Source organism: Punica granatum, chromosome 2 (genome assembly GCF_007655135.1).
Source record: "Punica granatum isolate Tunisia-2019 chromosome 2, ASM765513v2, whole genome shotgun sequence".
NCBI classification, from domain to species: domain Eukaryota; kingdom Viridiplantae; phylum Streptophyta; class Magnoliopsida; order Myrtales; family Lythraceae; genus Punica; species Punica granatum.
The window spans coordinates 16,004,846-16,058,127 of record NC_045128.1 but is presented as its reverse complement, the minus strand read 5'-3'; the positions used below and the strand labels follow the sequence as shown (position 1 = coordinate 16,058,127).

The window sequence follows — 53,282 nt, the reverse complement described above, 5'->3', positions numbered from 1 at the left end:
CAATGTGAATTAGTTCAAGCGGCTCGGCACTTATTTTCTTTAAGTAAGATCTCAAATTAGTGGACCGACCCGACTTGATTGGAATAGTTGGGCTTCATTGGACTTCCAAATATTAGGGTGTACGCCCAACAAACAGATTTCATTTTACCTTTTTTATGACGTTTCTCTTAAGTTATTTAAATATCAAATTTAACTAATTTTAAAAAATATTACCAACTATGGATACTCTAGGGAACTTTCCAAAAATTAGCGGGGTCAATTGACCCCAGTAATCTTAAATTTGATTCGCCCCTGCCAGTATCGGAATTTTTTGCTGCCCAGACTCGTCTAGTAAAAAAAGATCATATATACATCATGATCAGGTGAAATCCCCGTAGCTCAAGGCTGGTTTAAACTTAGCACTGATGGATTGGCACTAGGTAATCCTAGTAAGGCGGGAGAACATGGCCTCATCCGAGATGAGAATGGCCTTTGGCAGGTAGGGTTTGCACGTAGGATCGGTATTACTGTTAAGGATTCTAGATCCCACGTGAAAAATAAAAATAAAAACTAAGGAGTTTATAAGGGGTTTGGGTCTCGCATTCTATTAGCTTGAGCTTTTAGGATGTATAATGGCCTAATCCATTCTCAATGGATATTTAACATGGTCTCAGAATTAAGCCTAAGTCCCATGCTGCTGTGCTAATTATGCGACACTTCGCATCTGTGCGCTCATACTATGCATCTTTCTAAGCGCCACGCGTCTCGTCCAATTCCATCCGGCACTTGCTAGCGTGCTGACTTCGCCTCCCATCTAGTAACATCCCGGCTTTATATCCACACTACACGTGAGGGCGGGTGTTAGGATCCGAAATCCCATAGGAAAAATATAAAGAAAAATAAAGGAGTTTATAAGATATTTTGGTCTCGCATTCTGTCAGTTTTAACTTTTAGGATACATATAGACCCAATCTCTTGTAAGCTCATTGGATATTTAACATTTGCATCCAGCGTCATCGCAGATTTGTGGGCTTTTCGTGATGGCCTTCAGCTTGCACTTAACCTTGGCATTACCCACCTCGAGGTGGAATTACTAATTTACTATTTTATAATCTTGCGACGGATTGCAGGACCCTTAGCAGCACATTCCAAGCTATTCATGCTACGTCGGTGTTTCATGAAGGGAACATCTGCGCCGACGAACCCGCTAAGAAGGGAGCCACTTTTGCGGGAGCATTTTGTTGTTTTCACTAACCGCTTGATTTAATTTTATGTTTTTTGCGACCCGGTATTTTTGTACTAGATGGTGGCCCTTGATGCGGACCCGAAACCTTGATGTACTGACGAATGCTTATTTTCGGTTAATGATATGCCTTTTTACAAGGAAAAAAAAGAAAAGAAAAGGAAATTCACTTGAGTTATTTAAAAAAAAGAAGATGCAGCGTCATGGCAATTCAGGTTATATATATATAATGTTAATTGAAGAAATAGAAATATAATAGAAAATGAGCATCTGCGAGGAACGATGCGATTTCCTTGTGACACCAAAATTTCTTTGTTTGATCACGTGATTGTATTTCATTATAATTAACATATGGATTTTTATACTGTCCACCAGTGTAAACCAACTATCAACTGTCGGCTTCTCTAATTGTGCCACGTGTCCCATCTATTCTCCTCATGCTAACGGTATTAGTCCTTTAATTTTTTTATTTTTTAATTATAATTTTATGACAATTACCTTACTTATAAAGATTAATTTCCTAATTCAACCACAATTCATAAGATAACATCCCATACAATATCCTACTAATATAACAAAGTCTATGTATATCTTCTTCTTTTACAACGTCCGTCTTCTTTTTACGTTCATCGATTTCAGGGTTTTTTTTAATGGTTTTTAGGATTTTAGGAAAATTTTAAAAAATAAAAAATAAAAAATTAAAGGACTAACGCCGTTAGCATGAGGAGTTAAATGGGACACGTGGCGCGATTAGAGAAGTCGATGGCGGAGAGTTGGTTTACACCGGTAGTGGACGGTGTAAAAATCCTTAACATATACTGTTGTAGTCGAAGGGCATATTGAGAAATCGGTTTTTCCATAAGGGATGGTCTTTCTGTGAATCTTATGGGAAATTTAAGAAAGATGGAGCTCAGGACGTGATTGGAATAAGCGGTTGTGTGGCCCATTTTCACAGAAGTTGATGTATATTAATCTTTTTCACAAGCTTAAGCGTAACTCGTCCAAAAACAGTTCATCCACGCTTTATTACTGTCGGAGCAATCTTCAACTCAGCTCGATTTTTTTCGATGACTTCGACATGAGGCCTAGCTCATCAAAGTGAAGATCAAGATTTGTTTGCCGAAACCCATGTATGCTCAAACTTGACCAAAGCTGAAAGCTTACGAGTTACGAGGAGCTGTCGAGTTGAGATCAAGTATACAACGAATTGAATGGCTCGTTCACTTGAATCGCCAATGACGTAATGGGCGTGGCTTTTCATTTATTTTAGCACCTTCTTCCATCCAAAATCAATACATTATAAAAATTTATTTCATCTATAAGATACGATACGATAAAATAAAAGGAATTCAAATCCAGGCATGGAAGAGCAAAGATGAACCGTAGAATGTGTGGCTATAGTTACTTTTTCTTTTTGTATTCTGCTTCCCTTTCTTCCTTGTAGTCCTGACTAGTATAAGGGCTAAAAGCCTCCAACACCCAATTCTTCTTCCTCCAAGAGGTCCAACCCATCTCCTCGCATATCTCGTCATCATGGTTGATGCTGAAAGTCGAGATGCAGTGCTTCTTGTAGAACCTTGTTGTCCTCTTCATGATTTGGATCTCATTAGTCGTCTGCTCGAGCATCTTCTCCACACTTGGGAGCTTGAACTTCTCACCCAGCAGCCGAGCTAGCCACTTGCTTCGGAGCTCAGAGGAGTGGAGGGCCGAGACGCTCTCCACGTAGCCCAAAAAGGCCATGTTCGGGATCAACGGATGGATCGTTCCCCTGCTCAAACGGATCCTCTTGGCTTAGTACGAAAGAATGAAATATAACTGACGGGCTTTCTTCATTTGATGAGCCGTAAATGTATGTACCTGTATAAGGGCATGATACCGGAAGGAAACTCCATCAAGCTCCTAAAAGGGTCCGGCAGTATCATCCTGAGCTTCTTCTTCCCGTCATAGCCAGTGGCAAAGATCACGACATCTGCCTTCAACCTCGTGCCGTCTTCAAACTCCACCCCATTTTTCCAAAACCACCATCTTGAAGGCCTCTTGAACACTATCTTTCCCTGGTCCGCTTGTGGGAAGAACTCCTCCGGCATTATCGCCATTTGACAGGACGCATAGTCCTCCTCGAATGGGTGTTCTGGTCTCAACCCATACTTCTCCAGTGGAAGCTTCCAAAGCAAGTAGGACTCGATGAACTTTGATATCGCCCGCCTCTACCAAATCATTAGAAACTTATAAATCAATTAAGGATCACCTCGTGAAACATGCTTGAAGAATCACTTTATCAGTGTCTTCTAAATATGTTCAAACATTTAAAGATGGTGACTATAGGGAAACGACTGACTCACCATCGGAAACAGGAGGAAGCAGAGGAAGGCCCTAAGGAGGCTCTGGTTGGGCCTTTCATGGAGGAACTGAGAAGACCTTGTGGAATAGAACAAGAAGAAGGGTAACCCCCAAATCCAATAGTGTGGAACAGTCCAGTGCAGTGTCCTAACTATCATAGTACACGGTTGACCCTTTGGTCCTACAATGTCACAAATTCAGTTACACAAAATTAGCATCTGTCAATCCTCTGAAGTAGAGAAGAAATATTGACATAAGGGGCAAATAATTCAGGGGTTAGCTGTCTTCGCTGTGAATTGTGGAAAAGAAGGCAAGCATACAAGTCAAAATCCTGATCAAGGCAAATACTACTCGAAGTGACCTGGGGCGAAGCCAGGATTTCTATCCAGGGGAGCAAAAATATTATAATAAATATAATTTTGGGATAAAATTTTAAAAATTCAAAGTTCAGGGGAGGCAAGGGGGCAAAAATGCTAAAATAAACATACTTTTAGGATAAAATTTTTAAAAATTTAAAGTTCAGGGAGGGCAATTGCCCCCTGCTAATATGCCGGCTCCGCCCCCGGAAGTGACCAACCTGTTCTGTTGGACTATGACAAGTCAATTTTGTTCATTGAATGGTTTGTAACTTCTCAGTTAACTTATCACAATAGATTTTGATTCTCTCTCTATATATATGTCACAAATAGGGCATGCACTATAAGAATTATAAATAAATCTAAATAAAGGACCACTTAAATCTAAATGGTAAAGATTGAAATGTCATCTTTATTACGCTTTGTGTCATTACAATAAGACAATTTCCTATCTTATTTTTCTTTTTATACGGTTATTAACAGGGTTTATGAGTGTAAAAAATATATGAAAAGAAAAAATAAAAGGGTCAAAGAGTCCAATAATATAAATCAACCTGAAAACTCTTAGTGCGAGGGGGAGAGTGATCCCACTCACCGAACCCCTTTTTTTTTGTTAATAACAGAATAAATATGCCAACTCTACGTGCTGAAGAATCATAGAAAATACTCGTGTTAATATTTACTTTTGAGTGGAGTTCACAGTAATTACGTTATTGAGGAAAACAAGTTTTTTATTGCTCTTCCAATGTCCGAAAAGATCAGTTTGTCCTTTGTAGTTTGTAACCTCATAAAAAATGAAATTCAATTTCGAATAACACTCCCTTATAACAACATAATAAATAAAGCCAATAAGATTCTTGCAATTACAGAATACTTTTCTGATGATCTATATAATGCAATGTAATTAGCAATCCATTCCTTTGTTTGGTGTAACAAATAAATAATTGGTGTTTGGTCTAATCATTCAATAAGAAAGGATCACCAAAGAGTTGCTCTTCTTATAAGCCTTTTAATAAAGCAAGATCCTATCCACATAACGTTATTGTTCGCATGCATGTACTTTTTTTTTTTGCCGGAATACGCATGCATGTACTTTAGGACTAAGAAGAAGAGCCATGGCATGTTATGTATTTTTAATTATAATATAGCACAAAATAATTTAAGAAACCTTTATCAGAACTATTACCATATATAGCATGGTTACGATCGAGGAAAGTAACGATAGCTTTAGCTAATTAATTAACCTTTGTCTGTGCTTTGCATGGAGGACTTTAGCCTTTTAGCTTGCTAGACAAGGATAGATAGCACCTTTTCGTGAAGTAAGGCAAAGGGTTTGGTTAGGTTAATGGTTTTCTTCCTTTTTCTGTGGATGCTTGTGCATGCGTGTGAATATGAGCTCTTTCTTTTCCATTTCCTGAGAGGAAAGTCAAAGCTGACTTGTTTGAAAAACCATTCTAATTCTATTTCATGCCTGTCTGTATAATGGTTGAAACTTTTCGGGGAAATGAAGAAGCCAAAACATCACCCTTTTGCAATGGCTGTTTTCTATAATATTAATAAGTCAAGAAAATATTGGACTACCGGACCCGAAAATTCAAAAATTCATGTAGACATCTACAAATTAGGTTAATTAATGTCGTCTATTAATCTATATATATTACCAACTATCAATTCGTTACTAGCATTGCCCGTGCGATGCACAGGAGTTTAGTGTCAAAATAAAAGTCAAAGTTATAATTGAAGGGTATTCTTATTTGGCATAGTCGTATTTCAGTGACTCTAACAGCAAATGACAAAATGCAATTGTGATAAAAGTATGATTAATTTTTTATCAAGTGATTATTATTATGAATATGTTGAATTTAATTTGAAATGAAATACATTTCATAATTAAACCAATTACCATTTAATTAAATATTCTATTTTAATCTTTGATGTATATCATAATAAATGATTTTCATGTTGTGCAAAAATATAGATAAAAATATGAAAATATATTTGTTCATTTTGAGTAAATAATAAAAACAAAAATATATAGTACACAATAATCCTTAATTATATATTAATGATTTTAAATATATATACATATACTGATGCAATTATAAAATAAGAGAGCAATAAGCCTAGTTACAAAACTTATTCAAAATACTTTTGAGTTATTGTCAGGATAGAAAACTTCAAATAGATTTTTTTTATTTAAAGCATTTTAAAGAAAGTAAAAAAGAATTTCCAAGAAAGTAAAATGTAAATTGAATAACTTTTTGTAAAAAGTAAAAATAATTACTAAAAATAAAATATTTAAGCATAATTAATGCACCAATTCTCTTTTACCATATATGTATATTCTAGATTATAGATTGGATATTGAGAAGTAGTAGCCTTTGCTATTTTGTACTTATTTTAAACAGATGAAATCATCATCATCATTATTATTTATATATAAAACCACATATTAGCTTTTGAGGGTAACGAAAATCATGGAGGTTCAATCACCAAAAAGGAAAAACAAATTATGCAGATTCCCTACGTGAAAAGTCGTTGCCAGTTACACTCAGCTTTCTTTCCCTCCACTTAAGGGAATATTCCCTTTTTGTGATTTGGAGAGGCCCGTCCCGAAAGTTCTAACAAATTACTTGGTTGGTTTTTGAAATGCCCATAATTGGCTGGCCTTTGAAAGGAACAATGGGTCAAAGCTAGATTGGCGGTTTTGTTTTCCCTTTTTATATAAAGAAAATCAATGAGTTTATATGAATGGTATGAAAAGTTAAAGAAAGGAACTTAAGAAGTGTATAATTAATATGAAATCTCTTAATTTCTAGATGATGAAGTTTACTATTATATTCTTAGACTGGAGAAAATTTTAAATGATTTTACCTCACACTAACATGATTAGGAAGAATCAATAAGAATTATTTAATGAAAAAATTATGGCAATTATTTGAGTGATTAACACCAATTTCTCTATTTCATGTAATTTAATTGGTTTTCTTACGCCATGTGGTGAGGCAAGATCACTCAATAACTTTTCTCTAGATTGGAATCTTAATTAACTCCTACGGTAGAAATTCGAATTTCCAAGTATATCTTTTTTTTTGGGGTGTTCTTGTCAAAGGTTAATTAGGAAAAAGGTATCGGTAGAAACCCGAATATGTTGCGCTGAAAAATAGACTTCTTTTCGTTGATAACAATCATAAGATTGATAACCATGCAAATAATTGGTGAAGTAGTAGGAACGGGATCATAGAGAAGAAGAAGAAAAAAAAATATGATCATTGGTTTGAATTACCTTTATTAGCCTCAGCACATTCCAATGCCAAATCAATGGCTGATTTTTTGAAGCCAATCACCACAACCTTTTTTTCCTTGAGCAGCTCAGTAGTAGCCTCCTTGTCAAGTTTCGAGTAATCAGTGGTGTGCAAGACTTTTCCCTCGAATACCTCTGGTCCCTTGTTGCATGGAAATGCTGGGATTTTCGGTATATCACCGTACTTCCCGATACAGGTTACGACGAATTCGAAAGAGTACCACTGAAAAGGATAAATTGGACACGTAAAATGCTGTAAGACAATGTAAAGTTTCAAAATGACTATCATAGAAGTACTGATGGATAGTAAAATATTTTATTTGTCCTCGAGTGATAAGCAAGAACAACAACAAAAAGGATGTATGAAGTGGAACAAGCCCTTGCCTGGAACCAAAACATTCGGGATTCGATTTTTGCCAGTAAGGATTCCCTTACCCTTTCATTTTCATTCTTCTATCCGTTTACTAGATCCATAAGCATTTTTATGAATTAAAAGGAGACCATAACATTAACACAAACGTAACAAATAAATAACACGACATTAATAACAATAACAATATAGTAGAAGTGAATCTTTATGTAATTTTCTTGACTGGTATAGAATTAAAATTGGATTTGCTCCTTCACCGTCAGTACTGTAGCAGTGATGCATGCTATTGGTTGCTTTATATCATAGAAGTTGAAATTTCATTGAATACTCAGGAAAAGTCCGTTGAATTTCAGGGAAGAAGCATGACAGATTATATGAGAGTTTTCTACAATAATTTAAAGATAAATCAATGGAGTAAGAAGAATCTTATCATGTTTTACATGAGAATAATGACTTTTGACAACATTAATCTTCATGTTTTCAAGGATAGTACTTGTAGAAATGTTTGATTCATTATGTTCAATTGTTTTGACGTCCCTTCGTATCTACTTTGAACATATGCGGACTATCATAAAATCAACATAAAATCCTAGCTTTTGAAAGTTCTTAAGGTGAAAAGTTTATGCCATATTTTTGGGCTGATATATCATGTAGCAACCGTATATGCGGACTATCATACAATCAATGTAAAATGCTAGCTTTTGAAAGTTCTTAAGGTGCAAGGTTTATGCAATATTGTTGGGCTGATATCTCATGCAGTAACCGTATATGGTTTGTGAAGTTCCTTGCAAATACTAGGAAAATGCTGATAAATTTAACTTTATTTGAGGAATAAGAGTATGAAAGAGGCGTTGATATGTTTTAAGACCTGGATGGTCCCTGAGCTGTCAGTTTGCACGGCAATCTCCCAAACTGGCTTCCCCGGCAACAGGTTCCCGAACTCTGCCAAGTTATCGGTCGGCTTCCCGTCGCCGACAAACCGAATCTCCATCACCTTGGAATTAAACTTGATGTTCTTCAACAAATTGAAATTCTTAGCATAAGCAGTCAAGTAATCAATAATCTCGGTGTGGGAAGGGAAGCTCGAGTTATCCCTGTCAAGCCAGGGGAAATCCGAGAACTCATAGTCACATCGGAGGGACTGGAGTCTGGTGGATTCGTAGGAATAGTGTCGCCAGACACCTCCAATTGAGTCCGTAGCCTCAAAAACTATCGGGTTGAGGTGGGAAAGCTGCTTGGCAGCAGCTAAACCGCTCACTCCTGCCCCGATAATGGCAACCCGAGAGCTGATCACACCGTACCGACTTTGCTCTCTAGCCATTTCACAGTATCTGGGGTTTGAAGGGAAAATCTATAGGTTGGTCTTGGAGAGAGCAAGAGATGACTGAAAGAGAGGGCAAAGATGATGAATAAGGGTGCTGTGAGAATTGCATGGAGGAAGGCAAGTATTTATAGAGTTTGCATGGGAAGATGGCGTCAAAAGCACGTGAAATAGACTTAAAGAGAGAAGGATGCATGCCTAGACTTGTATATAGCTAGGGCTGGAAAATCGAAAAAGTAATTTTTGAGCTAGACATTGGTGTTCTCCTCTACATGTATATGCTCAAATTTGTGCCCGCTAAACGATAAATTGAACTATTAGTGAACGACCTTAGGATTTTGAGATCCACTGCAAGCTTTTTGCAGCTAAGGCGAACTCAACATATGAATGGAATTAATTTATATCAATAGGCTGAGGATACTTGTACTTTTATCGAAAAAGTATTACTGAGTTGACGCCTTACGTGTTTTATTTCAAGTTTAGATGCATATATTCTTAATTTGATTGTGTATCACAATATATCACAGTTAGAATCAAAGTGAGTGCGACTGGAAATACTTATATAATTTTTTTCGGTAGAAAAGTTACTAATATTTTTAATCAGCTACATCATTGTGAAAGTACCGTTAGCAGTTATAGATTACAGTCATAAAAATCAAATGATGGCAGATCCACGGGATGTGTACCGGTTTTCTAAATTGAACATGGAGGTCGATCGAAATAGTGGTCATTCAATAGAAACCATATCTTCGAGGCTTTTGGTCGTCTCAATTCTTATAGGAACTTTTGTTTGGACATTTTTATGGCCCCCTCATTCTTCCCGAGTAGTGCTTATGGAGCCTGTCTTATGAAAAAAAGAAATAATACATTATATAGAAATATAAAAAGGAAACCCTAAACATTCGCATAACATGCAGCATGACTACATTAAAAGACTTCAATTTTGAGAAAGTGGACATATCTCGTTTAAGAATTAAGAAATTTCAAATTTGTTTCACGTTTCTAAGACTATATGTGATTTCTTAATTTGATTTTTATGTTCTCGTATTAGGTCTGTGGGTCTCTTTTGTAATCGACCGCAAGAGACTTCAATTTTTAAATGGGTTCTTCTTTGATAATAATATTCAAATCACTAGAGGAATAAGCCATAGGACTAATGTGAATGACAGAGAAATTTCCTACGATCACTTTCCCTCGTGGTTTCCCTTAACTTGCACAGCAATAGGTAGTTGATGACCAACTTTTTCGTTCTTTCATATACCCTTTTTTATTATACACAGTCTTCCCTCACATAGTTGAACTATATATTATATTAGATCAAGAATAAAAGAAAATTAAGACAATCCTCGCTAGGACAACTCGTTACAAGGAAGGGATCATCGGAGGCTAAACGATAATTGTGGGTTCCAAATTTTCTATTTCTGAGGGGTCTGCAAATTTCTCTGAACCGCCATTGAAATAGTTTAAAAGAAAAATTAAGTATAAAAGCATAGAATCAAAACCCTCAGCTGGTAATTAACAAGATTATTATTTCCCCCATTCTTCAGTCCAAATTCGCAAGACCTTGAAGACAGAATTTGGACTTTAACAAAATAGGACTGAAGAATTGAATTGAATTATGGGTTCCAGCAAAAGAAGCTTGAATTGAATTGACCGCTGCATAATTATGTTAGCTTTTATTTGACAGCAGTATGGTTCAATGCTTACTAATGATATTTGAATCAAGTTATAGCTATCCCTAGATTCGTATTTATAAGTCCAAGATTTCTCTTATGCCAAAAATTCCACTTTCAAAGCGCAAGAAAGAAAAAGTTTTATATATAATTAACTGCAAAGCAGGGCGCGTAAAGGGTGGACTCGTATTCATGATGATACTACCAGTAACATGTGCATTGTATATGAAGAAAATGTAATTTACTACACCGTTTTTCCCATTTTCAAAATTAAATAAATACTATAGTTATTGTAAAAATAGAGAAATCAAATATATATTTTTTATTTTTTCAAATGATGTATACTACTCAAACCTTTTGATTTTTGTTCGAATTTTAAAGAATTTCATTTATCAATTTAATATTTACAATCAACAGAATGAAAAAGAAAATAAGAACATATATATAATAAATTACCAATTTTTAATATTTTCAAATATATTTTAATTCTTGTAAAAATATATAAACTTCTCTAGATTTTTTTATTTCTATAGATGAGCATATTTATATGAAATACCACTTAATTTGTGAATGACTAATAAAGATTTTAAACGAGAATTTAAATAACATGGTGAGAGTTATTGATTAAATTTTGACTAATAAATCCAAAGGATAGAATTAAAAAATAAAATTTAGGCTACATGTATGGAATGGTAAAAATAATCTAGATACATAAGTAATCAAGATTTACCTATATATATATATATATATATATACTTTTTAAGTGTTTAGATACATCGGAGTTGTGGAGGGCAAATTTCTGAATAGAAAAAGTGACACATTGAAAATTTTGTGGAATTATCTGTTATTTCTATTTTCCAATATTATAATAAAGCAAGCGGCTCTCCTATATGTTAATTGATAAGAAAACCCTTCAAATATTTTCAAGAAGTTAAATATATGGTAAAAGAATCAAAGTTTAGAATAATAATAAAAAATCAGCGACCAAAAAAAAAAAACGACCACAACTAACTTTGAGAAGCTGCGCCCAAATGGCCAAGAAAATCGTCCCCAACTCCTGGGGAGAAATTGCCGATTTACAAACACTGAAGTCTCATTTTGCATTTGCATTGTTAAAGCGAAAAACTTTTTTTAGGGAACAAAAAAAGCACTTTCGCTGGTAGTTTTTAAAAATTACTTTTGCTTGTAGTTTCAAAAATTTTATAATTTAGGTTTTAGATTTTTGGGATTTCACAATTCTGTTATCTTTTTTCTTACTTTCAAGTGCTTGACAAGAGAGTAATAGAAACCAGCGCTTGTTACATGTCATTGTCAATATTTTTCAAAATTTCAATCATCTTCTCTTTTGTTTTGTTGCCATGCGTAGCACGAGTGTGTTTGTCTAGTGTTATGAAAGACTAAATGATCCTCTGGGTCTAGATAGTCAGACCATCACGTATTAATATGAAAAAGTCAAATATATGTCTAGATGCATAACTGGTGAGATTGAATTATAAAAAGTCGAGAAATACTTTGTTAGGTTCAGTAGCTTTTATAACTATATTTGATGTGTGCACGTAGATTATAATTCTGGATGCATGAAAAAGATAAAAGTCTCATCTGGAAGGACAAATACAAAGGACCAATAACGTTTAAATATCTCATTCTTGGTTCTTGAACTTCGATTCGCTTTTCTTGTTCCTTTCCTTGGTCAGTGAGCGTGCCAATCCGATAGACTGATTATAGCACCAACACCCAGGAAGAGGCCGGCACTGCAACCGACTTTTGAATTTGGTAGTTTCATTGTTATGTAAATTTTCAAGATAAAGTTTTTCAATAATCATAACTTCTTCATTTCAAAATCAAGAAGTCGCAATTTCATTCTCACTAGTGTAATCTTTCATACTTCTTTTCGTTTTCCCCTATACGCTACAAGAACCACATGGGCTCGCTTTTGACCGAAACGTCCTTGAGAAACAAAAAGTATAAGGTTGGTTTTGTTTGCTTTTCAAATCAAAATTTTACTCCACTAAACTCTATTATATTTTTCGCTTAATTCAATAAAATAATCATTACTTTTATATTTTATTTTTAATTTAATAATAAATTATTTTTCATACTTTTTCTTAAACATTACTACAACTAAGTTTTTAATACTAAATTGAAAAACTATCACTGTCATCCATTTACTTTCACATTGCTACCACTTAAGTCCCTCATCAATTTGGCTTAAACGTTAGGATTCCGTCGATCAATTTGGTCCCTGTTGTCAATGCTACTAACAAATGTCTAACGTGGCTGCCTTTTTGACAAAATGGTGTCAAAAAAATAATTTTTTAATCTGACTTTTCAAAACTATCACTGTCATCGTTTTACTTTCCTCGAGCCATCACTTTAGCCCCTCTTCAATTTTTGCCACCAATTTGGCCTAAACGTTGGGGTTCAGTCTATTAATTTCGTCATCGCTATCAATGTCGCTAACGGATGTTTGATGTAGCTGCCTTGTTGGAGAAAACGACGTCAGAAAATTATTTTAATCAGAATTTTCAAAACGAAGTCGCTTTTGGTAATTTTTTTGAAAAAATATTTATTTATTTTAACGGATGCAGGGGTAGACCCGCTGGGACCTCCCCAGACCAAGGGGCAACGGTCGACCCGGGAGGCCCCGATCGGTCTCCCCTCTTTCCCAAATGTGAGGCTAGTGTCTACCAAACATGCATATATGCACATATACATATACATAGGCAAATGCATGGTTACATAACATACATGTATATAATATATATCATGATTTGTGGCTGGATTTTTAAATGTTTATAATATGCCACCACTTGTGGCTGGATCTTCATCTATAAAAAAAAAAACGAAAAGTGACATTTTTAGATAGAGATGAGTGTGGAATGGGCCAAGTGGCCTCCTTTTCAGCAGCCAATTTATTTCCACCGCCTTTGACCATCTTTGACCACTTTCTTTTTCTGCTTTTCTTCCTTATTTAAACCACACTTCTCCTTGCTCTATCCCTAGCTCAAGAAAAACGAAAATGAACCAGAAGAGAGAGAGAAAGAGAGAGAGAGGAGTTAGCTGAGTTAAGAAAAATCCTTGGAGAAGAAGACTAAGTTTGGAGTATTGATTAGTAAGTTGATTATCTATGATTTAAACATCCATATTCACTATGTTGTGTATAGTTGTGGCTCTTTTTGCATCCATTTCAGTTAGGATGGATTGAGAATTTTAGTTGTTGAGATTGGTAGCTTCTCCTAAATGATATAAGTTGAGTTGGATATATGTTTGGAGTTAGTCTTATGTTGTTTTGGGATGAGTTTGGTCACTTATATGGGTTGAAAAATTCGGTTGTGGGCAGGGGGCAAAACCCTTGGTTAAATTGGTGGGTTTCTAAGGCACATAGCTATGCCCTTCTGAAAGTATATATACACATATATAGATGTAGACAAGTGTGTGTGCATAAGTATATATATGCATACATTTTATTCTATGAGCTGACCATGGATTAGAGAAGGGAACTGAATTGAAAATTTATCGTGCATTATAATGATATCATGTGATGGATTGATTGAATAAGCTCTTATTTAGTTGTATTTCGGAACCAAAGAAGTACTTAGAATTCCTTGCACTCTTCTTGAATTTGGCTGATCAAATTGGTCATCCATTTGATGTATATTGTGATGAATCCTAAGTTGATATAATTTGAGAAATACATGTGTATAGCATTTTGCATTGTTCTCTATTTAAAGAGTTAGGTAGAAATTAAAAGAGATAGGGAAGAAGCATTTGTTAATTATAAATATCTTATATTATAGCTACATTCAGGAAATAGCACGAGAGGTGAATTGATGCATATTTTCACCCTTATCTAGTATATTATCTAACCTTTGTGCTTGAACTGGATAGGGGCTGGGGAGACTGAGACTATACCTCCGGAAGGCTCGATTCATTAAGTGGTCATTTCAGGGGTGTTTGTGAGTACTTTCTTCCATCGTAAAATGATAATATATATATGTATGGTTATAGTGGTTATCGTGGCTGTATGATTGTGGAACATAGCTGATGTGCATGTTTTGTATGATTGCGGAACATAGCTGATGTGCATGTTTTGTATGATTGCAGAACATAGCTGATGTGCATGCGTTGTATGATTGTGATTGTTGGACTATAGCCATGGGACCGCTGGACCCGGCGGATTATAAAAAGGGGCATGATCGGCCGCCGAACCCGGCGGAATATAAATAGGGACCTGATCGGCCGCTGGACCCGGCGGAATACAAATAGGGGCATGATCGGCCGCTGGACCCGGCGGAATACAAATAGGGGCCTGATCGGCCGTTGGACCCGGCGGAATATAAGTAAGGGCATGATCGGCCGCTGGACCGGCGGAATATAAATGAAGGTTAACTCTTACCGCCAGAGGTTAATGGGCGGCCCCCGCTGATGAGATGTGAGTAGTGGACGTTGAGAATTGTGTGAGTGAGATGTGCGGGGTCACGGTACCGTCATAACTCTGTTGCGAGGAAATGCAACCCTATGACTATATTACTGTTGTTTGAATTTGGTTGCCCTATGAGTTGTGTGAAAGGATGATCTTAGTATTGGATGCTATATCACGGTGAAATATGTATATATATATATATGTATGATTGATTGTCGTCAGTTGTGATGTAACATATTAGCTCATTTTACCTTGGAATATAGTACTCACTGAGTGGCAGCTCACCCCCTGCATACATTTTTCCAGATGAGCTAGGAGCTAGACTAGCCGCACAGGGGGACTGTGGATAACGGGGATCAGCGCAAAGGATTTTGGCAAGTAGGCCCACCCATAGTATAGGTAGTAAGTGTTCGTAAATGTTACAATCCCGTTACGACCTGAACTTTTGTTAGTTGGTTTAGTGGTATGGTTGTAGCTGAACACACTATGGAGAGCATATATTCAGGTAGAGCATGCCGAGTTAGTTTAAAGGTTGGATGTGTTGTAGAAGTATGCTATATATATCTATGAAAGCTTTTCGTTCAGTCTGTGTTACAAGATGGTTGCAACTGAGTAATCTTTGAGAGTTTTGTGCTTATATTTGAATTAGTTAGGTGGTTATATGTTTATATAGAGCTTGCTGGGTTGGTTCAATGTGTTGGGAGTTAGGAAAACGGATTATACATATATGAGTTGCGTATATGATAATGGATATTAAGGAATAGAGGGGAAACTCTGCTATAAGTTTCGGGTCGTGACACCAAAGTCCTCTGTTAAACTCTTTCAATGAAAGTGATGCTGCGGATCGAGAGAAGAGATGCATCAGCTCATTGGAGAAAATGAAGTTGCTCGGAGGCCTGTAGCTAAGCTGCTACGATGGAGAAACACTGGAAAGGGACTGAAGAGGTGACATGAAGCTCGCTATAGCTCTCAGGAAAGGGAAATTGAGGCTAGTCGTTAGAACTGGATACGAGGCTGAACTAAGAATGACTCTGGAGCTCCTGATACTACTAATTCGTCTCCTTATCCGATTAGTAGTATCAGCCTATCAAGAGCTCTGAAGTCACTCATAGTTCAGCCTCGAGTCCAGCTCTAACGACTAGCTTCAATTTCCCTTTCTTGAGAGCTATAGAGAGCTTCAGGTCGTCTCTTCAGTCCCTTTCCAGTGTTCCTCCATCGTAGCAGCTCAGCCATATGCCCTTCCAAGCAGCCTCCCTCCTTTCCAATGAGCTGATGCATCTCTTCCTTCGATCAGTAGCATCACCCTCACCGAAAGAGTCAAACAAAGGGATTCAGAAAAGGGGGGGGAGTGATCGACTGGGGCCTCCTTGGCCAGCCGCTACCCCCTTGGCCTGGGGAGATCTCGCTAGTCTACCCCTTCAAAAGCGACTTCGTTTTGGAAATTCTGATTAAAAATAATTTTTTGACGTCGTATTCTCCAACAAGGCATCTACGTTAGACATTCATTAGCGACATTGACAGCGAGGACAAAATTGATAGAAGGAACCCCAACATTTGGGCCAAATTGGTGGCAAAAATTGAGGAGGGACTAAAGTGGTGGCTCGAGAAAAGTAAAAAGATGACAGTGATAGTTTTGGAAAGTTAGATTAAAAAATTATTTTTTTGACACCGTTTTGTCCAACAAAGCAGCCATGTCAGACATCTGTTAGTGGTATTGATGGCAGGGACCAAATTGATCGGCGGAACCCCAACGTTTAAGCCAAATTGATGGTAAAAATTGATGAGGGACTTAAGTGGTGGCAAGGTGAAAGTAAATGGATGACAGTGATAGTTTTCTCTACTACATTCTCTCAATTATTTATTACTTTTTTTAATCTTTCTCTCCAATTTTATAATAAATTCTTTCACATATTTTTTTTAACCGCTATTATAACTAACTCTTTAATAATAAATTTATCCACTTATTTTGTCTTCTTTAATAATAAATTTATCCACCTATTTTGTATTCATTTTCTTAAAGTGTAGTAGAGTTAAGTAGAGTAATAACTCTACTCCAAAACCAAACACAAACTAAGGGACTAAGGTGCACAAGAATTGTAGCACCTGGGCCCCTTCTATCGAAGACAAAAAAGATTATGCACTCCCATAGAAGAATTAGTAAGAAAACCTTAAGCTTAGAAAACTGTTAATCCTTTATCTAGCATGGGATGAAAGATAGGTTTTATGCACCCTATAGGCTTAAAAATCATCAAGCCTAAGCATGCAACGAAAAGCTCACCTTATAGTTAGTTAAGTCCACGTACAAAAGTGGAAGCTAGTGTCGTAGTAGTTTTTTCACATACCGAGTGTGGAAAAGAAGTTATCCTCGGCGTAAGTGAACTCAAGCACTGAAGAGATTAGGTTACCTCCACATTAAAATAAAGAGAGAGAGAGAGACAGAAAGGTTACCTCGTAGTCAATATGTTATACTAGAGGATGTTAAAGAGCACGTGGCACATAGGCAACGGTGCAAAAGTCACACACTTTCCCATAATAATGATTGTTGAGATCTAAAAGAATATGATCTCAAGTCTAAGAGTTAGTAAAAGATCATAGATTTTGCATAAGTTAATTAAGTATTGTTGCCTATCAGTTTAAACTTTGAAATATATTATAAGTTCAAGTGAAAATTTTGAATTAATTACCAACTATTGTAAGACAAATTGGTCTTTACATTTGGCTTGACTCTGTAACTTCACTTTTTTCTTTTTTATTATGGTGCAATAATATATATTCGTTTCGGACATCAATCAAGAGGTTTTGGATGTTGTTCTCATTAACATTAACATGACTTTCTTATTTCCTTTATTTCCCGTTCTCTTATCTCCTACTAAAATCATGCTCCGTTTGGATTCAAAGTGAGATATTAAAATATGACTTTAACTTAATTCTACCCACAATAAGACAAAATAACTCATACAAAGTCAAAGGGTGGGCTCCATTTATACCACTTTTTTTCAAAATTAAAATCACATAACTCATACAAAATCAAAGGGTGGGCCCCATACATAACCGTTTATACCACTCTTTTTCAAAATCAAAATCTGATTTTAAAATGTTACATACAAACTAAACGCAATATAAACTACCGACTGTGCCATCTATATTTATAAAACAATTAAAACCCTTGTCCATAGGTGGACAGGTGTCAACATTACATGAATGAGTTTTATATATTCTTTAACAAGTGAAAAAGGGGGGTTGGTTGTGTACTAATAGATGATCTTGCGTTTAAATTCCACAATTAGCTTTCTCATTTTATTATGCTTTTCTTCTTTTATATATTTCTCTGAAAGTTTTTTTATTTTTCTATTTATTTGTCTTTCTCATATTTTCTTCCCTTTCTTTCTCCTTTTATTATCATCAATACCTGCTTTTTTTTCTTTCATATTCTCACATGCACTTTTTCATAGAGAAAACTATTAAATTTAATATTACCATTAGATAATCCAGTGAATCATAGATAAGGATGCGTAGAGTTGTAGAAAAATAGATAAATATTTATTTTCTTATTAAATTTAGCACGTGAATATTTTTTTTAATATAATTTTTAATTTAAGTATAACATGAATAGTACAACTTTTCACTTTTCCCTATACAAGAGGTACGTTAATTTCGTATATCTATATAGATGAATAACTTTATATACAATTTTTTATTTTTTAAGTAAAATAATTTTATTGATATAGCAAAACTGGTCTCAAGTAATTCATAAGAGTACCACGGGCAACCAAGATTTTTTTTATTCTTTATTGTTTTGTTATTCAAAAAAATTATAGGAAATATGACCATAATTAGTTTTTCTACCACAATTTTAACCTTTTAATGATTGGTAATCTATTTAAGTCACTCCAGATTAATCTTCACTCACCTCATTGATACTTATCATATTTTTTCTTTACAGAGTTGCCTCAAAAGGTTTTAGTAAAAAAATGAGAAAGATCTTCAACTCTAAAAGAATATTTATTTACATCCTTGACCAAATTAAATCTATGATCAAATAAAATTCATAAAATTTACATCCATAAGATAAAAACAGAAAAATAGGTATTGCCCCAGCGAAGCAGGCTCTTGTCTACTAGTGAGAACTCTAGCTTCTATTTGGTAAGATGAACTGCTGACCTCCATGGTACCTTTCTGCTTGTCAAGTGTTCTCCACTTGCGAACGTATATTTTGTAGACTGATCAGTCCGATTTGAATTCATGACTACATACTACGTGTATATATATATATATATGGGTAAATTACACCGGTGGTCCAAAATGTTTTACAAATGTTTCATGATGGTCCAAAAAGTTTTTTTCGTTACATGATGGTACAAAATGTTTCAAAGTTGTTTCATGATGGTACAAACCGTCAACTCGAGCTGACGCCGTTAATATTTTGCTAACGTGGCGCGTCCTATGTGTCACTTTTGTTACGTGGAACCAATCATAGTGCGCCACGTCATTTAAGACAAAATAAAATTTTAAAAAGTCCAACAAAATACAAAAAATAATTAAAAAATACAAAAAATAATTAAAAAAATACAAAAAAAGATTAAAAATTTGAAAAAAATTAAAAAATTTTAAAATTTTGAAAATTTGAAAATTATTTTTAAAAATTTAAATTTTTTTTAATTTTTTTTTAAAATATAAAAATATACAAAAAAGAGTAAAAATTTAGAAAAAATAAAAATTATTTTAAAATTTTTATTTTTTTTTTTTTTTCTCTTTTTTTTTTTAAAAAGGGTAAATTTTCCTCTTTTTTCCTTTTCCTCTTCCCTTTTCCCTCTTTCTCCCTTCTTTCCCCTTCTTTTTATTTCTTTCCCCCTTTTCCCCTCCTTTTTCGAATTTTTCCCCTTTTTTTTCTAAATTTTTTCTCTTTTTTATTTTTTTGTCTTTTTTAAAAAATTTTAAAATTTTTTTTTTTTTTTTCAAAATTTTTTTTTTTTTTTTTTTTTCAAATTTTTACTCTTTTTTTCAAAATTTTTACTCTTTTTTTTGTATTTTTTTAATTATTTTTTGTATTTTTTTGGGCTTTTTAAAATTTTATTTTGTCTTAAATGACGTGGCGCACTATGATTGGTTCCACGTAACAAAAGTGACACATAGGACGCGCCACGTCAGCAAAATGTTAACGGCGTCAACTCGAGTTAACGGTTTGTACCATCATGAAACAACTTTGAAACATTTTGTACCAGCATGTAGCGAAAAAAACTTTTTGGACCATCATGAAACATTTGTAAAACATTTTGGACCGTCGGTGCAATTTACCCATATATATATATATATATATATATTTTATGACAGAAGGTTACAAACATGAGCTTAGCAAAAAGATAAGTAGCGTAATGATGTACAATTTCGTTTAATAATCAAGAGGTTTTAGGTTCGATACTCGTGAGAATAGCCACATCATTTTATTTATTTTTTCTGGTTGGAAGAGAGGTATACAATGAAATAATAATCTTAATAGCTAATAAAAGGGTAAGGATATGTAACCAAAAACGAGTATCTAAACTAAAACCTTTTAGTTACTGGCGAAGGCATGTAACACTGCACTACACTTTGTATATGTGTCCCTTTATTACTTATTAGAGTATCTATTTCATTATATTAAGTTTATTGACATCCCTTCTAAAAAAATAGTGTCACAAAAAATTCGACTGTCCAAAATTCAATCTTTTAATTTCTTCATTCCAAGCAAGAGCATGCATTATTATACTACACCTCCTTTTTTATTATTTTTTTTTTCGGGTTGGAGGTCCATGAGTCTAATATAGATGATGAAAGGGAATAATAGACCACAAAAGGTCTTAACAGCAAGAAGAATTAATCTCATAATCTCTTAATTCCGGATTGTTGACAACTATTACTGCATTGATGCGCATTGCTTGCAAAAATCTTTTAGTTGGCAATTTCATTTCGAGTTTTCACATTTATTTTCAGATCAACATAATTGGAATAGCTCAAAATTGAAAGAGAAACTTTTAAAAGAATCTGTGTTTTTTGTCTTTATAAAAACTACCGTTTTAATCTTTTCCATTGAAAAAAGATCTTTTTTTTTTCTCATCTATAATCTTTATTCTTTTTTTATTATTATCTTCTTTGTATGTATTGGTTTACTAACTCTTTGATCTCCATGTGATTATTGTTTGTATTCTATTAATAGAAATCACTTGAATTATAGAAAAGAAAAGGAGAAAAAAAAAACCTCAGAAACCAGCCGATCTACAAAGTCTTTTTCCCTCTAAAATCGTTCTCGTACATATTTTTCTTCTTTACGTAACAGGGGGACATGATGCTGACTAGTACTGAAGTTTGCTCCCACTTGAGGAGACCACTGGTTTTTTGCAAGTGGGTCGTTTCTACATCGAAACAATAATATGTTTGAGAGAAAGACCACTTCATTCATTTACATAACTTATTAATTTGAAATTAATAGATTCTATATTCATTTTCGCCAGTGAAATTTTTATGCCTCTTTATTTAAAATTTACTATTCTTAAACTACATTATAGGCCTCTCTTACCGAAAGAAAATAATATGTGAAATAAACGTAAGTGTTAGTTTATGTAATTCGGTGCTTGTAATGTTCTTCTTAAATAAGGTTTCATATTCGAGTTTTGTATATAGAGAAATTTACTATTAAGGAAGTTTTAATCCTTAATATGACGATGTTGATCGAATCTAAATTAGTTGGTGCCATTGAGCTTCCGAATTGCTCACTGATGCACATAAAAATACTATTATGTGATCGGCTCATACGGTAAAACAGTTTGCTTATTATCTCTTTGAGAATTCAAATCCGATGCCGAAAAACTATGGAAAGTAATAACCATCCATACCGTTGAAATATATAAATGACATACTTGATTACATGTATATGTAGGATATGTAGGAACCATATTCGGCCACAACCCAGCAAAGTTGGTGCAAAAACTTCCAAAACTGCTTCAATTTTATGCATTCCGTCAAAAGTTCATTAATTGCTAACGTGATGTGTCGTATGAGTCGCTTTTGTCAGGTGCAATCAATCATATCTCGCCAAAAAAAATCAAATAAAAGTAGAAAAAATGATAAAATTGCGGAATATTTTTTAAAAAATTTAAATAAAATAAGAAAATTTAAATTAAATAATAAAAAAGAAAGAGAGAGATATTGAGAAGAGGTAATCGGAGAACAGGATTGGGGTAGCACCGTTGGCCACCAAACCCTGAACGAAGGTGGGCTAAGATCTCGTCGAAGATGGGGGTGGGGACGCCCCTTTCGGCCACCACCTCTCCACTAGAGGTGTGCGGGTCCACATATCCTTTTCTTTTTATGTATTCGAGCCCTATCCTATTAAGGACAGATTCCAAGATTTTGGGACCAGACTGATGAGGATTGTGGGCATGACAATGAGGCTGATGCACACGAGCTTGGAAGTCGGACTCGTGAAAAGGGAGCTGAAGCACAAGATCTTGGAGGCTTGCATCTTTTGAGTGGGCCAATCACACATGCGAAGGCCAAACAAATCCAACAAGCTATGGAGAGCTTGCTGATGGGCTTTTTGGGCCAAGAGGAGTCTAATTCAATTGGGTCTCCAAAGGCCTTTATTCAACTGACTTGCCATGAGATGTTGAAGATGGAATAAAAGACTGCGAACTATTCTAAATAGCCTTTATTTAGTTTCCTTTGTTATTTCTTACTTTAGGAAACTAAAGTTATTCCAATTGCCTAGTTTATTAGTTTCCAGTTTCTCCTAGGCTTATATAAAAGGAGGCTGAGTAGCTAATCATAGGTAGACTATTCTAGTATTTTGGTGAGATTTTCTCCTTTGTTCTTCATTGAACTCCTTCGAACAAACAAGTGTGACAGCTTGTGATTGTTCGGTACTGTACGGACCCGAATGTGGACTCTCGTCAGGGCCCGCATTGCGCGCTTTTGGATCGCGCGGCTTGGGGGTGTCCACCTTCCCGTGGGGACGCGTGACGGACACGTGTGAGAGAAGGAGTCGCCACTTATCATTTTACGACCCGAAGGTCGAGGGCGGATAAGTTACCCGGGTCTAGGGGTATGGAGCACCTAGTTGTTGTTAAGGCATTGGTCTGTGCGGAACCGGAAAGTCCGTGTTCGGGGGTTCATGTTACGTGCGGGCCTATATCCCGCACGCCCTTTCGGTACTCTGGTTTGCTAGGCTTGCATGTTTTATTATTTACCGCGTGGATTAAGTTGCGCTCAGCTCGCACGTTTTGACACCGTAAACTCGATGAATTAAACGATGTCGATTGAGAAGCCAAGAGAGAAGTAAATCTGTGTGTCAGGGAATTGGTTCACAATCTTGCGTTACAATTCATCGAACCATGGAGGTTGAATCCCTGCGTGAACCAAAACCGCGAGATCTTGGATTTACTTGTGTCTGGGCAAGCATTAGACCGATTCGATTAATTCGACTCTCGGACCGTTCGCTCACCGACTGGAATTCTTACAAAATAAATGTACAAAATAAAATCCTTACAATGCTCTCGAAAACAATAAATACAAATTACAAAAGGGTCGAATTCCAGTCGTTTTGCGTTCGGTTATTATTCCACTCTAACTCACCGTGAGTTTAGGGAAAAGACCGAAGAACTAAAATTCAATGGACGCTCTTACTGAATAGGGCGTTGGACCCTATGAGTGTTGATTAGGGTGTTGAACCCTGTGCTCGATGATTAGGGCGTTGAACCCTAATATTATTCGGCCTAGGGATCAGGCTCGACCCGCATGGCAAACAGGTGCGGAAAGATAACACGCAACATGTTAATAACAGACAAAGTGTTTGTTATTGTCGTGTTTACGTGAATTAACAGATTATTAATCCAGGGGTGTTTTTGCAAGCAAATGCCATATGCTAAACAATCAAACATGTGCCAACGTTTTAACATTCGGCTTTGTTTTGAGAACTTGACAAAGAGAGTCAAATCTCAAGTGTGTGGATTGCTTTTACAGTTGTTCTGTATTGTGACACTGAATTACCACTGAATTAACCAAACTCGTGTTTTGACTCTAGATTTGGAATCTAGAATTCCTCCTAACCATTATCTAGTGTTTGGTTAGGTCGAGTGAAAGGTTAATCAGCATTTCGCATGTTTTCTGACAGAGATAACCGTTCTAGTTACCCGAGTCTATGTTAGGATAACAGAAACTCATCAGTTAGATAAGAAAAGGCTATGCAGATGAACCTGCACCTGAACAGGTAGCCCATTCTTATCCCGTACTGTAGTGTTTCTGTCATGCTAACCCTAAGGGTGTCGCTGAATTGTGAAAAGATGATTTTGCCATTTATTTGAAAATTGTTTTCAGAAAAGGGGGAAACATCGCAGTGCGGGCCACCTCGGCCTGTAGCCGGTGCCAACCAAATCCCTGGATCGTCCAGGGTTGTGCAAGAACCCCGAAAAAGCCAAAGAACCGGTCGATCTGCCCGGAAGTGATCTAGAAAGATCTTCTGTATCCTGACCTGAGCTACCTGGAATCAGGTAAAAACTCAAGTTGAGACATAGAAGCCCTTTTCAGACGTCCATGCTACATCGGACCGCGCGTTTCGGGTTTTGAAATTGATAAGTTTGAAAAGGGCACCAACGTCATTTGACAACTCGTCGACGCGAGTTATCAGTTAATGGCCAATTCGTGTAAACTTTATCAGTGTGAAGTGGGTTTAATCATGTGAGCGTCCCGATTAACCCGTTCGTGAAATTAATGCTTAAGGGTTGTGCCGAATGCATTAATTGTGGAAATGATTCGTGATTCGGCAACCAAGACAGGTCAAGAAAGACCGAGGATGATTCGGCCAACAATGGCCGGAACACCTTTTGGTCCTAATAGGCCCGAAAGGGTCTCCGAATTACGAATCCATGCAAAGTTTGGTTTGGAAAGACATTTCATGTGAGATTGCGACAATAATGTAAATTGCCAATTACACGAAAGCCGAGAACGGACTCAAAACGGGAAGAGGAAGCCTCATGCAACCCGTACGAGTCTAAGAGGCTCTCGGTTATTTCTCCTAGGAGATAGCCGAGAGGTCCCATGGCCCGAATGGGGTTCCACGAGGTTTCCCCGTCTCGTTTCGAATCATTTCTCGCATGCTTAAATGACAAACATGATAAATGACACGATTAAACGAAAGTCGGTATTGCCATGATTTGAATAACGCATTCGAACATGGAAACATGCACAAACAAGTTATTTAAGGAATCGATAAAACAATACCGACTTCATGCACGTGAGAAAATACGATGAAACTCGGGAATCGAACTTGGATTGGGTCAAGAAGATCGTTCCTTGCCCGAAAGGAGCAAGAGAGCATTCGGTCACCTCCCTCAGAGGGAAACTCGTGAGCTCTTTGCCTTTCCCGGGTCGGGATGTTCTTCTCGACTACGATCCAAGTGTTTCCCGACATGCTAGCATATAAATCGAGGATAAATATGCATGGTATAACATGGAAAGTGCATAAAGATTAAAACTTGGAAATAAAACATACATAAAACCCCTTATAACTCCATAAACGCAATGAGAATGTAAAAGTCCTAGCTCCTCTAAGTCGGGAATGGCCATACCTAGTCCCGAGATGCGGGATGGGACCTTCAAGAGTCGGGTTGGACCGTTGATGGGTCGGGTTTGGGCTGTTTTCCGTTGAACAGACCCGAATGGCATCAAACAGACCCGGCTGAAATACTGGACAGACCCGACTGGCACAAGTCGGGTCGGACGTCGCCACGGAGGCTCCCGATGGAGTTTTGAGGCAAGGTCAGTGGCTCCTGACTCCTAACTGACCCCCGGAGGTGACTGTGGTGGTCGTTTGGTCCCAGAGTTATCGGGTCGACCCGTACAGCCCTGCAAAGATCACGGAAAACAGAGCACGTCTGGAAATTCGGACCCGTCTGGCACCAGTCGGGTCGGACGTCGCCACGGAGGCTCCCGATGGAATTTTGAGGCAAGGTAAGCGGCTCCTGACTCCTAACTGACCCCCGGAGGTGACTGTGGTGGTCGTTTGGTCCCAGAGTTATCGCGTCGACCCGTACAGCCCTGCAAAGATCACGGAAAACAGAGCATGTCTGGAAATTCGGACCTGTCTGGCACCAGTCGGGTCGGACGTTGCTACGGAGGCTCCCGATGGAATTTTTGAGCAAGGCCAACGGCTCCCGACTGCTAACTCACCTTTAGAGGTGGCTGTGGTGGTCGTTTTCCGAAAAGAGTCTCGGATCGACCCGATCTGCAAGAAAACCGCACAAACAGTCAGAAATTTCGACCCGACTGGGCAGTCGGGCTGTTTCTTCTTCCTGGGGTTAAACCGACGGGTTTTTCTTGGATTTCTTGACTCCTTGACACCCTAGGGTTGTGTGGGGAGGTGTTTGATGGGTTTTGGTAGCTCAAACCGACTTGGAAAGGCTTGAAACCCGGTTTGACATTTTTTACCCGAGAAGGACCAAATCTGTCCAGATTTTGTTCAAGGCTGGTTCTATGGCTTAGAGGCTTCAAACTTAAAATCTAAGTTCAGAAATGGATAGAGGGGGTCAAAAACATGTGGGATATGAAGTTTGGTAAAGTTTGGATTTAAGCCGGGATGGATTCCGACTTAAGACTTTGCCCGGTTTTGCTTCGTTTTGTTTGCTGGAAATGGCTGAAGCTTGCTGCGGTTTGCTATGGAGTTTGAGAGCTTTTGAAGAGTGAGAAATGCTAGAGAGAGAGTGCTTGAAGGTGTCTCCTTAAGTTAATGACTTAGAAAGTATATATAGGCTATGCTTAAGTGCAATTAAGTGAAGAAAAGTGCAATTAAGGGGCATGGATTAGGAGATCCGAATTTGTTTAATGAAGGAAGAAGATATTCTTGCAAGTGGCATTGATGGAGAAGAGATAAAACATTAATGAGCATTAATGGGGAGTTGGAGTGCAAGAATGAAACACTTAGATATTTTAGGGGATAAGTGTGCAAGTTGTCTTCTTATCTTCATGGAGATGAAGAAGACAAAGGAGAGGACACCTAGGGCAAGGATGGGGCGGCTAGGCCTAATCCGTGGGTCCTACGGCCGAAGATGAGAAACCGGGAGAAAGCTCGGGTCTCGATTGGTCGTGCATTCGAAGTTCGTGGTTCAAATTGAACGCTGAATTGTCGACATGCGCGAGAAAACGAGTTTAATGAGCCCGAGATTGGCATTTTTCATGGAGAAATGCCCCGGAAGCGTACGAGGCTCGGAAGCCGATTTTGCTCATTGCAGGTGAACAGAGAGAAGTTGTCCGCTTCTGACAGCATATCTTGTGTCTGCATCTCACGTTGGTCATTTTGACATAAATTGTCAGACAACGTGAACAATTATCCCTTAAGCCGGTAATGCTAACGTGGGGCCGGAGACATCCTAGGAGGCCGAAACTGGATTTCTCAGGATGATTTCTGAGTTGCTTGGGCACTCCGGAGATTACTGTAATCTCTGTTTGTCGAGATCAAACCTCCAAGGACTTGAAAAGTGTATCTGAGACCTCTAAAGCACTGCTCGGGAGGTCTAGGTGAGTCGTGTGATTTATTCCGGCGATTCCACATTGAGCCTTGAGAAGGCTAGCATTGTGTAACGTAAGCATTCGGCGTCAAGTTTCCCCAAAGAGGACCTCCGGATATGGATTTCCACTGAAAATGGTCATTTCCGCTCCTCGGAGGTTACTTGGGAAACCGTGAAGGGTTTTGCCGTCTGTTTTGCCCAATTGTGAATGTCTGCTAGAGTTTTCTGGGCAATGCGGTATGAACTTCGTTTGCCGTAATTCCATCAGACCATTCTCCGACTATGCTCTTCTGAAGAGGGGTATGCTTATTTTGCCGTTCGGAAGTCATTTGAAGTGTCTGTGTGACTTCCAAGAGACAATCTGAAGCATTGTTCATGCTCTGTGTGTTGATGGGACATGGCCGCGTCTGATATTTGGAATTAACTTTTCTCCAGGAAACCGGCATTTTTGGACTTCCACTGAAAAGTTGTCTGTATACAGAAAGTTGTTCTATATAGAGCAGATGATTTGCAAAATGCTTTTGGGGACACTTTTCATCTATTTGGCATTGATGTGGATTTTTGGAGTCCAATATTTACTATCTTCCGACGACCGAGCGAACTATCGGAAAATAGTACCGTCCGTGTAGTACACTGAAAATGCCGGTTTTGGACATTGTTGAGCTCTCTGGTCGCTCTGTTGCCCTTTGGTGACCCGTAGAGTCCTTCTGTCATGTCCACGGGTCATTTGCTCAATTTTGCCAACTTGAGGATGAATAGTGATTTCTTGCTCTGCCGAGCCGTTTTCTGTGTTCTGCTCAAGTCGTGGCTTGGATCATTGCTAATATCGTTGTTTGGAATGGTGAGCCAAAATGGGGTGCTGACAGGTACATTTTGATATTATTGGTTCTTGTTTCTTCATAAACGACGAGTCAATAATCCTTGTCTTGATATTGTTGGTTTTTGTTTCTCTATAAACAACGGGTCAATAATCCTGTTTATCTAAATCTGTGTTTAGCGATCTGGGAATCGATTCAAGTTGGTCGTTGGGTTTCACAATCCTTCGTGAGGTCCGCATCATTTGGGTATCAGAGCATCAGGCTCCAAATCAGGTTTATCATATCCTTTTCGTTTCAATTTGCTGAATTTCGTTCCATCTAGATTGTTCGTTCTGCATTGGTAGTAGCAAAAAAAAAAGTTCCAACTTTAAAAAAAGGAGAGAGAAAAAAAATTCGGCCAAAAAAAATTAGAGCTGAAAAAAAAATAGATAGAAAGAAAAGAAAGAAGCTGTCAGTGTTAATTTGATCTGAATTCTTTGCATCAAATCATTCTAAAGTTGTTATTTACCTTTGTTATTGATCCACGTTGATTTTGCTCCCATAATTACCTAATACCTGATCTTCCATAGTCCCTTCCCTATATCATTCTCCATATCTTTCCATTCATATATTACTATGATATATTCCTTTCTTCATTCATAAAATCTTTCCTTTCTTCACCTTCCTTTGACCATTTATTTCCCTGTTAGTTTGTGTCCAAGTTAGGGCCAATATATTAATTGCTATTTTGAATTATTACGAGCTAGTTGCCTTTGATTTGTAAGTTGCTGAGTTCTTTAAAGAACTTTAAGGAGGAAATTAGAGTGGAAAGAGGCAAGAGTGGTGAGCGTATCAGAGGGAAAAAGCCATTGAACTGAGCGAAACACGAGTGTTGAGTGACGATAATTTAAGGGCAAACATGTGAGCACTGTTGTGAGGTCCTAACACCAATTTTCTTTTCGTAGTTCAAACATGAGCTTCGCAGGAAAAGGCAATGAATCTACAACCGGGGATGGAAGTAATGCCGGCCAGCAAGATGTTGCTTTTACTTTAAAAGCCATGCAACAACAATTCAAGAGATTGGAAGTTGTTTTCGGAGATATCCGTGATAGAATGGACCGGCAAGATCAACGAATTGATCAAATGCAGAGGGAGCAACCTAGGCAGCATGTGCAAGTTCCCAATACAAGGAGGCTAATCCGCCAGTCGCCGAATCCTCACGATGAAGAAGATGAAGATTTTGAGGAAGATGATGAAATTGCATTCGTGGGAAGTGTGAGGAGAGCCAGAGGAGTTAGGAATGAGGGGCGAAGACATGGTAGGCGAGATCAAGCAATTAGAGATGGAGTAGATAGGAATATTGGGAGTATTAAAATGACGATACCACCTTTTCAAGGGAGGAATGACCCTGACGCTTTTATCGAATGGGAGAGGAAGGTGGAGCTTGTATTTGATTGCCATAATTACTCGGAAGAGAAGAAAGTAAAGCTTGCAGCGGTGGAATTCATTGATTATGCCATCGTTTGGTTGGACAAATTGGTTAAGGAAAGAAGAAGGAACCATGAAAGACCTATTGAGACCTGGGAGGAGATGAAACTGTCATGCGGAGGCGATTTGTTCCCTCGTATTATTATCGGGACTTGCATTTAAAATTGCAGAGTCTAAGACAGGGGATGAGGAGCTTGGAAGACTATCACAAGGAGATGGAGATAGCTTTGATTCGGGCAAACATTGAAGAAGATGAGGAGGCAACTATGGCCAGGTTTTTATGTGGTTTGAACTGAGAAATTGCTAATGTGGTGGAGTTGCAACATTATGTGGAGATGGAAGAGATGGTTAGCATGGCCATGAAAGTAGAACGACAACTCAAGAGAGGGAGACCAGCAAGGCAAGAGGGTGGTTCGAATTTGGGGTTTTCATCAAATTGGAAGTCGAAATGTGGTGCCAGCTCAAGACCAGTAGAGAAACCCAAATCGAATGCTGAAAGGAGCATGAGCAAGAGCCAATAGGACAACAAGAAGAGAGGTAACTCTACATCCCAACCTCAAAAGAATAGGGATATCGAATGTTTTCGGTGTTTGGGGTCTGGGCATATTGCTTCTCAATGTCCAAATAAAAAGGGCAATGATCATGCTAGATAGTAGGGAAATTGAAACTGAAGAAGAGGAAAGTGATTCAATGCTAACATATGATGATTTTAGTGATTATGAATATGCTGCTGAGGGGAATGTCTTAGTAATCATGCGAGCTCTTAACGCAAAAATTAAGGAAGAAGAAAGAGTTGATGTGCAAAGGGAGAATATATTCCATACTAGATGCCACGTGAAGGATCGGGTATGTAGTTTGATCATTGATGGGGGTAGCTGTGTGAATGTGGCTGGTAAGTTACTTGTTGACAAGTTGAGATTGTGTACATTGAAGCATCCTAGGCCATATAAGCTGCAATGGTTGAATGAAAGTGGAGAAGTGAAGGTGAACAAGCAAGTTCTGGTTTCCTTTACAATTGGGAGATACAAGGATGAAGTTCTTTGTGATGTAGTGACTATGCATGCTAGTCATATGTTGCTTGGGAGGCCATGGCAGTTCGATAGACATGCAATATATGATGGGTATAAGAATGATACTCTTTTGTCAAGGATGGTAGAAAGGTGACACTTGTTCCATTGACACCTTATCAGGTGTATGAGGATCAGCTCCGAATCAAGAAATCAATTTGTGAGAAAAGTGAGATAGAAGCTGAGATTCAAAGAAAAAAAGAGTGAACAAGTGATAGAGGAAATTGGTAAGAATAGAGAGGAAGAAAATCGGGAGACTGAAAAGAAAGAGAGCTCAGCTATAGATGAGAGGAAATAATTAGTTAAGAGAAAAGAGAAAAAAATGAGTTTCTATGCAAAAGAAAGAGAGATCAAGAGTGCATTCAAAACTAATCGCCCAATGATCTTGTTTGTTTATAAGGAAGCTTATTTATCTGACCTTAATTCTTTTTTGCCAAGTTGTGTTACCTCTCTTTTGCAGGAGTTTGGAGATGTCTTTCCCACGGAGTGACCTAATCGTTTGCCACCAATAAGGGGAATAGAGCATCAAATCGACTTTGTGTCAGGAGCCGTAATTCCGAACCGGCCAACTTATCGAAATAATCCGGAGGAGACAAAAGGAACTTCAAAGGCAAGTAGACGAGCTTTTAGCTAAAGGGCATGTACGTGAGAGCATGAGTCCTTGTGCGGTCCCGGTGTTGCTGGTGCCAAAAAAAGATGGTACTTGGCGAATGTTTGTTGATTGTCGTGCTGTAAACAAAATCACGGTAAAGTATCGACATCCCATTCCTCGATTAGATGACATGTTGGATGAATTGCATGGTTCCACTTTATTTACAAAAATAGACTTGAAAAGTGGATACCATCAGATTAGGATGAAAGAGGGTGATGAGTGGAAAACGGCTTTCAAAACAAAACATGACTTGTATGAGTGGTTAGTTATGCCATTCGGATTAACTAATGCGCCTAGTACTTTCATGAGGCTCATGAATCATGTTTTGCGTGCTTTCATTGGAAAATTCGTGGTTGTATATTTTGATGATATCTTGGTGTATAGTAAGAGCTTGAAGGATCATATCCATCATTTGCGATGTGTGCTTCAGGCATTGAGACATGAAAAATTATATGCTAATTTGAAGAAATGTACATTTTGCATGGATCAAGTTGTATTTTTGGGATTTGTTGTTAGTTCCAATGGTATTCAGGTTGATGAAGAAAAGGTGAAAGCAATTAAGGATTGGTCGACGCCGAAATCTGTAATCGAGGTAAGAATTTTTCATGGTCTAGCCAGTTTTTATAGGCGATTTGTGCGAGATTTTAGTACTTTGGCTGCTCCATTGACGGAAGTGGTTAAGAAAGATATAGGTTTCAAATGGGGAGTAGAGAAAGAGCAAGCATTTAATTTGATTAAGGAAAGACTTTGTTCTGCACCTTTATTGGTTTTACCCATTGTTATTAGAACCGGACCGGACCGGACCGGCCGGTTCGACCAATCGGACCAAGAACCGGCACCATGTCCGTCCGGTTCGCCTGAAAACCCAAAATGCACATTTGAACCGCTGGACCCATAGAACCGGCCGGTTTTGAGCAAAATTCCATTGAACCGGCCGGTTCTATGAGTTTTATGGGTTTATTAGTTATTGTAAAAATTGTTTAGTTGTGTAAGAATTTGAACTCATGACCTCTTATTTCTTATACTTGTATACTACCAACCAAACAACCACTACTTTCTTTTTTTTTTAACTCTACTTTTAATTACTTATTAAAATTCAATATTTATTTTGAAGTAAGAAATATTAAATATATTTATATTTTCTAACACTATTCTCATATATCATTGAAATCATCATACTTCTATCTTAATTATCATAATTTTTTAATAATATGAATATTTATTTTATTTTAATTAAATGTGCAGTCCGACCCATCGAACCCCCTGTTGGACCCATAAACCCATGAACCCATACCCCTTCCGGTTCATCATCCGGTCCGGTTCTGATAACACTGGTTTTACCTGATTTTTCGAAAACTTTCGAGATTGAATGTGATGCTTCCGGGATTGGTATAGGTGCTGTTTTGATGCAGGAAAAACAACCGATTGCCTACTTTAGTGAGAAGCTAAATGGAGCCGCTTTGAATCATTCTACATATGACAATGAACTCTATGCTTTGGTCCGCGCTTTGGAGACGTGGCAGCACTACTTGTGGTCAAAGAAATTTGTCATACACACGGACCACGAATCATTGAAGCATTTGAAAGGGCAAAACAAGTTGAATCAGAGACATGCCAAGTGGGTCGAATTCATAGAGATGTTTCCATATATGATTCAGTACAAGCAAGGAAAGGAAAACGTGGTAGCTGATGTATTATCACGGAGTCTTGACGGAAAGACAAAGGCAGAAATGGTGAAAAAGATTCATGAAGAAGCGAGGCAACATATCTTGAAGAAGAATAAACAATATGCTGAATGTGCCAACAAGGGACGAAAGAAAGTGACTTTTGAACCAGGAAATTGGGTGTGGGTTTATATGAGGAAGGAAAGATTTCCAAACCAACGGAAATCCAAATTGAGTCCATGACGAATTGGACCATTCCAAGTCGTAGCCAAGATAAATGATAATGCTTACAAAATATATTTACCAGGTGAGTATAATGTTAGCCCAACTTTTAATGTTTTTGAACTTTCTCCGATTGATGTAGGTTTCGATTCGAGGACGAATCCTTTTGAAGAGATGGAGAATGATGAGGATTGTGGGCATGGCAATGAGGCTGATGCACACGAGCTTGGAAGTCGGACTCGTGAAAGGGGAGCTGAAGCACAAGATCTTGGAGGCTTGCATGTTCCGAGTGGGCCAATCACACGAGCGAAGGCCAAACAAATCCAATAAGCTATGGAGAGCTTGCCGATGGGCTTTTTGGGCCAAGAAGAGTCTAATTCAATTGGGTCTCCAAAGGCCTTTATTCAACTGATTTGCCATGAGATGCTGAAGATGAAATAAAAGACTGCCAACTATTCTAGATAGAGTTTATTTAGTTTCCTTTGTTATTTTTGGCTTTAGGAAACTAAGGTTATTCCAGTTGCCTAGTTTATTAGTTTCTAGTTTCTCCTAGGCTTATATAAAGGAGGCTGAATAGCTGATCATAGGTAGACTATTCTGGTATTTTGGTGAGATTTTCTCATTTGTTCTTCATTGAACTCCTTCGAACGAACAAGTATGACAGCTTGTGATTGTTCGGTACACTTTGATATTATTGGTTCTTGTTTCTTCATAAACGACGGGTCAATAATCATTGTCTTGATATTGTTGATTCTTGTTTCTCTGTAAACAACGGGTCAATAATCCTGTTTATCTAAATTTGTGTTTGGCGATCTGGGAATCGATTCAAGTTAGTCGTCGGGTTTCACAATCCTTCGTGAGGTCCGCATCACAGTCCCTACCTTGTTGGGACCAAGAACCGCAATCTATGAGTAACCTGTATTATGCAGCAGGTTCCGAGTACCATGTTGGAACTTGTAACTTTTATTTATTTTTTTCGTCAAACCCAATAAATTAAATAAATAAAATTGAAAAGATCTTGTCCACAACCACGTAAAATAGATGAATGTCGATATAGATTAATCACATCTCATCCATCCATCCACAGAACTAAATGATTATATATCTCTTTTTAGGATTATGTAATACACAAAACAAATAAGCAACTAACGGATGATGTAAATATTTAACAAAAAAAAGATCATGTATCTCTCCTTAGTAAGCAGTAGTAGACAAAGTAAATTGTAGCTTCTGACATCGTATATAGAGGATTATGAAAAAATAAAATAAAATTACATAAAAGGTGAATGGGTCCCAAGCACCGATTCCGTTCCTGTTCTGGTACCCTATATGTTGGAATCGGAATCGGTTTTCACCGATTCCTTAAATTATTACCCGAATATTACCCCATTTTCAAATGGAGCTACCTGGATCCTAACTTAATGGGTAGGTTTCAATCGGTTCCGGGTATATTAGATATCCGTTCACACCCCTATCTACTATTGTCTTCCACAATCGGTTAGCTGTAAGGTTTGAGCCCGTCTGCAACCTCGGCCCTGTAGGTGGTGGCGGGTGCCCCCCCCCCCCCCCCCCCCCAATTTTTACGATTAGCTATTCTCAATTTCTCTCTCTCTCTCTCTGGTAATATATTTAAAATTTAAAATTTCATTTTTTATTTTTATTTGTTTGATGTCAATTTCTAATAAATTTCTATTTTCCAAAACAAATTTTTAATGATATTTATTGTAAATTTTTATTTATTTATTGCAATTTTTTTCATGTATTTAATTTAATTTTAATTTAACACGTCAACATGCCTAACTCGGGTAGGTTGCGATATTAGATATTGTTGTCGCCGTCAATGCCACCTTTGTTGTTATCATCGTGTTCGTGATTTATGTTGGTGTTGCAAACAGAGTCGAGGTTCACATTGGATTCTATGAAGTTCTGCCCAAAATTGGGAAAGAGATAGAGAAACCAACAATCACATTCAGATGGTTTTTGAGTGGAACACATATTTATTATTTTTTCCTTGAAATTTTCCTTTTACTTTTCAAATTTTTTCTAAATCTTTTTCAATTTTTTGATTTTTTCTTGATTTCTTGAATTCATTAAAATTTATAAATTTTCTAGAATTTTTAATGAATTTTGAATTTTTTTCTTATTTCTTTGACTTTCATAAACTCTTTTGCATTTTAAATATTTTTCTATTTTTATTACGTTTATGTAATTTTATTTAAACTTTTTATATTTTATATCTCCATTTATGATGGGGTTAGCTATAATTCACGTGACAAAAGTGACACATAGGACCCACCAAGTCATCAATTATTGGACTTTTGTTGGAGTGCACCAAATTATTGTACTGACTTGTTGAAAAATTTTCAGTTTGTACCAAGAGGTTACAAGCCTAATAGTTTTTGTACCATTGGGCCATTTTCCCCTTCTCATAACTGCTCTAGAATATTGAACATGTTGGCACCTATTCGAGGAAAATATTTGTTCACTAAAAGGATTTAGAAAAATCAACGAATCAACTACCAAATATAACATATACAAGCTGAAGAGTGAAATGTGGAAACACCATTTTTTTTTAATAATCCTCGGCTCTTCAAAATCTATTATTATTATTATTATTATTATTATTATTATTATTATTATTATTTTCTTTTTAATATCATAAGGTCTTTTCAACCTATTAATTTAGATTCATCCATCACAAAAAAATGAATTACTTGAGACTCATCCTCGGTAGCAAAGATGCGAGTCAGTCTTGGCCATGAGGTACTTTTGGTAGAGTTTGAAGTTCTACATTATTGATCCGCCCATGTAAACTACAATACAACTAAACTATACCTCCCGATTAATTTTTATTATTATTTTGATATTCATGAAATAGTACCATTTAATTTTTATATTTAAAACCATGCATAAATATTAACCATTTATTTTTTGAAAGATAAAAAGTTTCCTAAAAATTGTTATTGAAAATTGTAAATAAAGATTCAGTGCTTTTATAAAAAATAAAAGTATTATCTAATAAATTATTAAATAAATATTCTTTACCAAATGTCGAATAGGTTATACTTTATTAATTGTCTCATACATACACGCGACGTGCAAGCGTGCATGCTAGTTAGGTTAATTTGTCAAAATCTTCTTAGGCTCAGCCTAAAGACAAATCAAAGATCGCCCCTAACATGAAAATCCAATGCGATTTTCTACTTCCCTTTTTGACCCAACATTCCAAGTATATTATTAAATGGTTAGTTGTCTTGCTTCTTCCTGACAACCTACCATGCGTATTTTCTTGCTTGACCTCCTGAATCCGGGTTAGTCTACAATACGTTGGCCATTCATTCACTTATATGTACAGCACATGTAAGTAATTTTTTTGTATTTTCAAGTAATGCTTTTTAGATCATTTGCTTGAATTATAAGAAAATTAATTGAAATGTTTCACGTAAATACATGTATATGCCATGCATACATACATACATATACATATATATATATATATGTTAAGTGATTATATGGTAGGATTTCCACCTGAATCAATCTAATTTGGAACTGATAAATGTCCAATTTATCCTACCAGGCTACCACCCGTACGTTATCCTAGATTTTTTTTTACAATGAAATCCTAATATTATGAAACCTGTGCATGATAAATCTATGAAACATAGGAGCTGGGGCTCTAGTTCTTCCAGCATTTTGAAAAGACATCTTTGAGAAAAGTTAAATATTTATTCAATTACCAAAAACCCAAAAACCCTAGAAACCCTAAAATCAGTACATGTTGACTATGCCAATCAGGCAGCATGAGAAGCTGGGATCGAGCAGATATATGCACGTGCATAATTAGGTGAGAGGGGGCCAAGCTCCAAAGAGGACCACAATTGACAGCGCGAGAAGACTAATTTTAAGAAGTTACGAGCAATCTAGAAAGCCTAGAATTAATCATGATGCATGAATGCGGACTCTACATATATGGATCTGAATTTATTAAATCCGAGAAAAATAATACTATGAAATAACGCTCTAATATTATGTTGATTAATGGTGGAAATCCTGCATCCTGAAAAGAGACTTATAAGAAAAGAGTGCCTAACTCTCCTTATATTATTTAACTAATGAATTCCTCGTTCAGTGGAAACTTCAAAAATTAATTCATTTCTCTTTTCCTCTTATTGTTATTTTTTTACCCGAATCTCGAATCTCTCTTATAATCGAACACAAATTTTGCTTTAATCTAAATTCTTGTGAATTTGAATTTTATTTGGTAGTTTGGGTATAACTTAGACGGAGCAGCCGTCGAGCCAGATCACAAGAGAAAAGAACATATTATTAGGAATACAAAGGTATCTAATAATACATGGAAATGAGGTGAGTTAACGTTTAGATAAAATAAGCCACACGAGCTTGAGGCTTAACGGTGATCTTCCAATATCAAATCAAAGAGAATGTATCGTAGTAGTGTAAGTTTTTACCTGATAAGTTAAAAGTTTTATGGTTTAATACTCGTTGTGAAATTACATGTCCCAATTTATTATCTATTATGATTTCTATATCATGGAACGTCATTTGTAATGGAAAATTGATCTTCCAATAAACTTCACTTGCGTGTAGAGTTTAATTGAAACTTACTAGAAATACTTGTGACGATGACTAAATTGACGCAAAAAAGGGGTTTAGTTTCAGTGATTGAAAAAAAAAAGAAAGAGAAGATATAACGGAAGCATCCAAGAAAATAAGGAGAAAATTAGAGGAACCCGAAGCAAGTAGATTTTAGGCCAAACTTGTCCTCGTTCGACGACAAGATATGTCATGGAAAGTGGAAGGGCGCAAGTTTCTATTTGGTCTAAAAATCAGTTCCACGTTTCTATCATCGATTGGCGACATGAAGGAGAAAATCAAAGGTGGCAAGGCTGGTCGGGACGCTGTCTTCTGCGTTGGATTCAAAGTCTGATTTGTTTCGGAATTTGCCAATCACATGCAGGAAAGATCAATTCAAAGCCCTTCATGAGACTTATCAACATTCCGTTTTGGTTCATTAATACTTGAGGGCCACCAACAGGGTCTCCAGCTACAACTTCCCGGAACTCCAACAAGAAAGCGGTCCGACAAATCCTGGGTCACTATCCAATAGTGACGTCCGCTTCTCCATTTGAGGCCCACAACCCCCCAAACCAGCACTGGTCAGTAGCGGTTTCCCCTTGTTTTATGTTCTTTTATAGACTTTTTCTTTCCTCCACGACTAAGGTGAGTCACGCACACACCCGCGGACGAACCATCGGCGGTTCCTATTCTCCTCGTGGCTAAGAGGGTCACGGACCGAGAGCCCAACCCTTTCCGGTGGTGCCACCAACTCTCGGGTCTTCCTCTCCACTCGAGACCTCACTAGTGACCTCCTACCTCTCGGCTTCTACATAGCCTTGAGACCACTCTCGGCTCCTCTATCCCTTCTTTTGTAGGTCTCATTGTCAGCACCCCATTTTGGCTCATCAGTTCAGGCAACACCTATTAACAGCAATTCAGATTACGACTTGAACATCGATATAGAAGAGGGCTCGACAGAATAGCAAATTGTTATTCATTCTCAAGTCAACAAAGATAAGCAAATGATTCAAGCATATGACAGAAGAACATATAGAATCATCCAACAACATACAGAGCAAATAGACAGCTCAGACAGCATCCAAATCGGCATTTTCAGAATACATCGCCGACAGTGCTATTTTCCACTGGTCCGCTCGACCATCAGAAGATAGTCAATATTGGAATTCAAAAATTCCTCGTGACGTCAAACAGATGAAAAGTGTCTTCGAACACATTTCGCAGATCAACTGCTCCATACAGAGCAATTTCAGAATACAGACAACTTTTTAGTGGAAGTCCAAAAATGCTGGTTCATCCAAGAAAAGTTAATGCTCGATGTCAAATACAGTCATGTCTAACAATTATGCATAGTATGATCATTGCTTCAAACTATCTTTTAGAAGTCATACAGACTCCTCTAATGACTCCCGAACGACAGAACAATCATACATTTCAAAGGAAAACCTTATTCGAAGACTGGTCTGATAGAACATCGGCAAACCAAGTTAGCCATGCATTGCCCAGAAAACTGCAGCGAACATATGCAATTGGGCAAATCAGACAGTAATATCTCTTTCAATTTCCCCGAGTGACCTCCGAAGAGCAGAAAAGTCCGTTTTCAACGGAAATTCATAAACGGAGGTCCTTTTCGTGGAAACTTGACGTCGCATGGTTGGTAAACCCAGTGCTACTCATCTCAACGCTCAACGTGAAATCCTCAGACAGAATCTCACAATCTATCTAGACCCTCAGAATACCTTTTTAGAGTTTCAGATGCAATTTTTTAGTCCTTCGAGCCTAGTTCTTAACGAATAGAGATTACAGTGATCTCCGGTCTGCCCAAGCAACTCAGAAAGCATTTTGAGAGATTCAGCTTCGGACTCTTAGGACGTTTTCGGCTTCACATTGGCAGAACAGGCTTAAGGGTTGATTGTTCCGTCTAATTGACAATGCACGTCAAAACGACCAATTCTGAATGTAGACACAAGATGCACATAAAAAAACGACTAACTTTGCTCTAATTGCCTGAAATGAGCAAAACCGGCTTTTGAGCCCAAAAACCACGTGAACATTTTTTTGGGTAAAAGGGGTGACTTCAGGCTCATTTGAACCGTTTTCGCGTGCACATTGACAATTCAATGTTCATTTTAGCAACGAACCTCGAACACGCAATCAATCGAAACCCGAACTTTGTCCCGAACTTCCCTCAATGGCCGTGGGACCCATGGGTTGCCATAGGGCAGCCATGACTTGCCCAATGCCGTCCTCTCCTTTTGGCTTCTTCAAGCCAAGAAGACAACTTGCCTTTGTCTTCCTTTTGCAAAATATCTAAGTGTTTCAATTCAACACTCCAACTTCTCATCCAAGCCATTAATGTTTCTTATCTCTTCTCCATCAATGCCACTTGCAAGAATATCTTCTTCCTTCATTAAGCAAATTCAAATCCCTTAAGCCTTGCCTTAATGAAGCTTTTCTTCACTTAATTGTCATTAAGCTTTGCATATATATTGCATCTATGTCATTAACTTAATCACAACTCACCACATGCTATCTCTCTAGCATTTCTCACTCTTCAAGAAGCTCTCAACTCCCCTTTAGTTCCAGCAAAAATCGCAGCAAGCAAGGGCAAGCAAAAACAAAGCAAAATCCTCAAAAACTTAAGTCGGAATCATGGTATTTACTATCCCGGCATAAATCCAAACTTCACCAAACTTCATATCCCACGTGTTTTCGATCCCCTCTATCCATTTCCGGGCTTAGATTTTAAGTTTGAAACCTCTAACCCAACGGAACAGCCACCATGTTAGACTGAATTGCAGCATGATTCATATCCATAGCGGACAAACGATTGTGGATAACATCATCCCTATTGGACTTGGTGGATGATATTCCACTGTTAGTCTACATGAAAGAAATATAAATATTAGAAAAAGGAGCAAGCACAACAAGATTTCTACATCAATAAAAATTAATAACATACAACTGAAGTAGGAGTGCTCGAGTTTGATCTGCTGAGATCAAACCTCCCATTGGGTGAAAATTACGTAGAACTTCTTCTGCTGGCCATGGTAGATGTGAGATTTCAAAGAACATTGATTAGAAGTAGTTTGTCATCTATGCGTGCTTTTCCATAGGCAGTATCCATTGATTTAATGAGATTCAAATATGACAGTTCTTTTTTCCCCACAAATATGACAATTAAAATCAACAAAAAAAGGCCGCTAATAAAAAAGGATATCTCGTTGCGCTAATAATCGAAGAAAAAGAAACTTGTTACTGCCACCATTAACAGAGGCCGCCATTAAACGACAAAGCACCAGTAGCTCCGACTGCCATTACATTTAGAAAAGTTAAGGTTACTGTTATATGGAGTTGGCGATCGCAGAACTATTGTTAATGAGGTATACATTATCGTTGCTTTTGTAACCGTCACTGGCAGCAGAGGCAGCGGTCATTCGCCAATGCGGGTATAAACAGTTCGACTTCTGATCAAATTATTGGCTATATTATAACCGCCATCTTGAATCGTTCGATTTAGCAAACCGGTTTAATTGCATTGTTCAAGTCTCTATCGTGACATGCCTCGTCAACAGACTGATTTGCCAAAGTGATATTAATACATGGAGGGAAAGTGTATATAAAAAAGAATGGAAGCCTTAAAAAGATAACCCTCTAAATGGAGTGTTAGCAAAAAAAAGAAGCAGATTTAATTGTTTAATACGGGTGTTGTATGTTACAATACACATGGGATTTGCACCATAGAAACACCTATTTTTTAATATCTAAGGTCCAACATGGACAAATCTATTTCCAAGTTTTCAGTTCGATTTGTTAGTATATATCACTTTTCTTCTGTTATTGTTTACACTCATTTTCCGCATTTCGCAGTAAATGGGCATAGACTTATAAAGCCCGTGAGATTGGCCCATGCAAGGAGGATAGTCCGCAATTGAAGCCCATGACAAGATCAATTCGGATTAGCAGCAATACCCGACCCGGCCTGCCGTATAATGGGTTGGTGGCTCACGGAGGGAAATCGTAGACTATTTTCAAGCGTAGACAAAAACGAACATGGACGAGATCTTTGGGAACATACGAAGATTGTGTGTGCACCAAGTCATTTCCATCCGAGGCAAATAAATTTCCTTTGGTTCGAGATGTGGCATCCAAATATCCGCAAAATATTCCCCGACCAACTAAGGAAGGCAACGTTGACTTTCATTAGTCAATTTGGAAGTGAAAGAAATATGCATGGAAGAATATATGGCAGTAGATGGACATGCAGCACAAGTCAAGGATTTTCCCCCTTATTTTATTTTCTTTTCTAAGTCTTTAACTTTGCTTAGTCACGGAATAATGGAGAAGTATTCTCCAAGTATGCTAGATGTTTATTTCTTTCATTAGTCGAGTCTTTTAGGCAATAAGTGGAAGATATTTCCCACATAGTCTTAGGTTAGTTAGTTACCTAGTTTCATTATTTGTTTCCCGTTTTCTAATCTTGGACGACACTCATGTGTTAGCCTATTTAGGTTGATTTTATCTATTGTATTCACACCCCGACATCAATCACAAAATGGCTCTACGCCACGTACATTAATCTTTATCTTTACTTATCGCACTCGCACCTTCATATCTACTTTTCATGCACCTTTTCCTTATCATTCAATAGCCTTCTGAGGTAATCCTGTCAATCCGTCGGCAATATCCCTTTTACCCTACTTGGTTCCCGGATCAAGGAGGTTTTCATGAGCTAAGGTTCAACCTTTACTCATCCTTTCCAACTCATATTAGCCGGACCCATCGCTTCATTTTACTTCTAACTAATTCAGCCGCGAAGTCACACTACTCTCCCAGGAGCCAATCTCAGACATGAGCTACTAGATTCAAGATCAGCTTCTAGTCATCTCTCTCGACATCATCCTAAAATTAGCACTCGTATTTTTGGGGAATCCTAGTGGTTAAATCCTTGAGTCGCGTGTCAGCACCTTATTTTGGTCCACCGGTGCTCGAGGACAGTCAAGCAGGACCCAACTCATTTTCCGAGGAAGTCATCTTTGACTATCGCTATGTGCATTAACTAATTTTGAAATCCAAGCATTTCGTTTAATCAACTCCAATTTTAGTTTTGAAGGGAAAAAAGAAGGAGAAAGAAGACAGAAGGAAAAGAGAAAAAGGCTCTACCAAACATTTTCGAGCTTTACGTGGGCCAATTTTTATCTTTCAAAATTCAGAACAATATTTAGGACCGACAAATATTTATCTGCATAATATCAACCCTCGAATTTTTCTGAATACAGTGATGGTCTACGATTGTTTTTCAGATATTCGATTGAAAATATGAGAAATTCGAAAATAATCAAGCAATTACGACTGACATGTTATGAAAGCCCGATGTCGATTTTTGTCAAGATTCGATCTCCGTCAATGCAAATTGAAATTCTAATAGAGCCGATTATTTTCTGAATTTCTCAATTTCAAAAACGTTCTTTCGGAAATGTGAACAGATCCCGAGAAATTGAATTTTGATTGATGAATGCCCGTACAAGCTAACAAAAAAATGAATAAATGAAAAAGAAAAAAGAAGATAAGGTGGCTGATGGGCCAGCCAACTCCATGCACCTCCCCCCTCTCTTTCTACATTTTTCTTAAGATTTCTTTTTGTTCTTGGTTTTTTTTTTCCCTTTTGTTCTTCTTTTCTTTGGCCGCTTCCTTTCTTCTGCTGGTCCGATGCAAGTTGCTTTGCAACTTCCTGCTTCTTCCTCTGTAAATCCATCCTCATGCTACCATTTCATCTCCATCAACCCACTTCTTCTTCTTCTTCGGTAACTCTCTACAGTTCTGGTCCCTGCAATAGCTCTATCCCTTGTTGTTTCCATCCCATCCTCTACTGCCATCTCTTGACCTTGCCCTCTCTCTCTTTCCCTCTCTCGCCCTCACTCTCTGGCTGACCCTCTCGGAACATAGAAAAACCAGCTCATGCACTTCCTCTCTCTCGGTCAAAAAGCAGTACCAGCAAGTGGTAGACAGGATTCTTCATCATCCTCTCTTCTCTTTCTCTCTCTCGATCAAAGGAAAAAGATAGCACATACAGCCTCATCATCTTCGGCACTTACCCTTCATGCCATCATCATCACCAGCATATTCACCTTCACCTCTACTCCTTAGCCATTCTCGACCATGATCTCAGTTCATCATCATCTTCTTTCTCCTTCCTTTCTTATCCTCGGCAGCTGCGTCTCTTAGAGCTCCTCAAGCTCAAACAGTTGTTGTCCCTCCTTTCCTTCCTCAGTTGTTGCTTGAGTTGTTGTCCTTGGTCTCTCTCCCTCAAGCTGTTGTTCTGTTGTCACTCCTATGCTTCTTATTACCTCAGCTCCTCTCCTAGTAGTTGGTGAACTGCTATCCTCGAGCTCACGGACCACAGAGTTGCTTTGTTGCTGTGCTTTCCCTCGAGATCCTTATTGAGCTGTCGAGCTGCTGTGCTTCCCGTCCCAAGGCTGCCGAGCTACAGTGCTTCGTCCATGAGGTCGTCGAGTTAACTCGATCCGTTGCTGCTTCTCCTCGATCACCTTCCTATCGTTGCTATCGGTTCCTAAGTTGTCCTCATCGAGGTCCCCGAGCTAAGTCTTTTGCTTTTCTTCTCTCTTGTTCACACTATTTTTGTTTTCTCTTTCTGCCGGTTGCGTTTCTGTTTTACTGCTCTTTCCCCTACCTTTTGCTGGTTGGAGTTTCCCCTCTTATGGTTAGAAATGGCTTTAGGACGACCTCCTGAGCCCACGATAGCTCTTGAGCTACCAACACTGCAGCATCGAGCCTTGAGTGGCTCCTCTTGGACTTAGCCACGTTCATCCCCAATCCTTAGAGAGAGTTAGGTGAGCCTCATCCGTCTCGAGCTCTGCTGCTCATACTTGGTCTGATATGTACTTCAATTTCCTACCCCATTCAGGATAGTTAGGCCTAAGGCCGATTCCTCATTGTTAAATTGATATAAGGGTGAGTTGCATAATTGACTCTTGATAGATTTAAATGTATGTGGCATGATTATGGTGATTTGAAATTGAGTTTGAGATAGGAGCTGGGATGGGTGATAATTCATTAATTGGTTTGTGTTTGTTTATTCAATTTCGACGGCTGGTAGCGAGACTTGAATGGTATATCAATTATTTGTTCGATTTGGGGTCATTTGGAGTGATTTTGAAGGCTTGAGGCCGAGATTAAGATATGGAATGAGATGCGCGATGTTCCATTAATCGATTTGAGCATGTCTTGAGATTGAGATATAATGATGAGTTTTTGTCATCGGCTGAATCGCTTGGTATTGGTTCAATCGATTTGGGATAGTTCATCTTGATTTTGACCTCTTGAGGTTGGGCTTAAGGCATGGTAGAATTGTGTAATGATTCATTGATCGATTTGAATATGTTTAAAATACTTTTCATGATTGAAAATCATCTCGATTGCATGATGGATCTATATGGTGATATTTTATTTAGAGTGGGTTGTTATGGCACGGTTGCGACGACTTATTATTGTGCTTAGACATGGTTGATTTGAGGCCTTGGAGGCATGTTTCTTGCACCTTAATATCATGAAATGGATCGCGTTCATGGCTAGATGCCTTTTGGACCTTTCTATTATGTTCCATGACTTGTTAGTCTCATAAAAATCGATGTGAAGGATTTTCAGATGCTAATCAATCTTTGTTGAGGACCTTAGAGGCTCGTTTTGGTCTCTTTCAAGTAAATATATGAGTCATTGTGCCTAGATGTCTTAAGATCAATTCTCTTAATGCTTCATGCCATTCCAGGTGTTATTGATTCAAGTTATTGGGACTTTAAAGTCGCAATCAGATTTGAATCGTGGTCTTGGAGCTCAATTCGTTAGTCTTATTCTCGATTCTGTCCACGACTCAAATATTTGTCTTTACCTCGATTATCACGTGTTTATTTTTTTGTTTTGCATGTCATCTCGAGCCTTAGAGTGAAGAGAAGAAAGTTGGAGAGACAAGAAGATAGTAGGCCAATGCTGGTGGGGCTCGAAGATGACGTGGAGACTTACCTAGGCTTAGGTGGATTCCTGACTTGAAGGCCGCCTTGGTCCTCAGTAATCAAGGATCTCCCGAGCTAGCTCATCTCGAGAATCTCTTGTGATTAAGTATAAATCTCTACCTTAGTATCACGAGATAGGTCTTTCGATGTTTGATGAGTGGATTCGATGAGCTTGATATGATTGTTTGCCAATGATTCGTATGTTTTGAAGTGCTCATCGCTTTTAATTAAAACTCCGCACGAATTCAGATTGATCATATAAAGTCGGTTTAAAATTGGATTTAATTCCAGGACAGTCGGGAATTAGAGTTCTCATAGAACGGTCAAGCAATGGCCGGCTCGGCTGCTCGAAGCTCGCAAGCAAAAGCATTCGACAAATTCACTCAATTTAACCAACCAAACACGTATAATAATTTGGACGATTCACTCGACTCTTCAATGAAATTGCACGAATCGACTAATAATCTGTAATCGCGTCGACATGTCATAAGCTAGTAGCCATGCCCTTTTCAAAACTCACACTTTAATAAAATAACGAGACATGCAATATGTGTAACATGGACATCTAGGGAAGACTTGCGTGTCCTAACTCAAGTATGAGCTTGATTTGAGTAGCTCAAATTGGAACGTTGGAGTTCTCCTTAAACTACTTCAGAGCGGAGGGTCCGATTTCTCGGCTCCTTCCGAGTCCACATGACCCTGGAGGATCCAGGGGAATGATCAATAATGGCTACCGACCTCGACGGTCCGCATCACACAATCTCAGCTTTCTTTGCACACAAACACATTTTTTCAATTCAAGGGCACGAAGATCGGCTTATGATTTACTTATACCTTAGCCTTTAGGATGATCGAAACATACTGAATAAAGAAAGGGGCGGGCGCCTGTCCTGGTGCAGTTGTCATCCGTCTTACCCTCCATTTCCTATCTATAAGTTTCTGTCATCATAACATAAACTTCGAGTCTTAAGAATGTGGACTAGAGGCGCGAGCTAGGTTAGCCCGTGAAAGGTTGTCCGACCCTTCATAGGACATGAGTAGAGATCTTGGCACCCCGTGGTGTTTCGCGTTCCCACTTTCCTAAGTTTGTTAGTAGATCGGGTTTATCCATCATAAAACATAAAACTAGATCAATCACACACCCAAAATGATCAAACACAGGGAAACGGATTGGGCGAAACCCTAGGTTTTAGGATTTGGCAAAACACACTCCCTTCATAATATCTGTCATTGTCACAAAACAGTAAAACTTAAAACAAACTCACATACTCGATTCTTGACAACAGATATCATGTTTGTCAAGTCCTTCCTTACACAAAAGCCGAATACACTACATGCCCTTCCAGCGTTGCCCATGGTCGATTATCATCACACATGCTCGTTCTGTTTGTCCGTTTAGGATAAAGACATGTCTGCCAAGTAACCCCGGTTCATAACCTAATAATCACATAAACATGGCGATTAATACATCGCTTGTCTATTTTCATATGTTTTTGTCAGCTTTCCTACAGGTCGAGCCTGATTCCATAGGGTACGGTTCACACGGGGTCCGACGCCCCAACCATCAATCACAGGATGAAATGCCCTCACACACACTAAGTGCGCGTGACCCGAGAGCGGTATGGGGTTTAGCCTCGAGTCACCTTTTCAACCCTTAGTAGTATCCAAGCAGATGATGACTATGGTCGAGATACGCGAAGCAAGATTAGGCAATCACCTGGGAGCTCGACCAGTCCTACTACTATCTCGAGGACCATTCAGTCCAACTGGAAGCCACTGGTCTCGGACCCGCCCTCTGGCTCTCATGAGCCCTCGTTGAATTAATTTCAGTTTCGATCTTTCCAACCTTAAGGTGAGCACGAGAGGAATATTGGCCGAATGCAAACTGACTGTGATCATTTGATGTAATTTGTATTTATTTGATAGTACATTGTGAGGCATTTATTTGTGTATTTATTCATGTAACGATCCCGGTCAGCGAGTGAGAGGTCTAAGAGTTGGAACCAGTCGAATCGGCTTACAAGTCCCTGAGACAAGCGGGACCACCTGAGTTGCAGGCCTGGTCCATGAGTTGAATCGGCCACCATGGTCCAGTTAGTCAAGACACGAGGATGATGGACCGATCCCCTGACACAAAGATCCGCTTCTCTCTTAGGCTCTTAGCTAGAATCGATTGTTCTTCAAATTTACGGTGTCAAACCGAGTAAGACGAGCGAAACTTAATTCATGCGGTAAATAAATTAAAAACAGTAAACCCTAGACAAACCAAAGTACTGATAGAGCATGCGGGATATAAGTCCGTACGTAACAAAACCCCCCGAATTTCGAACGTCCGGTTCCGCAGACCATATGCCTAAGTAATCTAGGTATATCCATTACCCCTAGACCTAAGCAACTCACACGCCTTCAATATTCGGGTAGTATACAGGTAGTGACGACTTCTTCTCACACATGTCCGTCATGCGTCCCCTAGGAAGGTGGAAACTCCTAAGCTATGCGATCAGTGCGCACGCATGCGGGCCCTCAGGAGACGAAATTCCGGTCCGCACACCGCGTAATCGTTTGAACATCATCGTCAACCATTCTAACGACATCTCTCTTAAACCCGGCTACTGACTAGACCTACGAACTTCCTGGCCGTGGCGCTACACTCTAGCACTGTGAGGTCGGCTGGGGATTTCACTATCAATATTTGGGACTGCACCCTGGCAAGCCTGACAACACCTTAATCTCATGAAAGATCCGCATGCGCTTGTGCTGAAAGTGGGATTACGAGATTCTACGGGAAACAACTTTTGGCATGCCTAGTGGGACCCCACCGAAGTAGTGCTAACACTGACAGGAACAATTACGGTTATTCATCGTCGTCATCAACTCAGTATTCTTCGCTGTCTAATTTTTATGATTACTATTCATCAGTCGGCTACTCGCCATTGATGCCATCTACTGGCAGCTTGCTGCCGTCTAGCTATAATTCGCCGTCGCCATCGACAAACTATTCGACGTTGTCTACATATTACAGACCTCTACAGCAACAAGCGCCCTGTAGTCCAACGTAGCCACCAACACTTTCTACTGGTTATCCAACGTAGCTAGTTGTCCATCTATAGTCGGTTAGCTATTCAACATAGCCAACAATTTACTCATATATGGCTAGTTCCTCCACGCAGCCAGTGGTTCACTAGCAACCAGCAGTTCACCCACAGTTGGTCAACTATGTAACACCTCTTCCGTCGCAAACTCCTAATGCGGATCAAACACACACCCAAATGTTTGTTGATAAATTTATGTCCAAAATGATCGTAACTCTTCAACAGAACATAGTACAACTTTCGGCTAGCGAGCACATTGAAATTTCGTGACCAACGAAAAAGCTAGTTTAGTTTCTACAGCAACACCGGCTGACAAGGGGGTTCGCAGTTGACATAGCAGCTAAGTTAATTGTGCATTTTCAGCAAGCCAGAATACTATTCTCGACTACCCTACGAGCTGAGTTGTTGTCACTAGCTAATCAGCTAATTCAACTTGTGCAATAAAAACTCAAGTTGTAACCAGCCGCGGCTAACCCACAGCGCCTCAGCAACAGGCACAACTAGTGCTGCCTATTGTGCAAAAGCAACCACAGTGTGTGTCAGTGGTTCCAACCAAATAAACTAGTGCAGCCAGTCAAACAAGCTGTAAATCAATCATCATCCTCGCCGCCGAAGAAAGTGCTTTGCCAGGATTCACTTGATCAGCAATTGAAGAGTAATGAGAGGCAGGCTGAGTAGCCACCTTCGTCTTCACAAGCAAGCGTGACCACTTCAACCACCACACGAGGAGGAAGCATGGAGGTTCACGATTCAACCGTGAAAGATCAAGCTAGGCTAGTTAAATAGCTGCATGTGCTTTCGTCTTTGCCTTCGCTTTTGCAAGAGGACCCGATTAAATCTTCAGCCACCAAGCCTATTGGTTTGGCCAAGATGTTGGCTGCGAATTCTATCACCCATGAATCGAGTAGTGAGAGCTTCCTGAGCCAGTAGTCGATGAGCATACAAAGCCGGTTACTCCACCACCTCTGCCACAACTAGTGGGTACTCTATCATTGTAGCCAAGCCAAAATGACAAGGATAAGCCCGCGAAGGACGACTCATCCTCACCCTTTTCGGCTCCATCGAATCCTAAGGCAGTTTCATCTAAGGAGAAGGCCAAGTAACATGCACGCAAGGATTTTATGAAGGAATTCAACAGATTTCTTCATGAATTAATGGACGAGTGTAAATTATGTTCGTCATGCCCGAAACGCATATTACAGTTTATGGCCAAGCCAAGGGCCACAAATTCTGCGAGCCCGGCCGCTGGAAAGCCAGCCACCAATTCAATCAATCCAGCTAAGCTACAGGACATTAGCTCAACTGGATCAATTACCAAACTTACCAGCTCGGCTAGATTAGAAGTTGAGAGTGTTTACTCGAGGCAAAAGGTCGCGAAGCCTCTAGCCTCTGCCCTAAAGTACGAATGGCGGATAATCACCCATCCAAAAGACTATCAGCCATTGACTCGAACTCAAAAATGCCATGAGCAATGACATAGGCAAGCTAAAAAAGCATTAGCTGCACAAGTTACCAACTTTGAGAGAAAGCGTGCCCATTTCAAAAGTGCAGCTGAGAGCTATAGCACGACCATAAAACGTACCAAACCGAACAACTACAGCACCCGGAGGGTCATAGCTCCTCCAAAGGCCATAGCAAATCGCTTCCAGCCAAGCGTGCACAACACTAGCAGCCGAGCGTCAAGAACGCTCTGGTGGTCATGGCCAATATCGTGACCTTTACAAAATACAAGCATCAGAGCAGCCTAAGGGGTTAAGGGGTTGAGCCCAACACGAAGATTAATCCTAAGCAACCCCGACCGAGTTTCAAGTAGCCGAAGAAAAGTCCTAGTAGTAATTCTTTGACTAGAACCCAAAAGCGCCTAGAACAACGGTGCCGACGAGATCAAAGATTAGCGGTTACCCAATCAAATGCAACCGCTAGCTCAAAGGGTCCTATAACTGAGGGCTAGAGCTTTAACCAAGTCTGTGTGGGTGCCCAAGATTCAGAAGGCTACATCTACGTTGGCAGCACCACACAAGACTCTGGCTAGAGAGGGAAGAGTGGTTTTTAACTTGTCAGCTGCCAAATCATTGAAAGTTGTCGCACAAAAGATTGTAATTATTGAGGAGCTAATTCATAATCCTTATATTTCAACTTGTGGTCTAGAGCTGGTGGCTAGCCTAACCGTGACTATTTGAAAGTTACGGCTAGTCAAGCCATGACGATGTAAGACTCCTAACTTACTCAGTAACGGCGTGATAGAAACAATGGCCATTTTGGTCATGCAAAGAAGGCCGCCTAGAAGCGGGATCCGTTAGCTCTATGGAGGAGTTCACTACAGCTCCGCACAGTCCCACCAATCAACTCGTATCTCATTGTAGGAAGCTCCGATTGAGGTAAGTCCAAATCCTAGTGATAGCTTTGAAGAAGCTCTACAACTCTCTATTTTCACCTCAATCAAGTCCAACTCCAAATGTTCTCAAAGTTGAGCAAGAATTCAACTCGAGCTAGCTACTCATAATATTTCCTGCGCTCGGGGGGTCGCGGCTAAGTTCGAGGCCATGACCAAGATGCAACCCATCATATACGAAGTAGACTTTGGCTTGCAAGAGCCAAACATCAAAGTTTTTTGTCTCCACTTGAATTTCAGGTGGTTGTCATGATTTGTCGAAAGACACACATGTATAGCTGCTACTATTGTTTAGAAGAGTGCCAAATGCATCAACTGTCCACATAGCCGCTACTATTGTCCTCAAGAGGAAGTTCAAGCTAATGGCTAACCCACAATCTTAGAGGCAAGGCGTCTACATGTTCAAGGTAGGCTCGTGCGGCAAATTATAACTACATGTCCAGTCCCGCCCGATGCTCTCCCGTGGCTAGACATGCGAGGGGATATTGTTTATACTCATTTTCTTCACTTTACGGTAAATGGGCCTAGACTTGTAAAGCCCACGAGATTGGCCCATGCAAGGAGGATAGCCCGCAATCAAAGCCCATGACAAGACCGACTTGGATTAGCGGTAACACCCGACCCGACCCACCATAAAATGGGTTGGTGGCTCATGGAGGGAAGTCGTGGATTATTTCCAAGCGTAGGCAAAAAACGAACGTGGACAAGATCTTGGGAACGTACGAAGACTATGTGTGCACCAAGTCATTTCCATTCGAGGCAAATAACTTTCTTTTGGTTCGAGATGTGGCATCCAAATATGCACAAGATATTCCACGACTGAGGAAGGAAGGCAACGTTGACTTTCATGGAGCCAATTTGGAAGTGAACGAAATATGCATGGAAGAATATATGGCAGTAGATGGATGTGCAGCACAAGTCAAGGACTTTCCCTCTTATTTTATTTCTTTTCTAAGTCTTTAGCTTTGCTTAGTCACAGAATAATGGATAATTTTCCTCCAAGTATGCTAGATGTTTATTTCTTTCATTAGTTGAGTCTTTTGGGCAATAAGTGGATGATATTTCCCGCATAGTCTTAAGTTAGCTAGTTACCTAGTTTCACCATTTATTTCCCATTTTCTAGTATTCGGTGACACTCATGCGTTAGCCTATTTAGGTCAATTTTATCTATATTGTAACTTTACCCTGACATCAATCACAAAACAGTTCTACGCCACGTACTTTTATCTTTATCTTTACTTATCGCACTTGCACCTTACATATATACTTTTCATGTACCCTTTCCTTATCATGTAATAGCCTTCCGAGGCAATCCTGTCGATTTGTCGACATATCCCTTCTACTTTACTTGGTTCCCGAATCAAGGAGTTTTTCATGAGCTAAGGTTTCGGCCTCAACTCATCCTTTTCGGCTCCTATTTGCCGGACCCAACACTTTATTCTATTTTCGGCTAATTCAGCCGCGAAACCAGACAACTCTCCCACGAGCCAATCCCAGCCGCAAGCTACTACATTCAAGATCGGCTTCTAGTCGTATCTCTCGACGTCATCCTATCATTAGCACTTGTATTTGAAGAGAATCCTAGCAGCTAAAAGATTTAAACATCGAGGAGCATACCCTAGGCCAATTATTGGCATTGAGTTTAAGCTTAGGTGAACTAATAGTTGACTAATTTCCGTTGGGGCGGGTTAGGCTTCAATAAATAGGGAGCGGGTAATCCTCGAGCTACGTAATCATCTGAAC

At 38.6% G+C, this 53,282-nt stretch overlaps 1 protein-coding gene and 1 long non-coding RNA gene across 2 annotated transcripts; one reads left to right on the top strand and one right to left on the bottom strand.

Moving 5' to 3' along the window:
* Positions 1-2,468: 2,468 nt before the first annotated feature.
* LOC116197232 (probable flavin-containing monooxygenase 1) lies at positions 2,469-8,991 on the bottom strand. The gene is made up of 5 exons (XM_031527306.1): positions 8,461-8,991; positions 7,205-7,445; positions 3,565-3,743; positions 3,080-3,429; positions 2,469-2,990 (listed from the first exon to the last, which is right to left on the bottom strand). Exons 1-5 carry the CDS (start codon positions 8,911-8,913, stop codon positions 2,624-2,626), a joined length of 1,590 nt encoding a protein of 529 aa, XP_031383166.1. The 5' UTR covers positions 8,914-8,991; the 3' UTR covers positions 2,469-2,623.
* Positions 8,992-43,677: 34,686 nt separating this feature from the next.
* Positions 43,678-46,309, top strand: LOC116195121. The gene is made up of 2 exons (XR_004154585.1): positions 43,678-44,879; positions 45,987-46,309. It is a non-coding gene; the product is annotated as an uncharacterized LOC116195121 (long non-coding RNA).
* Positions 46,310-53,282: the final 6,973 nt, after the last annotated feature.

Bases quoted from the DNA above. Each gene is read 5' to 3' on its own strand.
- LOC116197232 (XM_031527306.1), bottom strand. From the start codon at position 8,913: ATGGCTAGAGAGCAAAGTCGGTACGGTGTGATCAGCTCTCGGGTTGCC. The intron at 3,744-7,204 runs GTAATTCAAACC...GTGACATTGTAG, and splicing joins ATGTGCTGAGGCTAATAAAG to GACCAAAGGGTCAACCGTGT. The intron at 3,430-3,564 runs GTGAGTCAGTCG...ATGATTTGGTAG, and splicing joins GCTTCCTCCTGTTTCCGATG to AGGCGGGCGATATCAAAGTT.